Source organism: Cetorhinus maximus, unplaced genomic scaffold (assembly GCF_964194155.1).
Source record: "Cetorhinus maximus unplaced genomic scaffold, sCetMax3.hap1.1 HAP1_SCAFFOLD_543, whole genome shotgun sequence".
In the NCBI taxonomy this organism is placed as follows: domain Eukaryota; kingdom Metazoa; phylum Chordata; class Chondrichthyes; order Lamniformes; family Cetorhinidae; genus Cetorhinus; species Cetorhinus maximus.
The window spans coordinates 188,628-259,500 of record NW_027596485.1 but is presented as its reverse complement, the minus strand read 5'-3'; the positions used below and the strand labels follow the sequence as shown (position 1 = coordinate 259,500).

Sequence of the window (70,873 nt, the reverse complement as noted above, 5' to 3'; positions counted from 1 at the left end):
GTGGGGTGGAGGTGGGGTGAGGGCGTGGGCGTGAAGGGGTGGTGGTGGGGGTCTGGGTGGGGGTGGAGTTGGGGTGAGGGGGTGGGGGTGGGCTGAAGGGGTGGGGGTAGGGTGAGGGGGTGGGTGAGGGTGGGGGTGGGGTGAGGGGGTGGGGTGAGGGGTGGGTGTGAGGGGATTGGGGTGGGGTGAGGGGGTGGGGGTGGGGGTGGGGGTGGATGTGGGGGTGAGGTATGGGTGTGTGGGGGTGGTGGTGGGGGCTGAGTGGGGATGGTGGTGGGGTGAGGATGAGGGGGTGGGGGTGGGGCGAGGGGTGTGGGTGGGATGGGAGTGAGGGGGTGGGGACGGGGATAAGGGAGTGGGGGTGGGGTGAAGGGGTGGGGGTGGGGTGGGGTTGAGGGGGTTGGGATGGGTGTCAGGGTGTGGGTGGGGGTCAGGTTGGGGGTTGTGGTGGGGGTCGGGTAGGGGGTTTGGGTGGGTGTCGGGTTTGGGGTGGGGGTGGGGGTGGATGTCGGTGTGGGGGTGAGGGTGGGGGTGGGTGTCGGTTTGGGGTGGGGGTGGGAGTGGATGTCGGAGTGGGGGTGAGGTTGGGGGTGGGTGTCGGGTTGGGGGTGGGGGTGGGGTGGGTGTCGGTTTGGGGTGGGGGTGGGAATGGATGTCGGAGTGGGGGTGAGGGTGGGGGTGGGTGTCGGTTTGGGGTGGGGGTGGGAGTGGATGTCGGAGTGGGGGTGAGGGTGGGGGTGGGTGTCGGGTTGGGGGTGGGGGTGGGGGTGGGGTGAAGGGGTGGGGGTAGGGTGAGGGGGTGGGTGAGGGTGGCGGTGGGGTGAGGGGGTGGGGTGAGGGGTGGGTGTCGGTTTGGGGTGGGGGTGGGAATGGATGTCGGAGTGGGGGTGAGGGTGGGGGTGGGTGTCGGTTTGGGGTGGGGGTGGGAGTGGATGTCGGAGTGGGGGTGAGGGTGGGGGTGGGTGTCGGGTTGGGGGTGGGGGTGGGGGTGGGGTGAAGGGGTGGGGGTAGGGTGAGGGGGTGGGTGAGGGTGGCGGTGGGGTGAGGGGGTGGGGTGAGGGGTGGGTGTGAGGGGATTGGGGTGGGGTGAGGGGGTGGGGGTGGGGGTGGATGTGGGGGTGGGGTGAGGGGATGGGTGTGTGGGGGTGGTGGTGGGCGCTGAGTGGGGATGGGGGTGGGGTGAGGATGAGGGGGTGGGGTGGGGCAAGGGGGTGTGGGTGGGATGGGAGTGAGGGGGTGGGGACGGGGATAAGGGAGTGGGGGTGAGGTGAAGGGATGGGGGTGGGGTGGGGTTGAGGGGATGGGGATGGGGTTGGGATGGGTGTCAGGGTGTGGGGTGGGGGTCAGGTTGGGGGTTGTGGTGGGGGTCGGGTAGGGGGTTTGGGTGGGTGTCGGGTTTGGGGTGGGGGCGGGGGTGGATGTCGGAGTGGGGATGAGGGTGGGGGTGGGTGTCGGTTTGGGGTGGGGGTGGGAGTGGATGTCGGAGGGGGGTGAGGTTGGGGGTGGGTGTCGGGTTGGGGGGTGGGGGTGGGGGTGGGTGTCGGTTTGGGGTGGGGGTGGGAGTGGATGTCGGAGGTGGGGTGAGGTTGGGGGTGGGTGTCGGGTTGGGGGTGGGGGTGGGGGTGGGTGTCGGTTTGGGGTGGGGGTGGGAATGGATGTCGGAGTGGGGGTGAGGGTGGGGGTGGGTGTCGGTTTGGGGTGGGGGTGGGAGTGGATGTCGGAGTGGGGGTGAGGGTGGGGGTGGGTGTCGGGTTGGGGGTGGGGGTGGGGGTGGGGTGAAGGGGTGGGAGTGGGGGTCAGGGTGGGGGTGGGTGTTGGGTTGGGGTGGGGGTGGATGTGGGGGTGGGGGTGTGGGTGGGGGTGGGGGTGGGGGTTGGGTTGGGTTGGGGTGGGGTGGGTGTGGGGGTGGGGGTGTGGGTGGGGGTGCTTGTGGGGGTGGGTGTCGGGTTGGGGGTGGATGTGGGGATGGGGGGGGTGGGGAGGGGGTGGGGGAAAGGGGTGGTTGTGGGGGTGGGGGAGGGGGTCGGTTGGGGGTGGATGTCGGGTTGGGAGTAGGGTCGGGGTCGGGTTGGGGGTGGGGGTGGGGGGGTTGGGGTGGGGTGGGGGTTGGGTTGGGGTGGGTGTGGGGGTGGGGGTGGGGGTGGGGGTGGGGGTGTGTGTCGGGTTGGGTGTCGGGTTGGGGTGGGGGTGGGGCTGGGGGTGGGGATGGGTTGGGGGTAGGGTTGGGGTCGGGTTGGGGGTGGGGGTGGGGGTGGGGATGGGTGTGGGGGTGGGGGTTGGGTCGGGTTGGGCGTGGGGGTGGGGGTGGGGGTTGGGTCGGGTTGGGAGTGGGGGTGGGGGTGGGGTTGGGGGAGGGGTGGGGGTTGGGTTGGGGTGGGGGTGGGTGTGGGGGTGGGGGTGGGGGTGGAGGTTGGTTTGGGGTGGGGGTGGGTGTGGGGGTGGGGTGTGGGTGGGGGTGGGGGTGGGGGTGTGTGTCGGGTTGGGGGTAGGGTTGGGGTCGGGTTGGGGGTGGGTGTGGGGGTGGGGTTGGGGCTGGGGCTGGGCTGGGGCTGGGGCTGGGGTTGGCATTGGGGTTGGGGCTGGGGCTGGGGCTGGGGCTAGGGGTTGGGGCTGGGGAAGGGGTTGGGGTTGGGGCTGGGGCTGGGGCGGGGGGGCTGGGGCTGGGGCTGGGGTTGGGGCTGGGGTTGGGGCTGGGGCTGGGGCTGGGGTTGGGGTTGGGGCTGGGGTTTGGTCTGGGGTTGGGGTTGGGGCTGGGGCTGGGGCTGGGGTTGGGTCTGGGGCTGGGGCTGGGGCTGGGGCTGGGGTTGGAGTTGGGGCTGGGTTTGGGGCTGGGGCTGGGGCTGGGGTTGGGTCTGGAGCTGGGGCTGGGGCTGGGGCTGGGGTTGGGGTTGGGGTTGGGGTTGGGGCTGGGGCTGGGGCTGGGGTTGGGGTTGGGGTTGGTGCTGGGGTTGGGGCTGGGGCTGGGGCTGGGGCTGGGGTTGGGTCTGGTGCTGGGGTTGGGGTTGGGGCTGGGGTTGGGGCTGGGGCTGGGGCTGGGGCTGGGGTTGGGGTTGGGGCTGGGGTTGGGGCTGGGGCTGGGGTTGGGGTTGGGGCTGGGGTTGGGTCTGGGGTTGGGACTGGGGTTGGGGTTGGGGGCTGGGGTTGGGGCTGGGGCTGGGGTTGGGGTTGGGGCTGGGGTTGGGGCTGGGTTGGGACTGGGGCTGGGGTTGGGGTTGGGGTTGGGGCTGGGGCTGGGGCTGGGGCTGGGGCTGGGGCTGGGGCTGGGGCTGCGGTTGGGGCTGGGGTTGGGGTTGGGGCTGGGGCTGGGGCTGGGGTTGGGGTTGGGGCTGGGGCTGGGGTTGGGGTTGGGGCTGGGGCTGGGGCTGGGGCTGGGGCCTGGGGTTGTGGCTGGGGCTGGGGTTGGGGCTGGGGGGCTCGGGCTGGGGTTGGGGCTGGGGCTGGGGCTGGGGTTGGGGCTGGGGGTTGGGGCTGGGGGGTTGGGGCTGGGGTTGGGGCTGGGGCTGGGGCTGGGGCTGAGGCTGGGGGGTTGGGGCTGGGGCTGGGGCTCGGGCTGGGGCTGGGGTTTGGTGCTGGGGCTCGGGCTCGGGCTGGGGCTGGGGGGTTGGGCCTGGGGCTGGGGTTGGGCTGGGGCTGGGGTTGGGGCTGGGCTGTGGTTGGGGCTGGGGCTGGGTTGGGGCTGGGGCTGGGGTTGGGGCTGGGGTTGGGGTTGGGGCTGGGGTTGGGGCTGGGGTTGGGGCTGGGGCTGGGGCTGGGGTTGGGGTTGGGGCTGGGGTTGGGGCTGGGGCTGGGGCTGGGGTTGGGGTTGGGGCTGGGGTTGGGGCTGGGGGCTGGGGCTGGGGTTGGGGTTGGGGCTGGGGTTGGTCTGGGGTTGGGACTGGGGTTGGGGTTGGGGCTGGGGCTGGGGTTGGGGCTGGGGCTGGGGCTGGGGTTGGGGCTGGGGCTGGGGTTGGGGCTGAGGCTGGGGGTTGGGGCTGGGGCTGGGGCTCGGGCTGGTGCTGGGGGTTTGGTGCTGGGGCTCGGGCTCGGGCTGGGGCTGGGGGGTTGGGCCTGGGCTGGGGTTGGGGCTGGGGCTGGGGGGTTGGGGCTGGGGTTGGGGTTGGGGTTGGGGCTGGGGGGTTGGGGCTGTGGTTGGGGCTGAGGCTGGGGGGTTGGGGCTGGGGTTGGGGTTGGGGTTGGGCTGGGGGGTTGGGGCTGGGGGTTGGGGCTGGGGGGTTGGGGCTGGGGTTGGGCTGGGGCTGGGGTTGGGGCTGGGGGGCTGGGTTGGGGCTGAGGCTGTGGTTGGGGCTGAGGCTGGGGGGTTGGGGCTGGGGTTGGGGTGGGGTTGGGGCTGGGGGGTTGCCTGGGGCTGTGGTTGGGGCTGAGGCTGGGGGGTTGGGGCTGGGGTTGGGGTTGGGGTTGGGGCTGGGGGGTTGGGGCTGGGGGGTTGGGGCTGGGGGGTTGGGGCTGGGGTTGGGGCTGGGGGGCTGGGGTTGGGGTTGGGGGTTTGGGGTTGGGGTTGGGGCTGGGGTTGGGGTTGGGGTTGGGGGGTTGGGGGTTGGGGCTGGGGTTGGGGTTGGGGGGTTGGGGCTGGGGTTGGGGCTGGGGCTGGGGTTGGGGTTGGGGGGTTGGGGCTGGGGGGTTGGGGCTGGGGGGTTGGGGGTTTGGGGGTTGGGGCTGGGGGTTTGGGGCTGGGGGGTTGGGGCTGGGGTTGGGGTTGGGGGGTTGGGGTTGGGGGTGGGGCTGGGGCTGGGGTTGGGGTTGGGGGGTTGGGGTTGGGGCTGAGGCTGGGGGGTTGGGGCTGGGGTTGGGGTTGGGTCTGGGGTTGGGGTTGGGGGGTTGGGGTTGGGGGTTGGGGTTGGGGCTGGGGTTGGGGTTGGGGGGTTGGGGTTGGGGCTGGGGGTTTGGGGCTGGGGCTGGGGTTGGGGTTGGGGGGTTGGGGCTGGGGGGTTGGGGTTGGGGCTGGGGTTTGGGGCTGGGGCTGGGGTTGGGGCTGGGGGGTTGGGGCTGAGGCTGGGGGGTTGGGGTTGGGGCTGGGGGTTTGGGGCTGGGGCTGGGGTTGGGGTTGGGGGTTGTGGGGGTTGGGGTTGGGGTGGGGTGGGGTTGGGGGGTTGGGGTTGGGGCTGGGGGGTTGGGGTTGGGGCTGGGGGTTTGGGGCTGGGGCTGGGGTTGGGGTTGGGGGGTTGGGGCTGGGGGGTTGGGGTTGGGGCTGGGGGTTTGGGGCTGGGGCTGGGGTTGGGGCTGGGGGGTTGGGGCTGAGGCTGGGGGGTTGGGGTTGGGGCTGGGGGTTTGGGGCTGGGGCTGGGGTTGGGGTTGGGGGGTTGGGGCTGGGGGGTTGGGGCTGGGTTGGGGTTGGGGGGTTGGGGCTGGGGGGTTGGGGCTGGGGCTGGGGTTGGGGTTGGGGGGTTGGGGCTGGGGGGTTGGGGCTGGGGCTGGGGTTGGGGTTGGGGGGTTGGGGCTGGGGGGTTGGGGCTGGGGTTGGGGTTGGGGGGTTGGGGCTGGGGGGTTGGGGCTGGGGTTGGGGTTGGGGCTGGGGTTGGGGTTGGGGGGTTGGGGTTGGGGTTGGGGTTGGGGCTGGGGTTGGGGTTGGGGGGTTGGGGTTGGGGCTGGGGGGGTTGGGGTTGGGGGGTTGGGGTTGGGGCTGGGGGGGTGGGGCTGGGGTTGGGGTTGGGGCTGGGGTTGGGGTTGGGGGGTTGGGGTTGGGGTTGGGGGGTTGGGGTTGGGGCTGGGGGGTTGGGGTTGGGGTTGGGGCTGGGGGTTGGGGCTGGGGGGTTGGGGCTGGGGGGTTGGGGCTGGGGGGTTGGGGCTGGGGGGTTGGGCTGGGGTGGGGTTGGGGCTGGGGTTGGGGCTGGGGCTGGGTTGGGCTGGGGTTGGGGCTGGGGCTGGGTTGGGGTTGGGGTGGGGCTGGGGTTGGGGTTGGGGGTTGGGGCTGGGGTTGGGGCTGGGGCTGGGGGGTTGGGGCTGGGGGGTTGGGGCTGGGGCTGGGGTTGGGGTTGGGGTTGGGGCTGGGGCTGGGGTTGGGGCTGGGGCTGGGGCTGGGGGGTTGGGGTTGGGGCTGGGGTTGGGGTTGGGGCTGGGGCTGGGGTTGGGGCTGGGGCTGGGTTGGGGTTGGGGCTGGGGGGTTGGGGTTGGGGTTGGGGCTGGGGGGTTGGGGCTGGGGGGTTGGGGCTGGGGGGTTGGGGCTGGGGGGTTGGGGCTGGGGCTGGGGTTGGGGTTGGGGCTGGGGTTGGGGTTGGGGCTGGGGGGTTGGGGCTGGGGCTGGGGGGTTGGGGGCTGGGGGGTTGGGGCTGGGGGGTTGGGGCTGGGGGGTTGGGGTTGGGGCTGGGGGGTTGGGGCTGGGGGGTTGGGGCTGGGGGGCTGGGGCTGGGGGGTTGGGGCTGGGGGGTTGGGGCTGGGGGGTTGGGGCTGGGGGGTTGGGGCTGGGGTTGGGGTTGGGGCTGGGGCTGGGGTTGGGGCTGGGGCTGGGGTTGGGGTTGGGGCTGGGGCTGGGGCTGGGGGGATGGGGCTGGGGTAACGGGAGGAGAAGCCTCTCCCCTGTCGGCCACGGGCGGGGAGAGGGGGCTGCAGGCGAGCGAGCGACATGTCCCAATGTGCAGCACCCCCTCCCCCAACACCCCCCCCCACCCCCCCCCCCCCCCACCCCCACCTCGAGGTGGGGAGTCTGGCCAGCGGCAACCTTATGGCAACCGAGGTTCAAACTGCCCGACAGCCCTCTGCATTCAGCCTCTCTCAGCTTTATCTCCCCCTCCCCCTCCCTCCTATCCCCCTCCCCCACACACACACCACCCATCGAGGGAGGTCTAACCCAACCACAACGCCCCCCCCCTACCCCCCCTGAGCTCCTCGATGTCCTTTCCCAGCCCTCCGCCAGCCTCCTCGCGTCAAAGCTGCCGACGTGGTGTTTTTTTCGGGATGGGACCGGGGTGTGGTGTGTGTGTGTGAGTGAGTGAGTGAGTGAGTGAGCGAGTGAGCGAGTGAGTGAGTGAGCGAGCGAGCGACCGGCAGTGGGAGAGGAGGGCAGCACCCGGGCTGCCTGGGTGGAGAATCCGCCCCGACATCGACCCACCCACACCCCCTCTCTCTGAAGATGGCCCGTCTCGCAGCCCCGGCCCCAGCCCCAGCTCCCGGGGACACTCCCTCACCGAGATGGGACATCCACTCGTCCGTCAGATAGAAGACGCTTGCTACACCCGCCCGCCCGCCCGCCCCCGCTGCTCAGCTGTGAGGACTCCCGGTAAAAAACAAAACCCACCCCCCTCCTCATTGTCTCGGTTTTCAGTGGCGATGAATCTATACACCGGGTTATTATTGCTGCTGTGTGACTCAGCAGCTGACGGCTCTGCTCCAGCGAGTGGAAAGATGCGACATCTCTTGCAGTGGGGGGGAAGGAGGATGAGTCCTGCCTCCTTTTAACGTTCGTTGCTGCTTCCCCCAGGCCCCCCCGGGCTGCACTTGCCGGTTTTTATCCTTTCGTCGACACTGTATGTATTAAGGATCGGGAGCCCGGGGGGTTGCTGAGAGCTGCTGGAATCAGGCCATCAGGACCCGGGCTCTTGACAGTCTCCCCTGTTGTGTAAAATAACCAGTGCGACGGTTTTATTTCATGGATGTGTTTCCAGCTATTGACAGTGAGACAGCTCACAGACACTGTGCTACAAAGGGGACATGACCATGTCCTTCTGCTCCCAATACTGTGTTTATTTTAACTGGGGTTTCAATGTGTATTGCTTATCCACACTCTGGAGTGTTATTCTATTGTGTGTGTGTGTGTGTGTGTGTGTGTGTGTGTGTATATGTAGGGGTCTGTGTGAATGTGTACGTGTAGGGGCCTCTGTGAGTGTGTGTGTACATGTATGTATGTGTGTAGGGGTCTCTGTGTGTGTGTGTGTGTGTGTGTAAGCGTGTAGGTGTGTGTGTGTACGTGTAGGGGTCTGTGTGTGTATGTGTAGGGGTCTGTGTGTGTGTGTATGTGTAGGGGTCTCTGTGTGTGTGTATATATGTAGGGGTCTGTGTGTATGTGTACGTGTAGGGGTCTCTGTGAGTGTGTGTGTGTGTGTGTGTGTACATGTATGTATATGTGTAGGGGTCTCTGTGTGTGTATGTAAGTGTGTAGGTGTGTGTGTGTACGTGTAGGGGTCTGTGTATGTATGTGTACGTGTAGGGGTCTGTGTGTGTGTATGTAGGGATCTGTGTGTGTGTGTACGTGTAGGGGTCTCTGTGTGTGTGTGTATATGTAGGGGTCTGTGTGTATGTGAACGTGTAGGGGTCTCTGTGAGTGTGTGTGTGTGTGTGTGTGTGTACATGTATGTATATGTGTAGGGGTCTCTGTGTGTGTATGTATGCGTGTAGGTGTGTGTGTACGTGTAGGGGTCTGTGTATGTATGTGTACGTGTAGGGGTCTGTGTGTGTGTAGGTAGGGGTCTGTGTGTGTGTGTATGTGTAGGGGTCTCTGTGTGTGTGTGTATATGTAGGGGTCTGTGTGTATGTGTACGTGTAGGGGTCTCTGTGAGTGTGTGTGTGTGTGTACATGCATGTATATGTGTAGGGGTCTGTGTGTGTGTGTGTGTGTGTGTGTAAGCAAGCGTGTAGGTGTGTGTGTGTACGTGTAGGGGTCTGTCTGTGTATGTGTAGGGGTCTGTGTGTGTGTGTATGTGTAGGGGTCTGTGTATATGTGTACGTGTAGGGGTCTCTGTGTGTGTATGTAAGCGTGTAGGTGTGTATCTATGTGTACGTGTAGGTGTGTGTGTATGTGTACATGTAGGGGTCTGTGTGTGTGTATGTGTACGTGTAGGGGTCTGTGTGTGTGTATGTGTACGTGTAGGGGTCTGTGTGTGTGTATGTGTACGTGTAGGGGTCTGTGTGTGTGTATGTGTAGGCGTGTGTGTATGTGTGTGTATACGTGTAGGTGTGTGTGTGTGTATGGGTACGTGTAGGGGTCTGTGTGTGTGTATGTGTAGGTGTGTGTGTATACGTGTAGGTGTGTGTGTAGGGGTCTGTGTGTGTATATGAGTACGTGTAGGGGTCTGTGTGTGTGTATGTGTACGTGTAGGGGTCTATGTGTGTGTATGTGTAGGCGTGTGTGTATGTGTGTGTATACGTGTAGGTGTGTGTGTGTGTGTATGTGTACGTGTAGGGGTCTGTGTGTGTGTATGTGTAGGTGTGTGTGTATGTGTGTGTATACGTGCAGGTGTGTGTGTAGGGGTCTGTGTGTGTGTATGTGTACGTGTAGGGGTGTGTGTGTGTGTGTGTGTGTACACACACACAGACCCCCTACACACATACACACACACACGCCCTACACACACACACACACACAGACTTCTACACACACACACACACACATACACACACCCCTACACGTACACATACACACACACAGACCCCTACACACACACACACACTGTGTGTGTATGTGTACGTGTAGGGGTCTGTGTGTGTATGTGTACGTGTAGGGGTCTGTGTGTGTATGTGTATGTGTAGGGGTGTGTGTGTGTGTAGGGGTCTGTGTGGGTGTGCGTATGTGTACGTGTAGGGGTGTGTGTGTGTGTGTAGGGGTGTTTGTGTGTGTGTGTGTGTAGGGGTGTGTGTGTGTGTGTGTGTGTGTGTAGGGGTCTCTGTGTGTGTGTGTCTGATACTGCTACAGATGTCTGGCTGTAGAACTGAGTTTTTTTCATTCATTCACGGGATGTTGGCTTCGCTGGCCGGGCCTAGCATTTATTGCCCATCCCTAATTGCCCCCTTGAGAAGGTGGTGGTGAGCTGCCTTCTTGAGCCGCTGCAGTCCCATGTGGTGTAGGTACACCCACAGCGCTGTTAGGGAGGGAGTTCCAGGATTTTGACCCAGCGACAGTGACAGTGTGTGGTATACACTGCTGCTACTGTGCGTCGGTGGTGGAGGGAGTGAATGTTTGTGGATGGGGGGGCCGATCAAGCGGGGCTGCTTTGTCCTGGATGGTGTTGAGCTTCTTGAGTGTTGTGGGAGCTGCACTCACCCAGGCAAGTGGGGAGTATCCCATCACACTCCTGATTTGTGCCCTGTAGATGGTGGACAGGCTTTGGAGATTCAAGAGATGAGGATTCCCAGCCTCTGACTGGCTCTTGTAGCCGCAGTATTTATATGGCTGGTACAGTTCAACTTCTGGTCAATGGTAACCCCCCAGGATGTTGATAGTGGGGGATTTGTTAATGTGTTTATGAATGCATGTTTTAGCCATTGAAACTTTCTCTAATACCCCAATAGGCAGAGGGAGCAATGGCTGCATTTGTTAGTTAGGTTTTGTCACTGGAATCTATCAATTAGGTTCGCAGTAAAATTCTCCTGCCCCCACCCCCCCTGTGAATCTCAGCCTCGCCATTCACTCTGTTGAATTACCTAACTCTTTACCTCTTGCTTCAGTTTGTCCACTGTCTCAAGCAACCAGCTCTGCTGCCTCCCCCCACCACAAAACCCTCCCCCGCCCTCCCCAACCCCACCCCTTCCCAGTTCCTCCATGTCCTTTCTACTGACTCCCTCCCATCCTCCCTCATGGACTCTGTCTCCAGCTGCCTCTTGGAACCCAGAACCAAAGCCCCAACTCACGGCCACAGCTCTTGGACATTCCCACATTGTGCTTCGCAGCCGGGGCTCACCTCGGGGCAAAGCAACACAGCACCTGCCCCTACCCTCCGTACCAGGGCCTTTCTGGCTATCGGATTGGATCCCAAATCCCAATAAAACCCGTTGCATTTCCTCTTGGCAAGATCCTTCCTGCATTGCCCACTGGCCCTGAGGCATGACCGAGCTCTCCAGTGGATCTGAGGGCGACAATTTTTTTTAAAAAAAAGACTCCCTGCACGTATTGACCCGATCCACGACCGATCATTGTGTTTCAAGAACCTCTCCTTCGGGAAGGGCTGCCCAGGTCAAAGAATTAGTTGGCGTTGTTGGACGCAGCAGCAAGGCAGAAATTTTCAGTCCAGATCCTGTTAAACTGATGGCTTTTCCAGTATTGGTAACACCTCTGCTCCTTTTTCTCTCTCTCCTGTCCAGTTCACTTGGTGGCGATTGTAACCCTGTCCCGAGGAAAGTGTGGTCTCTCCAAATGTATCACGCGCTACCTTGTGGGAATGGCAGCAGCTGATCGCCTGTTTGTTATCGGTGAACCCACGCTAACCTGGACTGGTAAGACGTATTTCCCAGATTCATTCCTAAGCCTTACTCCCCGTCCGTGGCCTCCTTTACTTTCTGAGCTTTGCGTCGGGCTGTTTAGAGTCTTCTCCCCTGGCACTTAACGTACAAACCTTGGCTACATCATCGATAATTGTATCCGGCTTGGGCCACAGTTGACGTGCTTGGAGCTGATGTTCACCCCGCGTGTCCCCGTTCTTTCTGATTTCCCTGCGCGATACTCTTACCGTCAGGCGTGTTTTAGCGTCCAATAGGGTTTGGAAGGGGGCTCCAGCCTTGCAGCGATGGTGAGAATCGCAAGGGCCTCGAGATGGTGAATGGAAGGAAATCCACTGTATTACTCTTCAGCCAATCCGGCACTTTCACACTGTTATGGTCGCTGTGTGTTGGCTATCAAGTATTACAGTATTACAATTCCTTCTCTGAGGCCAATTATGTCGTAGAGCGCACTCCCTTGACACTGTAGGTCCTCAGGTCCTGCGTCTTTACACCCTGACCCAGACTACATTCAGGGAGGAGCTGTAGAACTTGGCGAATCTCCCGTCCAATCTCACCGTCCAATTGGCTAAAGCTCAGGCCTGCTATTAACCCTGGGGATGAGAGGCCCCTCCCCACCCCCTCCCCCTCTCCCCCCCCACCTTGACAGCGTTGCCCCACGGGGCGGGAGCGGGCATATCCGCTCCGGCGATCGGAACGTCGAGAAGCGATCAGGTGTGAGATCCCGAGAGGGATTGGCCGGGGCGGAGGGGGGGGGAGAGGCTCCTCCTCCACCCCCACTGGCCGCAGAGCCTGGGGCCCCAAGGCTTGGACTTGGCCGCCTGAGCGTCGGATGAGGGGAAATCTCTTCGCTCGGGGAGTTTGGGGTCCTTTGGAGCTCTCTACCCCACGAAGGTGCGGATCCTCGGTCACTAAGCGCATTGGAAGGTGCAGACGCTCAGTCATTGGGCCTACTTAAGACAGGCTTTGGTAGGTTTTATGGGCACTCTACTGGAACCAAAAGACGGAGGGATAGGGCTGAACGTTAGCCACGATCTTGATGAACGGCAGAGCAGGCCCAAGATGGCCGTGTAGCCTACTCTTGCCCCTATTTCTAACCTCACTGTGTTCAACGTGCGGTCGGCGACTCCCCGGCCCCTCGGCGATTGTTTCTTTTCACTCTCTGAAGTTGTATCCAGCAACTGAGCTCCGCGCCCCCACCCTCCCCCACTCCCACCCCAACCCCACCCTCCCCCGCCGACCCCTTCCGCCATTTCCCAACGGCAGGCGCGTGCTGCAGAGCGACCGCCCGGGCCTGGGAGGGGCCTTGATGTCCCGGCAAGAGCAACTGGACGCTCAGAGTTCGGCCCTACGAGTGAAGTCAAGGCGAAGCCATCGACCTCGCTTCGACCCCGTCGCGCGCAGGTTCGGTTATAACCAGCGAGAGCCCAGGCTGGCTGACAGGGATGGGAAGGGTTTGGGGGCTGCCTCAAACGCCGTAGGATAATTCCCCTTGATGCGAGGTCCAAGTGCGTCGCCCAAACGCCAGTTGGCCGCTCGTGCTCCAGTGGCGCAATGACTGTTCCGGTTATGCAGTGGACTCCCTACCCTCTCAGAACCAAGGTGACCAAACTCGGCCCCCCACAGTCCCTCCGGCCGTGGTCTGAGTCCTGACCTTCGAGAGCTGCCGACTGACAGGTTGTGAGTTTCTCGGCGCGCCGCGCCGGACGGGTCTTGAAGCCAGACCCTTCCGGCCTCCAGACTTGCCCCAATGGCCGACTTGATGGCTCAGGGTGACCAGCTCAGGAGTGGCTGGGGGTTTTAGAGGGGGGTGGGGAGGAAGGGTAGTAAGGGACACACCGCCTTGGGAGCGGAGAGGGGGGAGGTGGTTGGGGGCAGGGTGGGGTTGGAGGGTCTTGCCGACAAAGCTGGGCAGACCCCACCAACTCCGGCCTGAAACCACGGCTGACGGAGAAACCTGGGATAATTGAAGCCTTAGGTAGGCCGGACTGGTCAATCCAGGGGGTGGGGAGGAAAGCCAAACTCTGGGGCTATCCTGGAAAATCCAGGATGGTCGGCCGCCCCCTGTTAACACCTCAAAGGGGACTTAGGTCATCTGAAATAGTTAAGCGATGCCACTCGGATGGTCTCGTTGTTCTGGCCAATCCGCTGTCCTCACGCCTGACCCGGGTTTAGCCAACGCGTCTGCTGTGGTTTCTACTTTCATTGTCCTGGTCAATCATGGTTGCGGCACAAGTTTAAATTCTAATAGTCGCATACGAACGTACAAATTGGGAACAGGAGTAGGCCCCTCGGCCCATCGAGCTCTGCACCCCCCTCCAATAAGATCGGGGCCGATCTGAATGTAACCTCTACCCCACATTCCCGCCGACACCCCGATAACCTTTCACCCCCCCCCCTTAATCAAGAATCCATCCACCTCGGCCTTAACACTATTCAAAGACTCTGCCCTCCACCGCCTTTTGAGGGAGAGAGTTCCCAAAGACTCACCACCCCCTGAGAGAGAAAATTTCTTATCATCTCTGTCTTAAGTGAGCGACCCCCTCATTTCTTCAAGAGCGGCTCTGCGGTAATCTGATGCGTAATATACCTTTAAGAGACATGTCGCAATGTAAGATCACATGACCTTGGTACCCAATAGCAGAGTAGTGCAGTCAGTAGTCTTGAGTTAGAGGGTTTTGAGTTGTAAGCGCAGGAGTGTAACTGCTGAGTTCCTGCGGTAAATAAACAGAATGGGTTTCTCTCATGAATGGTCTGTTGACCTGTCTTGTGTACCAACTCGGTCACCCTGGCACAAGTGAGCGCCACAGATCCTTAAGCGCCCCCCAACAAATCAATCCACTGGATCCAATAGGCTCCTCGCTCTAGATTCCCCCCACAAGAGGAAACAGCCTCTCCACATCCACCCTGTCAAGACGAGACCCTCTCAGGATCTTAAAGGTTTCACTTAATTGGCCTCTTGACCCTTCTGAATGCCAGTGGATACCAGCCTAACCCGTCCAGCCTTTCCTCATAAGACAAGCCCGCCCATTCCTGGTACGGGTCTAGTAAACCTCCCCCCGGGAACCGCTTCTGACAGGCTTACCTCTTTTTTTTTGAGATCAGGGCCTGTGCACAGCACAGCCATGTCATCAACCACAGGGCAACCCTGGCAGGGAGAGGGAGCTTGCAGACGGCTCCGTGTGGAGTGTGTTGGCTGTTTAGAACTAAATCGATTTTACTGGGGCCACCATTCCTGTTGTCTGAACCAATGTATGTTACTCGGCAGAGAGAGAAAAACTAACAGGGTCAGAAGCCATTTCGTACCAATCTCGCAGACATTTTGAATGAACTGAAATCTGTTGCTGCATTACTGGAAACCAGCCACGTTAGCTAAGCAGGCAACCTCAGTTGTGAAACAATTGAAGAATGAGCAATTAATCAATAGACGTATTGGTGAGGCTGGCAATATAACCAGTAAGACAAAGTCCACGACGTTTTATGTTTTGTAATGACCCATAATTGACGCTCGATTTTAAACACACCAGTCACTGAGGATTGTAAAACGGTATCTCTCCAGGTGTGCTGAGCCCGAAGCTTTCCCGACCTTGGTGAGTTACCTTGAGGTGGGGTGGGGGGGGGGAGTGCGAATGGGTTCACTACCCAACCTATCTCACCCTTGAGTCGGCCATTGGTCAAGGGCGCCCAGAGGATGCCGACTGGCGTCGGGAGCCGATTAGAAATCGGCACACGGTTGAGCTGACCCGCTTATTGTTTGACGTTCAGGCTAACCCGAGATAAGAAAGCGTGTGAGCCGCGGGGGATTAAAAAAGTGAAGGCTTTCGAGTCGCAAAGTTCTTAACACGTTTTCCACCTTCTGGGTGTGTTGTGAGGCATCTGATTAATTGTTAAAGTTAAGCTTTACTCTTACTGTCCATTACTGTTAATTGAGACTTTGCTTTTTACCGTCCTAACTTGTTACCTTTCTAGCTTTTAATGGTGTCATAGTGTGGCCTTGTCGCCTGTTTGTAACAGAGTTACAGCTTTCTCAGTGGAAACATTAGGTTTCTTTACCACACGGCCAGCCGCGACTACACACATGCTTTCAACTCCATCTCTACCTCCGCACTGACTGTGCACCGCCAGCACATTGGTTTGCACAGATCATGTGATCTTACATCACAGGACTATCCTTAAAGGGACAGACCAACGTCTAACACAACCACAATTACTACATTCCTCCCCCTTCAACTTTGCTGTTCATGTTGCGTTTACAAGCATTTTTATCCCCATGGCGTTATAATATTCACGCGGGTCCATGGGAAATTTACAAGTTCAGTCTTTCGGCTGGTTCATGGGGGAACTTACCGGACTTGCGTTACCCGGTGACCACCTCGGCCCTCTGCGCTGAAAAACCCTTTACGCGGACTGCTTCTCCAACAGCGAACCGTCTCTCCCGGCCGTACAAGTCACGCGCGGCTTTTTGGGGTTCCCTCGACTCTTCTCTGCCTTCCCCCTCCAAATTTGGAACCGTTCGGCTCAGCCTTGCCCTCGTCCGGCAATTCCGCGGGCGGCCGCGCTCGTCCGTGTGGGGGCTCGTCCTGTAGCGGATAGGTAAGCGTGAAAGCCTTGGCCTCCGATGGATCCCTCCCCCACCCCCCCCCCCCAACCCCGTTAACTCCTTCAGGCCTGCTCCAAAGGCTCGAGCTGCCCTCACCGCGCCCAGGGTCGACCAGTCCGCTCTCCCCCATGGATGCAACGGAGCTAGCCGCGTAACACCACTCGGGACTCGCGCCGCGAGATAGGACTAGGGCCCCGGCTCGTCCGGCCTCGGGTCTGCCTGGCGCGCGCTGGCGAGGGAGCTGGAAAATTCAACAGTAAATGGAGGAACCCGGGACGTTGGTCATTCTCTTGTAAAGGGCAGGGCGTCGGCATTTGCCATGTGCATGCCAGGCCTGAGTGCAAAGGTGTCTTCATGAGCTGCCAAAATTAGGGCCCATCGTTGTATTCTCGCCGAGGCTATGGGCGGCTTTGCCTTTTCCTCGCGAAGCAGAGCCAATAGGGGTTTGTGGCCTGATACCGACCACGCGCGCGGGATTGGTCAAATTCTTTCTTACGCCAAAAACGATCGGCAGAGCTTCCTGTTCAACCTGGGAATACCCCTTTTTCAGCTGCGGCCAGCGCCCTGGACAGGTAGCCTATTGGCCGCTCTGTGCCATCGTCGCTTCCATGAGATGGTGCCGCTCCCCACTCGACAGGGAGAGGCATCGCACGTTAGCACCAAGTCCTCTCACCTGGTCATCGTGCACTAACAGATCGGATGAGTGTCAGAGCTTTTTCACTTTCATGAAAGCCTCTTTTTGGGCTTCCCCTCCACCCCCCCAAAGGCCAACGTTGGTTCTCTTTGATTTAGCTGCTTAAATTATTTTTCGGCTAGGTGGGGGGTCGTTTCCCGCTTTGCGGTGGAATCTCGCTCTCTCCCGCCACTTTCGGCTGACTCTTCCTGCCCGGTTTGGAGCACGGCACCATTTTGTGTCCCTTGTGCGTTGCTTGTGAATCTCTTACAGTGCTTTCCATTGCCAGCGCTATTTCTAACGCCTTCTTAAAACCCAGATCCGCTTCAGCCAGCAATCCTCTCCTATCACACCGCACACTAAACAATCTCTGAGCGTGGTCACTCAGAGCCTCGCCGAGCTTGCAATGTTCCACGAGTCGCTTCGGGTTCACCGCATAGCTAGCAACTGTCTCGCCCGGGACTCCATTTCGCAAATTGAGCTGGAACCTCTGCATCGTGACTGAAAATGCCCCTTCGCCAATTCCCTAAAATTATTTGGATCTGGGGTACTGGGTGCCATCAAACTGCGAATCAAACTGTAGGTTTTGCTCCCACAAGCACTGAAGAGAATCGCTCGCCTCTCCTCTTCCCCCGTGATTTTGTTCACTTGACAGAAGAACGGGAGGCGTTCTATATACTGAGACCAAAGGGATCGATTCTACCAAACTGTGTCACTTTGGGTTAGTAGATCTGCTGTTATTTTAAATTAACTTTGAAATGTTAGGGAACTAAGCGTCCAGTGAGAGGGAGGAATGGAAGAAAATCAGTATTAGTAAAAAAAAATGGTGCTAGAGAAATTAATGGGGTTAAAGGCTGAAAAATCCCCAGGGTCCGATAATCTACACCCCAGAGCACTAAAGGAAGTAGCCCTGGAAATATTGGATGCATTGGTGGTCATCTTCCGAGATTCTATAGACTCTGGAGCAGTTCCCACAGATTGGAGGGTGGCAAATGTAACCCCACTATTTAAAAAAGGAGGGAGAGAGAAAAACAGAAATGCATGCCAGTTAGCCAAACATCAGTAGTGGGCAAAATGCTAGAGTCTATTATAAAAGACGTGGTAACAGAACGCTTTGGAAAGCATTAAGGGGATTAGACAAAGTCAACATGGGTTTATGAAAGGGAAATCATGCTTAATTAATCTCCTGGAGTTTTTTGAGGATGTAACTAGTAGAATAGATAAAGGAGAACCAGTGGATGTGGTGTATTTGGATTTCAAGAAGGCTTTTGATAAGGCCCCACATAAGAGGCTAGTGGGCAAAATTAAAGCCAATGGGATTGGGGGTAATATACTGGCATGGATTGGGAATTGGTTAACAGACCAGAAACAGAGAGTGGGAATAAATGGGTCTTTTTCCGGGTGACAGGCGGTGACTAGTGGTGTACCGCAGGGATCAGTGCTTGGGCCCCCAGTTATTCACAATATATATCAATGACGTGGATGAGGGAACCAAAAGCAATATTTCCAAGTTTGCTGATGACACGAAACTGGGCGGGGTTGTGAGTTGTGAGGAGGATGCGAGGAGGCTTCTGGGCGATTTAGACAAGTTGTGTGTGTGGGCAAACACATGGCAGATGCAGTATAACGTGGATAAATGTGAAGTTATATGCCTCAGTGTTAAAAACAGAAAGGCAGAGTATTATTTAAATGGGGATACATTGGGAAATGTGGATGTACAAAGGGATCTGGGTGTCCTTGTGCACCAGTCACTGAGAGTAAACAGGCAGGTGCAGCTAAGCAGTTAGGAAGGCAAATGGTGTGTTGGCCTTCATTGTGAGAGGACTTGAGTACAGGAGCAGGGATGTCTTACTGCAGCTGTACAGGGCCTTGGTGAGACCACACCTGGAGTATTGTGTGCAGTTTTGGCCTCCTTACCTAAGAAAGGATGTACTTGCCATAGAGGGACTGCAGTGAAGGTTCACTAGGCTGATTCCGGGGATAGCAAGACTGTCGTACGAGGAGAGATTGGTTCGACTGGGCCGGTATTCACTAGAGTTTAGAAAAATGAGAGGGGATCTGATTGAAATGTATAAAATCCTAACAGGGCTAGACAGACTGGATGCAGGGAGGATGTTTCCCTTGGTTGGGGGAGTCTAGAACCAGGGGCCACAGTCTCAGGATACGAGGCCAGGCCATTTAGGACTGAGATGAGGAAAGATTTCTTCACTCAGAGGGTGGACAACCTGTGGAATTCTCTACCACAGAAGATTGTGGAGGCCGGGTCACTGAGTATATTCAGGAAAGAAACTGATAAATTTTGGGGTATTAGGGGTACCAAGGGGTATGGAGAGAAAGCGGGAATATGGCGTTGAGATAGAGGGTCAGCCATGATCATATTGAATGGCGGAGCAGACTCAAAGGGCCAAATGGCCTACTCCTGCTCCTAGTTTCTACGTTTCTATGTAACCCACCTCTCTGGGGGCAGTTATTGGCATTGATGGTCAGAGGATTAGGGAGAAGTGGTGACATCGTGGTAAAGCTCTGGGGACCTGGGTTCAAACCCCACCATGGCAGATGGTGAAATTTGAATTCAGTTAAAAAGAACCTGGAATTTCAATGTCCAACGATGACCATGAAACCATTGCCGCTTGTCAGAAAAACTCACCTGGTTTCACTGATGTCCTTTCGGAGATCTGTTGTCCATTACCTGGCCTGGTCTGGGCCTACACGTGACTCCAGACCCACAGCCATGTGGTTGACTCTTAAATGCCCCTCTGAACAAGGGAAATTAGCGGGATGGGCAATAAATGCTGGGCCCAGCCAGCGACGCCCACATCCCATGAATGAATTTTTTTTAAAAATCAGAGAAAATGGGTTAAAGAAGCTGGCTGAAGAAGAAAGAAGCAAGAAGGATCTCTCTCTCTCGCTGGAGGCAAATGTGTTCCAGCAGAGAGGGGCAGCAATGAGAAAGAAGCAGGATGGCCACTCCGGCTACCCTGCAGAGAACCAGGATTCCTCCCTCTGGGACCAGTCAGCAAGTGTCTCCAGCCGACTTCGAAACTGCCAAAGTCAGCTCGACCGAAATCACCCAACTTAACGGTCAGGTAACGTGCCTCCATCTATGCCGCGTGGACAAGCCAAGGACTGTTTTGTATATTCTTTTTAAACTTTTATTTGCATTCTCAGCTGCTCATTTTCTGATGTGTGTGTGTGTGTGCATGTGAGTGTGTGTGTGTATGTGCATCAGTGTGTGTATGTGTGTGTCTGTGTGCGTGTGTGTCTATGTGTGTGTGTGCGTGTATGTGTGTCAGTGTGCATGTGTGTGTCTGTGCAAGTGTGTGTGTGTGTCCATGTGTGTGTGTGCTTGTGTGTGTTTACAAGTGCGTTTATGTGTCTATGTCTTTGTGCGTGTGTGTATCTGTGTGCATGTGTGTTTGCATGTGTGTGTGTGGCAATGTCTTTGTGCCTGTGTGCATGTGTGTATCCGTGTACGTGTGTGCATGTGTGTTTGCGTGTGTGTCTGTGTGTGTGTGTGTATGTGTCTGTGTGTGTGTGTGTATGTGTCTGTGTGTGTGTGTGTGTCTGTGTGTGTGTATGTGTCTGTGTGTGTGTGTGTATGTGTCTGTGTGTGTGTGTGTGTGTGTGTGTCTGTGTGTGTGTGTGTGTGTGTCTGTGTGTGTGTGTCTGTGTGTGTGTGTCTGTGTGTCTGTGTGTGTGTGTGTCTGTGTGTGTGTGTGTGTGTGTGTCTGTGTGTGTGTGTGTGTGTGTCTGTCTGTGTGTGTGTGTGTCTGTGTGTGTGTCTGTGTGTGTGTGTGTGTGTCTGTGTGTGTGTGTGTCTGTGTGTGTGTGTGTGTGTGTGTCTGTGTGTGTGTGTGTGTGTGTGTCTGTCTGTGTGTCTGTGTGTGTCTGTCTGTGTGTCTGTGTGTGTCTTTGTCCTCAGGTTTTAGTAATTAATAAACTTACTCTTCCTTTGACTGAAGAAAGCCTGGTTAAGTTGGCTCCTTATGGAGAGCAGATAGATTTGGATTGGGAAAAGCTATCCATGGGGGGGGAGAGGATTTTAAATAAAACCTTTGTTGGGGGGGCACACTGAGGAGGGGGAGCCAGCTGTGACATCGCTCGCAGCCCCGGAGTCAGGTTGTGTTTTATTCAAGGGCCCACGAAATGGGAGCAAGTAGGAGTCCATTCAGAAACAGTTTCTGTTTCTAGTTTCTGTCTTGGCAACTCTTCCACATCAACTCCAACTCCTGGCACTATCCCCACGTCCCTTAACCCCACATGGGGCTGAAAAATATATCTATTTATGGGGAGGTGGTATTGTCGCTGAGCTGGTCATTCAGAGACCCAGGGTTAATGCTCTGGGGACCCGGGTTCGAATCCCACCTCGGTCCATGGTTTGACTTTCAATTCATTATAAAGCCTGGAATTACAAGTCTAATGAAGACCGTGTTCGATTGTTGTAAAAACCCCATCTGGTTCACTAATGCCCCTTTAGGGAAGGAAATCTGCTGTCCCTTACCCGGTCTGGGCCTACATGTGACTCCAGACCCACAGCAACGTGGTTGACTCTTAAAATGCCCCGTCTGAACAAGGGCAATAAATACTGGCCTAGCCAGTGACGCCCACCATCCCATGAATGAATAAAAAAAACATATGTTAATCTCGGTCTTGCACATTCTCCACGACTGAAGATCCATAGCTGTGCTGGAGAATTTCAACGCTCCACACCTCTCTGAGTGAGGACCCTTCTCCCAACGTCAGGACTAAATGGCTGCACCATTTATGTTACGATGTGATCCGATCTCATTATCTTAAAACAGAGAGTACAGCCACACATTCTACTCATCTAACCCATCTCCATCTCAACGGGAATTACACCCTTCGCCTGTGAGTGGACGCCAGAACATTTAAAAAAAATCCTTTCACCTTCCACCACCTGGAAGTTCCCCTCCGAGCCACTCACCATCCTGACTTGGAAGTATATCGGCCGTTCCTTCACTGTCGCTGGGTCACAATCCTGGAACTCCCTCCCTAACAGCGCTGTGGGTGTACCTACACCACATGGGGACTGCAGCGGTTCAAGAAGGCAGCTCACCCACCACCTTCTCAAGGGGCAATTAGGGATGGGGCAATAAATGCTGGGCCCGGCCAGCGAAACCCACACCTCGTGAATGAATAAAAAAGACATTCTCACCATTCTCTATGCTAATAATTCAGCCCTGGGGCTGCTTTGTCCTGGATGGTGTCGAGCTTCTCGAGTGTTGTGGGAGCTGCACTCATCCAGGCAAGTGGGGAGTATCCCATCACACTCCTGACTTGTGCCTTGTAGATGGTGGACAGGCTTTGGGGAGTCAGGATGTGAGTTACTCGCTGCAGGATTCCCAGCCTCTGACCTGCTCTTGTAGCCACAGTATTTATATGGCTGGTCCAGTTCAGTTTCTGGTCAATGGTAACCCCCCAAGATGTTGATAGTGGGGGATTCAGTGATGGTAATGCTATTGAACATCAAGGGGCAATGGTTGGATTCTCCCTTGTCGGAGATGGTCATTGCCTGGCACTTATGTGGTGTGAATGTTACTTGCCCACTTGTCGGCCCAAAGCCTGGATATTGTCCAGGTCTTGCTGCATTTGGACATGGACTGTCTTCCCTGATGGGGGACAGAATTTAAGTTCAGAAACTTGGTGGATTATAAACAAGGAGAGAGGGTCGTAGGAAATAGAAAGGGCTTTCGTAAAATAATGGGGAGACGGGGAGATGGTGTCATAGCGCCAATGTCGCTGGGCTGGTAACCCAAAGGCCCAGGCCAATACTCTGGGGGCACAGGTTCCAATCCCACCAGGGCGCCTGGGGGAAATTCAGACCTGATCAATAGATCTGGAATTATAAAGCTTAGTCTCAGTCAGGGCGACCAAGACACTATCATCAATTGTCATTAAAAAAAAAAGCCAGTCTGATTCACTGATGTCCTTGACGGGAAGGAAATCTGCCTTCCTTACCCCGTCTGGCCTACACGTGACTCCAGACCCACAGCAGTGGCTGACTCTTCACTGCCCCCCACCCCCCCGCCCGAAATGGCCAAGCAAGGCACCCAGTTCAAGGGCAATTAGGGGGTGGGCGACGAGTGCCGGCCTTGCCAGCGCTACCCCACCTCCCTCAGAGGGCGAGACAAGGTCAAAAGGGCGCGCCAATGCTTATCAAAACCTGGCAATCGGGCTTAGGTTTAATTTATTCTCGTTATTATTAATTCATTACAAGACCAAGGACTTTGAGCGGCTGTTAAGAGGTAAACAAGGCACTTTGCACTGCCAATTTTGTTGTGCGCTGTGCTAAAGGTCTTGAGAAACACTTAATCGTACTAATGCGGCGCCAAGATATACATGATCAAGATATCCAGTTGCCCAGATTGGGTACTCAGGAAATGCATATCCCGGGGTATCAGTTAAGGCGTTGGGCCAAAAATATATTGAGAAAGTGCTTATGAAACGCCCAAGAAGACCCCAGCTATAGACAGTGGGAGGTGGTAGGACCGTGGACATCCAGCGACTTGGGTCATTGAAATACCCTGAGGTGGAACAGAATGTCCCCGTGGGGTAATGGCTGCCCTGGTCAGACCAATTCCTGGTGTGTGCCGCCCAAACTCGTGGATGGGCCTAAGGCTGTTCCCTTCGGCCCCCCCCCCGAAACTCACCCGGGTTACCCTGGGAGGGCGAGGGGTCCGGAACACTTGTGCAGCAGGTGAAGCATGCTGCTTCACGCTGGTGAGCACGCAACACGCGTGGTATCCGCCACCCACAGGAAGCTGCCGCCAAGCCCATAGGGTGTTCTGCCTACCGCACGAATAGGGCAACGGGCGATATGAATTTCAGTGCCGGTGTGAAGCTAAGTGTGTAGGCCGTACGTCCCCGAGACTGGTGGATCCTATCACACCGCATGTCCCAGCCGCTCTTCTCAACGGGCAGGGCACAGACCCTACCCAACCACCCCCCCCCGGCGCCCGCAAAAACTCAAAACGCACAGCGCCCAACATCAGGCGCCATTCCGCGATCGGACAACATTTGCCAAATGATCCCCAGCGTGCTAAAAATCACACTGACAACCAATTTGGGATCGTCAGTCAGGCAGCGCGGTGCATTTGCGAGGTGTACTGGAAGCTACATATATTAATACACGGGGCCCTGTTCTTTTGCAGGCAGAACGAACACTGCGCACGCATCGCGCCTGTGCCAGCCCAACGGGACAAGTGACCAGCCATTCACTGGTCCATTCCTCAGGGTGATGCTGTGACCAATCAGGCTGCCTGGTTTACATTTCGCACGGTCTTTTGCCGTTAACTGTCAGTCACCGTTAACTGGCGCATTCCCCATGGCAACACTTCTACCAATCAGGGTCCACTTGCCGACCAATCTCTTCTCACACGGTAGAAAGTTGCTGCTTCCCCTGTCGTTGGTATTCTTGCCATTGTCCTGATGAGTGCAAGACAAAAAGCTTTGACAGGATGTCTTTTTTCAGCAGTACTCGAGTTCCCCCTGCGCTACTAAAAACGACTACAGTGAAAAAGTTTAAGGGGGGGTGCTGCATCTTTTGCACCTAGGGGATGAGGATACAAGGGCGCAGGAGGCCGACCTCACCTAGACCATAATCACTAAAGCGAAATACTTGCTGGTAACATTAACTCGGTTTCTCACTCGTCACCGTTGCTGCCTGACCTGCCGGGCGCTCCCAGCATTTCCTGCTTTTTTAATTTGAGTTAGACCTGCGCCCAAAGTGCCGCGGGTCAATCCTGGGCACCAGGCCTTGGGATGTGCATTGGAAGGGGCTGGAATGTCAGGACGATATACCTGGTAGCGAAGGGTTACATCAGGAGGGGAGAGATTATGCAAACGAGGGTTGTACGACCTGGAGTTTGGACAATGGAGCGATGGGAGGAGTTGATCAAAGTTTTCCAGATATTATTATGAACCGCTGGATAGATAATGATTAAATAATTTCCCTCGGCTGGAGACTCTCTTGGAGTTGGGGATTGATTGTTCAGGAACGTGTAAAGGAACAACTTCAACACGCGAAAGAGTGACAGGAATTTGAAAGCCTCCCTCCGGGAAAACGGTAATTAATGATGGTTCATTTTAAACCCGCCATTAATCGGCTTTCCGTGTCCATAGTTATTCCGGGACATTGGCCGAGGTTGGGGGGGGTGGGATGATGTGTGGAGTGACCTCAAGGAAGAGACACGAGGGATTAATCAGCCCTCCTCCTTCTCCCCCGCGCTCTATCCCTTTCGGGGACCCACGATTTCGGTCGCAAGGGTAACGACGGAGGGAGTTTATTTTGGCCTCCCGGACCCCGGATTCCTCGCCCAGTGGTGAGAATGCGCAACCTGCTACCGGAGGGAAGAGAGGGCGGGTGGGTTTAAGGGGAGGCGGGATAAGCGTACGGCGGAGAGAGGAACGGAGGGTGCGCTGAGGGCCTGTTTTTAAAATAAATGGGGTGGAAGGGGGGTGGGGTTTGTGTGGACTTGATGGGCCGAATGGCCCACATATGAGTTTTCAAAGCTACAGGAACAAAGGGACCTTGGCGTGTGTGTGTCCATAGATCTCTGAAGGCGGAGGGGGCATGTTAGTGGGGTGGTGAAAAAGGCATATGGGACACTTGCCTTGATCAATCGAGGCATTGATTACAAAAGTAGGGAGGTCATGTTGGAGTTGTATAGACCCTCGGTGAGGCCACAGCTGGAGTACTGTGTGCAGTTCTGGTCGCCACATTATAGGAAGGATGTGATTGCACTGGAGGGGGTGCAGAGGAGATTCACCAGGATGTTGCCCGGGATGAAACATTTCAGTTGTGAAGAGAGGTTGGATAGACTTGGGTTGTTTTCGTTGGAGCAGAGAAGACTGAGGGGCGACCTGATCGAGGTGTACAAGATTATGAGGGGCATGGACAGGGTGGATAGGGAGCAGCTGTTCCCCTTTAGTTGAAGGGTCAGTCACGAGGGGGCATAAGCTCAAGGTGAGGGGCAGGAGGTTTAGGGGGGGATGTTAGGAAAAACTTTTTTACCCAGAGGGTGGTGAGGGTCTGGAATGCGCTGCCTGGGAGGGTGGTGGAGGTGGGTTAGCCTCACATCCTTTAATAAAGGTACCTGGATGAGCACTTGGCACGTCATCACGTTCAAGGCGATGGGGCCGAGTGCCGGTCAATGGGATGAGGGAGGTAGGTCAGGTGTTTCTCACGTGTCGGGGCAGACTCGATGGGCCGAAGGGCCTCTTCTGCGCCATGTGGTTCTGTGAACTCTCTTCCCTCGTTAATCCACAACTTGCTGATCTGTTGGCAGGACAGCGCAGTGAAGACATAGCAAAGGCAAACACGCTGGGGGCATTTAGGAAAGTCCGACTGGTAAAAATATACGATATCATTCAGCGCGGTGTCGTGAGAAGCCGTGTGAAAGGTTGGTCTACCGAAGCGCCTTGTCCATGGACTTGCAAAGCAGAGCGCGGATTCTGAGAGCGATTTGTCACCGGGCAGCTAGGCAAACCCTCAGCACGGTCGCTCTCGAACCTTCTCCCTTTAACTATTTGTTCTCCCTTACCCCAGACATCTCTCCCACTCTGTCTGCCGCTCCCACCTCCCCCCTGCCCTATACACCCCTCTCTTGGCCTCTCCGCCGGTTTGGCTGTAATGCATAAATAGAGGTGGTGGAGCTGAGGACACAGCTAAAACTATCACAAAGATCACGGACGCTCGGAGGTACCATGTCAAGCAGCTGGAGTATTTGTTATGTTGACAGTTTCCACAGCCTGTTCAGCGTCCAAGTGAATTCATGGCTTAGCCAAGAAAGGACTGTTGTCATGACAACCTCATGGAGCAGCATGCAATTCATAAAGGCCCATTCCATCCTGAACTCTCAGAGGGTCAGCACTGAGGGAGCGCCGCACTGTCGGAGGGTCAGTACTGAGGGAGTGCCGCACTGTCGGAGGGTCAGTACTGAGGGAGTGCAGCACTGTCGGAGGGTCAGTGCTGAGGGAGCGCCGCACTGTCGGAGGGTCAGTACTGAGGGAGTGCAGCACTGTCGGAGGGTCAGTACTGAGGGAGTGCAGCACTGTCGGAGGGTCAGTGCTGAGGGAGTGCCGCACTGTCGGAGGGTCAGTACTGAGGGAGTGCCGCACTGTCAGGGGGACAGTACTGAGGGAATGCCGCACTGTCGGAGGGTCAGTACTGAGGGAGTGCCGCACTGTCAGGGGGACAGTACTGAGGGAGTGCTGCACTGTCAGAGGGTCAGTACTGAGGGAGTGCTGCACTGTCAGAATGTCAGTACTGAGGTAGCGCTGCACTGTTGGAGGGTCAATACTGAGGGAGTGCTGCACTGTCGGAGGGTCAGTACTGAGGGAGTGCCGCACTGTCGGAGGGTCAGTACTGAGGGAGTGCTGCACTGTCGGAGGGTCAGTACTGAGGGAGCGCCGCACTGTCGGAGGGTCAGTACTGAGGGAGCGCGGCGCTGTCGGAGGGTCAGTACTGAGGGAGTGCGGCGCTGTCGGAGGGTCAGTACTGAGGGAGCGCCGCACTGTCGGAGGGTCAGTACTGAGGGAGCGCCGCACTGTGGTAGGGTCAGTACTGAGGGAGAGCCGCACTGTCAGAGGGTCAGTACTGAGGGAGTGCCGCACTGTCGGAGGGTCAGTACTGAGGGAGTGCCGCACTGTCGGAGGGTCAGTACTGAGGGAGTGCCGCACTGTCGGGGGGTCAGTTCTGAGGGAGTGCAGCACTGTCGGAGGGTCAGTACTGAGGGAGTGCTGCACTGTCGGAGGGTCAGTACTGAGGGAGAGCCGCACTGTCGTAGGGTCAGTACTGAGGGAGAGCCGCACTGTCGGTGGGTCAGTACTGAGGGAGTGCAGCACTGTCGGAGGGTCAGTGCTGAGGGAGTCCCGCACTGTCGGAGGGTCAGTACTGAGGGAGTGCCGCACTGTCGGAGGGTCAGTACTGAGGGAGTGCAGCACTGTCGGAGGGTCAGTACTGAGGGAGTGCTGCACTGTCGGAGGGTCAGTACTGAGGGAGTGCTGCACTGTCGGAGGGTCAGTACTGAGGGAGTGCCGCACTATCGGGGGGTCAGTTCTGAGGGAGTGCAGCACTGTCGGAGGGTCAGTACTGAGGGAGTGCCGCACTGTCGGAGGGTCAGTACTGAGGGAGCGCCGCACTGTGGTAGGGTCAGTACTGAGGGAGAGCCGCACTGTCAGAGGGTCAGTACTGAGGGAGTGCCGCACTGTCGGAGGGTCAGTACTGAGGGAGTGCCGCACTGTCGGAGGGTCAGTACTGAGGGAGTGCCGCACTGTCGGGGGGTCAGTTCTGAGGGAGTGCAGCACTGTCGGAGGGTCAGTACTGAGGGAGTGCTGCACTGTCGGAGGGTCAGTACTGAGGGAGAGCCGCACTGTCGGGGGGTCAGTACTGAGGGAGTGCCGCACTGTCGGAGGGTCAGTACTGAGGGAGTGCTGCACTGTCGGAGGGTCAGTACTGAGGGAGTGCTGCACTGTCGGAGGGTCAGTACTGAGGGAGAGCCGCACTGTCGGTGGGTCAGTGCTGAGGGAGTGCCGCACTGTCGGAGGGTCAGTTCTGAGGGAGTGCTGCACTGTCGGAGGGTCAGCACGGAGGGAGTGCCGCACTGTCGGAGGGTCAGTACTGAGGGAGCACCGCACTGTCGGAGTGTCAGTACTGAGGGAGTGCTGCACTGTCGGAGGGTCAGTACTGAGGGAGCACCGCACTGTCGGAGTGTCAGTACTGAGGGTGTGCTGCACTGTCGGGGGGTCAGTACTGAGGGAATGCTGCACTGTAGGAGGGTCAGTACAGAGGGAGTGCTGCACTGTTGGAGGGTCAGTACTGAGGGAGTGCTGCACTGTTGAGGGTCAGTACTGAGGGAGTGCTGCACTGTAGGAGGGTCAGTAGAGAGGGAGTGCTGCACTGTCGGAGGGTCAGTACTGAGGGAGTGCTGCACTGTCGGAGGGTCAGTACTGAGGGAGTGTCGCACTGTCGGAGGGTCAGTACTGAGGGAGTGCCGCACTGTCGGAGTGTCAGTACTGAGGGAGTGCTGCACTGTCGGAGGGTCAGTACTGAGGGAATGTTGCACTATCGGAGGGACAGTACTGAGGGAGCGCTGCACAGTCGGAGGCTCAGCCCTGAGCACTTACTGACATTCCCACGATATTATCGGAAGTCGGGTAGGGAATGTAGCTCCGGCCTCCCTCTGTCTTGCTCGACCGCAGTGACCAATGCAGATGTCCCGGGGCCATGATGGCCTTGTTCCCTGTGGTGTTTGGTGGCCCCGGTCGACAGCTGTTTCCTGTCACACAGGCCACATGCAAATCGTCCTCTCTCATCATCCATGTGTATCGGGAAGTGGCCGGAATGTCGGGACACGCTTTGTAAACGGGGATTTCTTTCTTTCAGACTCACAGACGGGAATTTCTTCGGACGGTGAAGGGGGTTTTCCAACAGCCGGGACAAATGTTACCACTGACCGAGAGGGTGAAACGGTACTTGACCTTTGCCACCGGGCTGTTCGAATGTATCGGCTTTGCGGGCGCCATCTTTGGCTGGGCCTCGCTGGTCTTCGTGCTCAAGAAGGAGGGGTACTTCTCCGACCTCTGCCTCCCACTGCACAACGCCAGCGAGTCCGGAGAGAGGAACGGCACCCGTAAGTGTACAGGGGAGAGAAGAAACGAGGGGGAGGGAGAGGAATAGCACGCGTGTCTGGGGAGAGAGAGAGAGAGAGGGTGTGCGAAAGAGAAAGAGGGAGAGAGGGAGAGAGAGAGAGAGAGAGAGAGGGAGTGCGAAAGAGAAAGAGGGAGAGAGGGAGAGAGAGAGAGAGAGAGGGAGTGCGAAAGAGAAAGAGGGAGAGAGGGAGAGAGAGAGAGAGAGGGAGTGCGAAAGAGAAAGAGGGAGAGAGAGAGAGAGAGAGAGAGAGAGAGAGGAATAATACCTGTTTCTGGGGGAGAAAGGGAGTGTGAAACAAAAAGACGGAGAAATGCAGAGAGAGAGAGGGAGAGAGAGAGAGAAATAACACAGGGGTCGGGGGGAGAGAGGGAGTGTGAAAGAGAACGAGAGAGAGAGAGAGGAATAATACCTGTTTCTAGGGGAGAAAGGGAGTGTGAAACAAAAAGACGGAGAAATGGAGAGACAGAGGGGGAGAGAGAGAGAGAGAGAAATAACACAGGGGTCGGGGGGAGAGAGGGAGTGCGAAAGAGAACGAGAGAGAGAGAAAGGAATAACACCTGTTTCTGGGGGAGAAAGGGAGTGTGAAACAAAAAGACGGAGAAATGGAGAGAGAGAGGGGGAGAGAGAGAGAAATAACACATGGGTCTGGGGGAGAGAGGGAGTGTGAAAGAGAACGAGAGAGAGAGAGAGGAATAATACCTGTTTCTGGGGGAGAAAGGGAGTGTGAAACAAAAAGACGGAGAAATGCAGAGAGAGAGGGGGAGAGAGAGAGAGAGAAATAACACAGGGGTCGGGGGGAGAGAGGGAGTGCGAAAGAGAACGAGAGAGAGAGAGAAAGGAATAACACCTGTTTCTGGGGGAGAAAGGGAGTGTGAAACAAAAAGATGGAGAGATGGAGAGAGAGGGGGAGAGAGAGAGAGAGAGAAATAACACAGGGTCGGGGGGAGAGAGGGAGTGTGAAAGAGAAAGAGAGAGATATGGAGAGAGAGAAGGAGAGAGAGAGAGAGAGAGATTAACACACGTGTCTAGGATGGGAGGGAGTGTGAAAGAGAAAGAGAGAGAGGGAGGGAGGAAGAGAGAAGGGGAGAGAGAAGGGGAGGGAAGAGAGAGAGAGGGAGAAAGATAGAGACGAATAATACCTATTTCTGGGGGAGAAAGGGAGTGTGAAAAAGAAAGACGGAGAGATGGAGAGAGAGAAGGAGAGAGAGAGACATAGGAATAACACGTGTCTGGGGAGAGAGGGAATGTGAAGGAGAAAGAGAGAGGGGGAGAGAGAGAAGGAGCGTGAGAGAGCGAGAAAGAGGGATAGCACACGTGTTGGGGTGGGAGGGAGTGTGAAAGAGAGAGAGAGAGAGGGAGGGAGAGAGAAGGGGAGAGATATAGGAGAATAACACGTGGGGGAGAGAGGGAGAGTGAAATAGAGAGGGAGAGAGAGATAGGGAGGAAAAGAGAGGTAGAGAGAGAAGGTGAGAGAGGAATGGCACAGGGGAGGGATGAAGAGAGAGGGGAGGGAGAGACAGAGACAGAAAGACACAAATATAAGGTCTTGTCGAGAGATGCAGAGAGAGAGAGAGAGAGATAGAGAGGGGGAGCGGAGTAGCAGGGAAAGGGAGAATGAAGGGAAAAGGGACATTGTTGGGGCGAGCGGGGAGGTTGTGAGAGGGGCAGAAGGGGAGGGGAGGAGAAGAGGGGAGGTGCAGAGGGGCGAGAGGTGGGTTTGGGGAGGGGAGGAGAAGAGGGGAGGTGTAGAGGGGTGAGAGGGGCAGGGGAGGGGAGGAGAAGAGGGGAGGTGTAGAGGGGTGAGAGGCGGGTTTGGGGGAGGGGAGGAGAAGAGGGGAGGTGTAGAGGGGTGAGAGGCGGGTTTGGGGGAGGGGAGGAGAAGAGGGGAGGTGTAGAGGGGTGAGAGGCGGGTTTGGGGGAGGGGAGGAGAAGAGGGGAGGTGTAGAGGGGTGAGAGGCGGGTTTGGGGGAGGGGAGGAGAAGAGGGGAGGTGTAGAGGGGTGAGAGGCGGGTTTAGGGAGGGGAGGAGAAGAGGGGAGGTGTAGAGGGGTGAGAGGCGGGTTTGGGGAGGGGAGGAGAAGAGGGGAGGTGTAGAGGGGTGAGAGGCGGGTTGGGGGAGGGGAGGAGAAGAGGGGAGGTGTAGAGGGGTGAGAGGGGCAGGGGAGGGGAGGAGAAGAGGGGAGGTGCAGAGGGGCGAGAGGCGGGTTTGGGGAGGGGAGGAGAAGAGGGGAGGTGTAGAGGGGTGAGAGGGGCAGGGGAGGGGAGGAGAAGAGGGGAGGTGTAGAGGGGTGAGAGGCGGGTTCGGGGGAGGGGAGGAGAAGAGGGGAGGTGTAGAGGGGTGAGAGGCGGGTTTGGGGGAGGGGAGGAGAAGAGGGGAGGTGTAGAGGGGTGAGAGGCGGGTTTGGGGAGGGGAGGAGAAGAGGGGAGGTGTAGAGGGGTGAGAGGCGGGTTTGGGGAGGGGAGGAGAAGAGGGGAGGTGTAGAGGGGTGAGAGGCGGGTTGGGGGAGGGGAGGAGAAGAGGGGAGGTGTAGAGGGGTGAGAGGCGGGTTTGGGGGGAGGTGGCGGGGAGAGAGTGGCCTCCGGGAGAGAGGGGAGGAGGAGGAGGGTGGGAGGCCGGAGAGACCGGAAGACAGAGAGAGACGGAGCGATAGAGGAAGGTTAAAACAGAGAGAGAGAGAGAGAGAGAGAGAGAGACGGTGAGAGAGAAGGGAAATAAAGACATGCGTTTATCTTGCTCCATTCGCGCGAGAGAGAGAGGGAGAGAGAGAGAGAGAGAGGGAGAGAGAGAGAGGGCCCGACAGCCAACGGAGCTCGTTTTGAGGCGTTGCAATCAGAACCGCCGATTTGTGCACAGCAAGATCCAACGACCGTTCACGGGATCAATACTGAATCATCGTCGCAGCGAAGGATTGGCTTTCTGTTCCACCCATCGTTCCCCGCAAAACCAACTCACCCCAGCCACCCACCCCCACCCCACACACAAACCCATCCCCCTCCACCCCTTTGGAAAGCCATGACCGACCCGGCCTCCCCTCCCCCACCCCTACGCTCGTTCCCGGACACGAACCACCCGGCGGCGGGAATGTTTTCCCCTCCCGAACTCCTCCGCTCGGACTCCTCGTCCTATTGAGCCCCTCTGTCCAGTCTCCGTTCCCCAAGCGGATCAGGACCAGGCCCATCCAGTGTCTGGGTAACCCTACGTCCCTCATCCCAGGAGTGATTCTCCTTTTCCCTTACCCTCCACACCCATCCCAAAATGTGGGGGTGCCTGGGGCCGGAGGCAGTGCTGTGGTTGAGGCCCAGACAGCGCTTTGTACCATGTCCGCCTTGTGTCAGCTGTGGCTCAGTTCATAGCGCCCTCGCCTTTGAATCAGAAGGTTGTGGGTTCATGTCCCACTCCCGGAAAACCAAGAACTGTGAATGTACTCGAAAGAGTTACATGCGATCTGCTGATAACTCGAAAGAGTTACCCTGCCGATCTCTGGTCCTCTATGAAAGCTGTGGCGCTGGAAGATTTATTAGCCACTCTCCCAGCCTGTCCGGACACTTTCAAAATGACGGTGGTCTTACTTTATCCCATCGGGACTGAGTGGTAAATACTGACCAGGGCCCCCAGCTGTGGCTCGGAGTTTATTCCAGATAGTGGTCAAGGGCACTTTGACGTTCGAGTGAAGAGGCAAATGGGCCACCAGCTTAATGTGTCCTTCAAAAGGCAGCACCTCAGCCAGTGCAGCACTGCCCCAGCACTGGGCATCCAATGAGGGAGCGTTTTCTCAGTACTGACCCTCCGACAGTGCGGCACTCCCTCAGTGCTGACCCTCTGACTGTGCAACAATCCCTCAAAACTGACCCTCTAACTGTGCAGCATTCCCTCAGTACTGACCCTCTGACAGTGCAGCATTCCCTCAGTACTGACCCTCTGACAGTGTGGCGCTCCCTCAGTACTGACATTCCAACAGTGCAACGCTCCATCAGCACTCAACCTCCGACAGTGCAATGCTCCCTCAGTACTGACCCTCTGACACTGTGGCACTCCCTCAGTACTGACCCTCTGTCAGTGCAGTACTCCCTCAGTACTGACCCTCCAACAGTGCGGTACTCCCTCAGTACTGACCCTCCAATAGTGCGGCAGTCCCCCAGTATTGACCATCCGACAGTGCAGCACTCCCTCAGTACAGTCTCTCCAACAGTGCAGCACTCCCTCAGTACTGACCCTCCGACAGTGCGGCACTCCCTCAGTACTGTCCCTCCAACAGTGCAGCACTCCCTCAGTACTGACCCTCCGACAGTGCGGCACTCCCTCAGTACTGTCCCTCCAACAGTGCAGCACTCCCTCAGTAATGACCCGCCAACAGTGCAGCACTCCCTCAGTACTGACCATCCGACAGTGCAGCACTCCCTCAGTACTGACCCTCTGACAGTGCAGCATTCTCTCAGTACTTACCCTCCAACAGTGTGGCGCTCCCTCAGTATTGACCATCCGACAGTGCAGCACTCCCTCAGTACTGACCCTCCAACAGTGCAGCGCTCCCTCAGTACTGACCCTCCAACAGTGCAGCACTCCCTCAGTACTGACCCTCCGACAGTGCAGCACTCACTCAGTACTGACCCTCTGACAGTGCGGCACTCCCTCAGTACTGACCCTCCGACAGTGCTGCGCTCCCTCAGTACTGACCCTCTGACAGTGCGGCACTCCCTCAGTACTGACCCTCCGACAGTGCAGCACTCCCTCAGTACTGACCCTCCGACAGTGCAGCACTCCCTCAGTACTGACCTTCTGACAGTTCAGCAATCCCTCAGTACTGACCCTCCAATGGTACGGCAATCCCTCAGTACTGAACCTCTGACTGTGCAGCAGCCCCTCAGAACTGACCCTCCGACAGTGCAGCACTCCCTCAGTGCTGACCCTCCAACACTGCAGCACTCCCTCAGTCCTAACCCTCTGACAGTGCGGCACTCCCTCAGTACTGACCCTCCGACAGTGCGGCGCTCCCTCAGTACTGACCCACCGACAGTGCGGCTGTCCCTCAGTACTGACCCTCTGACAGTGCAGCACTCCCTCAGTACTGACCTTCCGACAGGGCGGCTGTCCCTCAGTACTGACCCTCTGACAGTGCAGCACTCCCTCAGTACTGACCCTCCCACAGTGCGACACTCCCTCAGTACTGACCCTCCGACAGTGCAGTGCTCCCTCATTAGTGACCCTCCGACAGTGCGGCACTCCCTCAGTACTGACCCTCTGACAGTGCAGCACTCCCTCAGTACTGACCCTCCGACAGTGCAGCACTCCCTCAGTACTGTCCCTCCGACAGTGCAGCACTCCCTCAGTACTGAGCCTCCGACAGTGCGACTCTCCCTCAGTACTGACCCTCTGACAGTGCAGCACTCCCTCAGTACTGACCCTCCGACAGTGCAGCACTCCCTCAGTACTGACCCTCCCACAGTGCAGCACTCCCTCAGTACTGACCCTCCGACAGTGCAGCACTCCCTCAGTACTGACCCTCCGACAGTGCAGCACTCCCTCAGTACTGACCCTCCGACAGTGCAGCACTCCCTCAGTACTGACCCTCCGACAGTGCAGCACTCCCTCAGAACTGACCCTCCGACAGTGCGACTCTCCCTCAGTACTGACCCTCTGACAGTGCAGCTCTCCCTCAGTACTGACCCTCCGACAGTGCGGCGCTCCCTCAGTACTGACCCTCTGACAGTGCAGCACTCCCTCAGTACTGACCCTCCGACAGTGCGACTCTCCCTCAGTACTCACCCTCTGACAGTGCAGCACTCCCTCAGTACTGACCCTCTGACAGTGTAGCACTCCCTCAGTACTGACACTCCGACAGTGCGGTGCTCCCTCAGTACTGACCCTCTGACAGTGCAGCACTCCCTCAGTACTGACCCTCTGACATTGCAGCACGCCCTCAGTACTGACCCTCCGACAGTGCAGCACTCCCTCAGTACTGACCCTCCGACAGTGCAGCACTCCCTCAGTACTGTCCCTCCGACAGTCTGACTCTCCCTCAGTACTGACCCTCCGACAGTGCAGCACTCCCTCAGTACTGACCCTCCGACAGTGCGACACTCCCTCAGTACTGACCCACCGACAGTGCAGCACTCCCTCAGTACTGACCCTCCGACAGTGCAGCACTCCCTCAGTACTGACCCTCCGACAGTGCAGCACTCCCTCAGTACTGTCCCTCCGACAGTGCAGCACTCCCTCAGTACTGTCCCTCCGACAGTGCAGCACTCCCTCAGTACTGACCCTCCGACAGTGCAGCACTCCCTCAGAACTGACCCTCCGACAGTGCGACTCTCCCTCAGTACTGACCCTCTGACAGTGCAGCTCTCCCTCAGTACTGACCCTCCGACAGTGCGGCTGTCCCTCAGTACTCACCCTCTGACAGTGCAGCACTGCCTCAGAACTGACCCTCTGACAGTGCAGCACTCCCTCAGTACTGACCCTCCGACAGTGCGGCACTCCCTCAGTACTGACCCTCCGACAGTGCGGCACTCCCTTAGTACTGACCCTCCGACAGTGCAGCACTCCCTCAGTACTGTCCCTCCGACAGTGCAGCACTCCCTCAGTACTGACCCTCCGACAGTGCAGCACTCCCTCAGTACTGTCCCTCCGACAGTGCGGCACTCCCTCAGTACTGACCCTCCGACAGTGCAGCACTCCCTCAGTACTGTCCCTCTGACAGTGCGGCACTCCCTCAGTACTGACCCTCCGACAGTGCAGCACTCCCTCAGTACTGACCCTCCGACAGTGCAGCACTCCCTCAGTACTGACCCTCTGACAGTGCTGCACTCCCTCAGTACTGACCCTCCGACAGTGCAGCACTCCCTCAGTACTGTCCCTCCGACAGTGCGGCACTCCCTCAGTACTGACCCTCCGACAGTGCGGCACTCCCTCAGTACTGACCCTCCGACAGTGCAGCACTACCTCAGTACTGACCCTCCGACAGTGCGGCACTCCCTCAGTACTGACCCTCCGACAGTGCGGCACTCCCTCAGTACTGACCCTCCGACAGTGCGGCGCTCCGTCAGTACTGACCCTCCGACAGTGCAGCGCTCCCTAAGCTCGGCAGCTGAGGCCGATAGCCGCGCCTTCACGGGGTCTGCCAGCTCGCCGGGGGATCGGGAATTCGGCGCGTTCGCGGCCGTCAGGCTGCGGCCGGGATTTTCGGGACGCCCCCCCCACCACCCCCAGCCAGAAGTCCATCGGCTTGCGGCGGGACCGGGAGAGGGAAACCCCGCCGCCCGGAAAGGGGCCGTGCCTCTCGCTCCCGCAGGCACTCGGAAGGATTGTCTCCCGCTCCTCCCTCCCCCGAGGCGAGGTGCGACATTGCAGCTATTCAACCTCGTCGCCATCGCTAATAAACTTGCTGGAACGGACAGGATTCCTGTCCGAGACAGTCATCGTTATTTACAGAGCTCCTGGTGATAGCAAACTGCTTGTACAAAGACCAAGAGTGGAAAGATTATCCCCCCCTAAGATACCCGCGCTTAGGGCTGATTCGTCGCAGAGTCACATGACCAGCGGAACAGGATGAAAGGATTTACTTACACTCCGATAAACTCTCTCTCTCTCTCTCTTTCTGTTTTTCAGTGGACTGTCATCTTCAGGATGAGCGCTTTACCCTCATCTTCACGTTGGCCTCCTTCATGGACAGCTTCACCACCCTCCCCAGCGGCTTTGTCTTCGATTATTTTGGGACCATGGCGGCCCAATTCGTGGCCATGTGAGTCTCGCGGGTTGGCGTTCGCCGGCGTGTTGCTCGGGGGTGGGGTGGGGGCGGGGGTTGGGAGAGGCGGCGAGGCTGAAAGAGGGGAGGGTGAGAGGTGGGGGAGGTCCACAGGGCAAGGCCGGGGGATGCAGGGTTAGGCGAGGGGGGCAGCAGGAGTGGGGAAGGGGTTGGGAGACGGAGCAGCAGGACCAGCCGGGTAGGAAGGGGTGCAGAGAGGGGTGGCGGAGTGACTGGAGGAGGGGGGATGGGAGGCGGAGTGACTGGAGGAGGGGGGATGGGAGGTGGAGTGACAGGAGGAGGGGGGATGGGAGGCGGAGTGACAGGAGGAGGAGGGGAATTGGAGGCGGAGTGACAGGAGGAGGGAGGATGGGAGGCGGAGTGACAGGAGGAGGGGGGATGGGAGGCGGAGTGACAGGAGGAGGGGGGATGGGAGGTGGAGTGACAGGAGGAGGGGGGATGGGAGGCGGAGTGACAGGAGGAGGGGGGATGGGAGGTGGAGTGACAAGAGATGGGGGGATGGGAGGTGGAGTGACAGGAGGAGGGGGGATGGGAGGCGGAGTGACAGGAGGAGGGGGGATGGGAGGCCGAGGGAGAGGAGGAGGGGGGATGGGAGGCGGAGTGACAGGAGGAGGGGGGATGCGAGGCCGAGGGAGAGGAGGAGGGGGGATGGGAGGCGGAGTGACAGGAGGAGGGGGATGGGAGGGGGAGTGACAGGAGGAGGGGGATGGTAGGTGGAGTGACAGGAGGAGGGGGGATGGGAGGCGGAGTGACAGGAGGAGGGGAGATGGGAGGGGGAGTGACAGGAGGAGGGGGGATGGGGGGCGGAGTGACAGGAGGAGGGGGATGGGATGTGGAGTGACAGGAGGAGGGGGGATGGTAGGCGGAGTGACAGGAGGAATGGGGATGGTAGGCGGAGTGACAGGAGGAGGGGGGATGGGATGTGGAGTGACAGGAGGAGGGGGGGTGGTAGGCGGAGTGACAGGAGGAGGGGGGATGGGATGTGGAGTGACAGGAGGAGGGGGGATGGTAGGCGGAGTGACAGGAGGAGTGGGGATAGTAGGCGGAGTGACAGGAGGAGGGGGGATGGGATGTGGAGTGACAGGAGGAGGGGAGATGGTAGGCGGAGTGACAGGAGGAGTGGGGATGGTAGGCGGAGTGACAGGAGGAGGGGGGGTGGTAGGCGGAGTGACAGGAGGAGGGGGGATGGGAGGCGGAGTGGCTGGAGGAGTGGGGATGGTAGGCGGAGTGACTGGAGGAGGGGGGGTGGTAGGCGGAGTGACAGGAGGAGGGGGGATGGGAGGCGGAGTGGCTGGAGGAGTGGGGATGGGAGGGTGTGAGTCAGTGGAGGAGGGGGATGGGAGGTGGAGTGACAGGAGGAGAGGGAATGGGAGGCGGAGTGACAGGAGGATGGGGGATGGGTGGAGGAGTGACAGGAGGAGGGGGGATAGGAGGCGGAGTGACAGGAGGAGGGGGGATGGGAGGTGGAGTGACAGGAGGAGGGGGGATGGGAGGCGGAGTGACAGGAGATCGGGGGGTGGGAGGCGGAGTGACAGGAGGATGGCGAATGGGAGGTGGAGTGACAGGAGGAGGGAGGATGGGAGAGGGAGTGACAGGAGGAGGGAGGATGGGAGGTGGAGTGACAGGAGGAGGGGGGATGGGAGCTGGAGTGACAGGTGGAGGGGGGATGGGAGGGGGAGTGACAGGAGGAGGGGGGGAAAAGAGGTGGAGTGACAGGAGGAGGGGGGATGGTAGGCGGAGTGACTCTATGAGGGAGGATTGGAGGGTGTGAGTCAGTGGAGAATGAGCGATGAATAATGCACCATAAATATACCCCACATTCCCCTGTCCGCCCCTGGGTCTGAGTGGGTAAGTTTGGTGTCTCTGCCTCTACCCGGTCATTACCCTCATTCTCAGGCGGATGTGTTGACCGGTGTGGATGTGAGGGGGCAGTGGTCTGAAGATAGACAGGAACAGCAACAAGATAAATCACCCCTCCGTCCGCAATGACTTCCGGGTGGGGACAGGTAGACATCAGGAACAGCCATGGACAGACCTCCCGAGTAGAGGGCCCTCGTGTGTCTTTACCCTTTCCGCCTGGCACAGTCAAACATCTCTTGCCCACTCTCTGGTCAGGTTGGATCTACCTCCTTGAACTGTTAGATGCGCCGGTACAGCCACATTAAGGGGGCGGGATGCTTTGTCCCAGGTGTGGTTGAGGGGTCTTGTTGGAGATGGGCGATCGTGTGCTGGGAATGTCCGTTTCCACTGCTTAACCTCAAGCCTGGATGTTGGCCAAATCTTGTTTACAGGCACAGAGAGCTTAAGCATCTGAGGAATTGTAAATAATGCTGTACATTATGCAATCAGCTGGGAACATCCACAGCTCTCTGGCCTTGTTATTAAAGCAGCTGAAGACAGTGGGTCCCCAAGGTTATTGCCCTAAGGAGCCCCGGTATTGATAACCTCAGACTGTTCTCGTTGCCTCCAACAACGACAGATATCTTCGTATCGGCCGTTCCTTCACTGTCGCTGGGTCAAAATCCTAACAGCGCTGTGGGTGTACCTACACCACATGGGACTTCACTTGGGCGCTGAACACTTCAGTGTCTGAGGGGTCGCGAGTGGCGCTGATCACTGTGCAATGATGCTTCGAACGTCATGATGGGAGGGATTGCGATTTGAGGCGATTCGATCTGATGACTGAATTCAGCCTACCGGGTGGTGTGGTTTGTTAAGAGGGGACTGACCCTTTTATCATTCATTCACGGGATGTGGGCTTCGCTGGCTGGCCCAGAATTTATTGCCCCATCCCTAATTGCCCCCTTGAGAAGGTGGTGGGGGGTGAGCTGCCTTCTTGAGCCCCCTGCAGTCCCATGTGGTGTAGGTACACCCACAGCGCTGTTAGGGAGGGAGTTCCAGGATTTTGACCCAGTGACAGTGAAGGAACGGCCGATATATTCCCAAGTCGGGATGGTGGGTGGCTCGGAGGGGAACTTCCAGGTGGTGGGTGTTCCCCATGTGTCTGCTGCCCTTGTCCTTCTAGATGGTGGTGGTCGTGTGTTTGGAAGGTGCTGTCGAAGGAGCCTTGGCGAGTTTGTGCAGTGCATCTTGTAGATGGTACACACACTGCTGCTACTGTGCGTCGGTGGTGGAGGGAGTGAATGTTTGTGGATGGGGCTCCAATCAAGCGGGGTTGCTTTGTCCTGGATGGTGTCGAGCTTCTTGAGTGTTGTGGGAGCTGCACTCATCCAGGCAAGTGGGGAGTATTCATCACAATCCTGACTTGTGCCTTGTAGATGGTGGACAGGCTTTGGAGAGTCTGGAGATGAGATACTCACTGCAGGATTTCCAGCCTCTGACCTGCTCTTGTAGCCACAGTATTCATATGGCTGGTCCGGTTCAGTTTCTGGTCAATGGTAACCACCCCACCCCCAGAATTTTAAGGGTGGGGGATTCGGGAATGGGAATGCAGTGGAGCATCAGGGGATTACGGCTAAATTTTCTCTTGTTGGAGATGGGCGATCGTGTGCTGGGAATGTTTGTTGCCACTTATTAACCCAAGCCTGGATGTTGGCCAAATTTTGTTTACAGGCACAGAGAGCTTAAGCATCTGAGGAATTGTAAATAATGCTGTACATTATGCAATCATCTGGGAACATCCACAGCTCTCTGGCCTTATAATAAAGCAGCTGAAGACAGTGGGTCCTAGGTTATTGCCCTAAGGAGCCCCGGTATTGATGACCTCAGGCTGTTCTCGTTACCTCCAACAACGACAGATATCTTCATGTCGGCCGTTCCTTCACTGTCGCTGGGTCAAAATCCTGGAGCTCCCTCCCTAACAGCGCTGTGGGTGTACCTACACCACATGGGGACTGCAGCGGCTCAAGAAGGCAGCTCACCCACCACCTTCTCGAGGGGGCAATTAGTGACGGGCAATAAATGCGGGGCCTGGCCCGCGAAGCCCACAATCCTTGAAGAAACGAAAAATAAAACTATCCTCTCGTCTTTGAACTTCAGCTCCTCTGTCCACGTTTAGACCAAGGTTGTAGATAGACCTGGAAACACGTGTGCAAATGGACTTTCAAGAGGCTCTTGGTGACGTATAGAATCATGGATCTATTCAGGAAATAGAAGCACATGGTATGAAAGGTGCTGTGGTAACGTGGTATGGAGCTGGATGAGGCATCGGGTGTAGAGCATCACGTTGAACAGATGCTTTCTCTGACTGGCACGAAGAATGTAATGGGTTCCCCAGGACGTTGGCTATTAAGGCCATCGCATTCCTCATTATACATAATTGTTGGGACTTGAGTCTCCCCCTCTTGGTGTGCCATGCCCTAAGAGGGCGTTACCAAAAACGCAAACGTATGGATTAGGAGCAGGAGTAAGGCCACTCGGCCCCTCGAGCCTGCTCCACCTTTCAATACAACCATGGCTGATCTAACCATGGGGCCCCCATGTTCATCTTGCCCTGGAGGCATGGGTCACCTTCGTTGGTGGTTCATACACCCAGCTTGCCAGGCCTTTTTAGAAAGATGGTCCTTTGCGCCTGCCTCGAACTCCTTTGCCATCGGCGTGCCCCATCAGCATCAGACTTTCCAAATCGCAATCCCTTTACTGTGTGCCGAGGTGTTCTCTCCCCGATCTTGGCCTGCAGCGCGCTTTGGACCTCAGGTTTTACCAGGACCCCAATCAGCAATGGTTTCATGGTCATCATCAGGCTTTTAATTTGAGGTTTTTATTGGATTTAAGTTCCCCCATTGACCGTGGTGGGATTCGAATGTGGGTCTGTAGAACATTACCCTGCTGTCTCTCGATTACTGGTCCAGCAACAATACCGCTCTTCCACCAGCTCCCTTCAAGGTCAGCGATAAGAATGGCGTCGTCCGCGTATCTTATATTATTAAAGTTGTGAACCTCCAACTAATAATCCAGGGAGGTCTTCAATCTCACTAAGAATGTCTTCACCGTACAAATTGGATAAACCTGGGGAGGAAACACACTCGTGTCTGACCCCTCTTTTAATCTTCACCAAATCACTCCGGTCCTTATCCGCCTTTACAGCTACAGTTTGTTTCCAATAAAGATTTCTTATCACTCTAAGGTCTTTGACATCATCGAGGCCAAGAGGCTCTGACATGCTCATCAGCTCTTTGTGATTCACCTTATCAAATGCCTCACAATAATCCATCAAATACGCGATTGCATCTCTTTTAATCATCTCTCTGGCTCTTTCGGATAGCACACCTACCATAAAGATAACATTCCCCGTTCCTTTATCTTCTAACACAACGGACTTGAGTACGGGGACAAAGATTTCAAAGTTTGGGAATGATCGAAGAACTCTGCAATATGTCAGGCAATGACCATCTTCAACAAGAGAGAATCTAACCATCGCCCCTTGATGTTCAATGACATTACCATCACTGAATCCCCCCTCTATCAACATCCTGGGGGTTACCATTGACCAGAAACTGAACTGGACCATCCATATAAATACTGTGGCTACAAGAGCAGGTCAGAGGCTGGGAATCCTGCAGTGAGTAACTCACCTCCTGACTCCCCAAAGCCTGTCCACCATCTACAAGGCACAAGTCAGGAGTGTGATGGAATACTCCCCACTTGCCTGGATGAGTGCAGCTCCCACAACACTCAAGAAGCTCGACACCGTCCAGGACAAAGCAGCCCCGCTTGATCGGCACCCCATCCACAAACATTCACTCCCTCCACCACCGACGCACAGTAGCAGCAGTGTGTGTACCATCTACAAGATGCACTGCAGCAACTCACCGAGGCTCCTTCGACAGCACCTTCCAAACCCACGACCACTACCATCTAGAAGGACAAGGGCAGCAGACACATGGGGAACACCCACCACCTGGAAGTTCCCCTCCGAGTCACTCACCATCCTGACTTGGGAATATATCGGCCGTTCCTTCACTGTCGCTGGGTCAAAATCCTGGAGCTCCCTCCCTAACAGCGCTGTGGGTGTACCTACACCACACGGGGACTGCAGCGGCTCAAGAAGGCAGCTCACCCACCACCTTCTCAAGGGGGCAATTAGAGATGGGGCAATAAATGCTGGGCCCGGCCAGCGAAGCCCACATCCTGTGAATGAATAGAAAATAATAATATATCTCGGGACATCGAATGCACAAAGCGCTGGTTCAGCCTCAGCTGGGCTGTTGTGGACCTGCCCTCAGAACGCTCGGTGCTGACACTTGACACAAGGTGGAGATACTCCTGGGATAATGTAGAGAGGGCCCCGCACTGTACCTGACGCTCGAGTTCCCTAACCGAGGGGCTCCGGATGCCTTCAGCAGGTGCCAAGCGGGGGCAGACGGTCAAGGGCGATGCCGAGGGAGTTCCGGAACTTTCAGAGCAAAGCCCACTTGCTGTCGGGGAACATTGCCTCCCCGGCAAAGCCTCAGGGTCGTAGGGCGGAGTTCTCCAGCCCCACTGGCGGGGAGGGAAGGGGGGGAGGGGGGTGGGGCGGGTTATTTATGTGTTTTAACCCATCACCTGCTCAGCGACCCACGCGCTGGTGGAAACGCCTATCCCCCTCCTTGCGCTGTGGAAGTCACTCCCCGTGTCGAAGGCCTCGATTCTCCCTCACCTCCACTCGCCCACGATCCAGGGAAGGAGTTTCCCGACAATCTCCGGCCTATTCGCACGAACCGAAATCCCACATCCCCCGGCGTAATTCCGGTAAAACCCTCCTCTCCCGCCCTCTCCGAGATGTCGACGTCCTTTTTTAATGCAGAATCACGGAATCACACGGTGCAGGAGAGGCCCTTCGGCCCATCGAGTCTGCACCGACACCTGACCTACCTCCCTAATCCCATTGACCAGCACTTGGCCCCATAGCCTTGAATGTTATGAGGTGCCAAGTGCTCATCCAGGTACTTTTTAAAGGATGTGAGGCTAACCCGCCTCCACCCCACCCTCCCAGGCAGCGCATTCCAGACCCTCACCAACCTCTGGGTAAAAAAGTTTTTCCACACATCCCCCCCCTAAACCTCCTGCCCCTCACCTTGAACTTATGTCCCCCCTCGTGACTGACCTGTCAACTAAGGGGAACAGCTGCTCCCTATCCACCCTGTCCATGCCCCTCATAATCTTGTACACCTCGATCAGGTCAACCCCTCAGTCTTCTCTGCTCCAACGAAAACAACCCAAGTCTATCCAACCCTCTCTTCATAACTTAAATGTTTTGTCCCAGGCAACATCCTGGTGAATCTCCTCTGCACCCCCTCCAGTACAATCACATCCTTCCTATAATGTGGCGACCAGAACTGCACACAGTACTCCAGCTGTGGCCTCACCGAGGTTCTACACAACTCCAACATGACCTCCCTACTTTTGTAATCTACGCCTCGATTGATAAAGGCAAGTGTCCCATATGCCTTTTTCACCACCCCACCAACATGCCCCCTCCGCCTTCAGAGATCTGAGGGCTCAGCGGGTGGCCGGGTAAAGGGTTAATCAATAACCTCTTTGCTCAGGTCAAGTGTGCTTTACCCTTAAATCTGAAATTTTAACACATCCAAAAAAAACCCGCACTTTTTTTGAACCCCCGCATCGGCCTTTAGCGCAGGAGGTCTGTGACTCGTGCTGACACGACCCTCCCTGACCACCCCCCGACCTTTAGCGCAGGAAGTTTAGTTGTTGGTCTTATCTGTTTACCTTGCGCTCCCTCTCCCACCAGCAGAATCGCAGATAGCGCCGGGGGTGGGGGACTTACCCCAGGTACCCTGCATCTATTGTCCAGCGGTACATCTTACCTCCCTAAGCCATTTTATGTACTTTGGACTATAGCTAGCCTAGACTTTGGCCATCGTAATGTAAGTAGGTCTGGGCTTATACGCGGTATCTGAAAACTGAGACTGCCTGAAAACCAAAACACGGTTGGTGCCAAGGGTTCCTAATAAAGGACACGTGGCCTGTACTCGATGCCTCTGTTTATCAAACTATTTCTATGGCTGCCAGAATAAAAAAAAACCTAGTAAAAACTGGGAAATAAGAGTACTGGTCCGAACTGGTCTTGTATATCTTAAAATGGAACACCAGTAAAAACTGGGAAATAAGAGTACTGGTCCGAACTGGTCTTGTATATCTTAAAATGGAACACCAGTAAAAACTGGGAAATAAGATTACTGGCCCCAACTGGTCTTGTATACCTTAAAATGGAATACCAGTAAAAACTGGGAAATAGGAATACTGGTCCGAACTGGTTGTGTATCCCTAAGTTTGTCAAAGGCACTGGATAAGGCTGTGGAGGCCAGGTCATTGAGTGTATTCAAGACCGAGATAGATAGGTTCTTGATTGGTGAGGGGATCAAAGGTTACGGGGAGAAGGCGGGAGAGTGGGGGTTGAGAAACTTATCAGCCATGATTGAATGGCGGAGCAGACTCGATGGGCCGAATGGCCTATTTTTCTGCTCCTATGTCTTATGGTCTTATAACTGGGAGCTTGGGATGGAGGATTGAAGGGCAGGAGAATACCGGGAACAAGCGAGGTCAGGTTCGAAGTGAATTATCCCGATTTTTCTTTTAAATCTCCACAGATCCATGTATACCGCTGCAACACTGATCATCGCCTTCTCTACCGCCGGTGAGTACAGCTCCCTCCGCGATGTCCCCTGTAGTGACGGGGAGGGGCAGTGGGAAGATCTTGTGGTCCCGGAGATATGGCGCATTCCCTCACGGAGAGGAGCTGAGAAAACAGTAAAAACTGGGAAATAAGATTACTGGTCCGAACTGGTCCTGTACACCTTAAAATGGGACATCAGTAAAAACTGGGAAATGAGAGTTCTGGTCTGAAAGAGGGTATGTTGCGAGGTTCCCAAGGGAGGCTATTCAAACCACTGTTTTTCTTGGTATATATGAGTGAATTGGTCTTGGGTATAGGGGCCGAATTCCAAAATTCCCACATGAAGAAGCAACTTTGAGGCAGTTCAGACTAACACCCAGAAAATATGAGGAAAGGGTTGGACAGACTGGGCTTGTTTCCACTGGAGTTTAGAAGAGTGAGGGGTGATTTGATCGAAGTTATACAAGATCCTGAATGTACTTGACAAGGTGGACGTGGAAAGGATGTTTCCTCTGGTGGGTGAGTCCAGGACTAGGAGGGGGAGGGCCACTGTTTTAAAATGAGGGGTCGCCCTTTTAGGACAGAGATGAGGAGAATTTTATTCTCCCCGAGGGTTGTGCGACTTTGGAACTCTCTGCCTCAGGAGGTGGTGGGTCACTGAATATTTTTAAGGCGGAGAGAGATGGATTCTTGTTAGGCGAGGGGATCGAAGGTTATCGGGGGAGGAGAGCGGGGGGAGATGGGAATGTAGAAATCGAAACACTAGAAAATCAGTCATGATCTTATAGAATGGCGGAGTGGGCTCGAGCGGGGCTCAATGCCCTACTCCTGCTCCTCTTGCGTGCGCTGGTCACTTGGGAAGCCTTGCACATTATGGGGACAGTGACAGGCTTGAAGAGGACACAGGGAAGCCAGTGGAATGGGCAGACACACAAAGGTGGACAACCAGTGAAGTGATATGTGTTGGCAGGAAGAAACAGAGGAACGCAATGCGAATTGAGGGACACAATTCTAATGGGGGGGGGGTGGTGCAGGAGCAGAGATACCTGGGGGTATATGCGTGCCCATGGGTGAAGGGTACTTGTAGGTGAGACTGGAACCAGCGGACACAGTTTAGAAAGAAGGGGGTCTCCCATTTAAGGCGGAGATTTAGGAGAAGTTTTATTATTTTGCCTCTCTCTCTCTCTCTCTCTCTCTCTCGGATGGTGGTTAGTCTGTGGAATTCATTTTCGAGAGGACTAGAATATAAAAGCAGGGATGTGCTGCTGAGGCTTTATAAGGCTCTGGTCAGACCACGTTTAGAATATGGTGAGCAATTTTGGGGGCCCCGTATCTCAGGAAGGATGTGCTGGCCCTGGAGAGGGTCCAGAGGAGGTTCACGAAAACGATCCCAGGAATGAAAGGCTTAACATACGAAGAACGTTTGAGGACTCTGGGTCTATACTCGATGGAGTTTAGAAGGATGAGGGAGGATCGGATTGAAACTTACAGAATACTGAAAGGCCTGGATAGAGTAGGACATGGGGAAGATGTTTCCATTAGTAGGAGAGACTAGGACCCGAGGGGCACAGCCTCAGAGTAAAGGGAAGACCTTTTAGAACAGAGATGAGGAGAAACTTCTTTAGCCAGAGTGTGGGTGAATCTATGGAATTCATTGTCACAGAAGGCTGTGGAGGCCAGGTCATTGAGTGTATTTAAGACCGAGATAGATAGGTTCTTGATTGGTAAGGGGATCAAAGGTTACGGGGAGAAGGCGGGAGAATGGGGGTTGAGAAACTTATCAGCCATGATTGAATGGCGGAGCAGACTCGATGGGTCGAATGGCCTAATTTCTGCTCCTATGCCTTTGGTCTTAAGGACTTATTCACTGCCTCGGACAGCCACAGGGGGCAGCTCATCGAATGCGTTTAGGACTGAGCTGCACAGGGGCTTGAGGGGCAAAAGAGAGTCGGGTGTTACGGGAGTGGCGTGGTGGGGGAGGGGGGTTGGTGGGGTGGGTCAGAGGGCAGTTGGGGCAGGCAGGAACATGGAGATGAAGCCCCATTCAGATTCAGGGGCAGGATTTTACACTCCCCCTGTCCGCGGGTTTGGGTTTGGGAAGTGGTGGGGTTGGTGGGGGGGGGTGTGGGGTGGTGATGAGCAGTGCCGCGGTTGGGGTGGTGGGGAAAGGGGAGGAGAGAGGGAAATGTAATTGAAGACACATTCAGATCAGCCATGACCTTAGCAGAGCAGGCCCGAGGGGGATCTGCATCCCAAATTTGTATGTTCGAATGTGAGGTAGCAAGACAGATTGGGACCACAGTTACAAAAAAATAGGCCGAATGGGATGGTGGGGGTTTGACGATAGAATAACACAGGCAGATTGTCTTTTAATTGTGAGTCAAGACTCGATATGTGGATGTTGCAAGAGATTTGGTCTCTCTCCTGCAAGTGGTATATAAAGCCCCCGTCAATCGATTCCAGGCATGAGTAACAGAAAGCTGAGAGGAGATTGAACAGGGGCATACACAATCTTTTACTTATTCATTCATGGGATGCGCGCGTCAATAATTATCCTTCAACTGAATGTCTTGCTCAACCATTTTTGGGATTATGTTACGGGACTAATAATCCAGTGTACAGTAGTGTAGGGATTATGTTACTGGGCTAATAATCCAGGGTACAGTAGTGTAGGGGTTATGTTACTGGACTAATAATCCAGGGTACAGTAGTGTAGGGGTTATGTTACTGGACTAATAATCCAGGTTACAGTAGTGTAGGGGTTACATTACTGGACTAATAATCCAGGGTACAGTAGTGTAGGGGTTATGTTACTGGACTAATAATCCAGGGTACAGTAGTGTAGGGATTATGTTACTGGGCTAACAATCCAGGGTACAGTAGTGTAGGGGTTATGTTACTGGACTAATAATCCAGGGTACAGTAGTGTAGGGGTTATGTTACTGGACTAATAATCCAGGGTACAGTAGTGTAGGGGTTATGTTACTGGACTAATAATCCAGGGTACAGTAGTGTAGGGGTTATGTTACTGGACTAATAATACAGGGTACAGTAGTGTAGGGGTTATGTTACTGGACTAATAATCCAGGGTACAGTAGTGTAGGGATTATGTTACTGGACTAATAATCCAGGGTACTGTAGTGTAGGGGTTATGTTACTGGACTAATAATACAGGGTACAGTAGTGTAGGGATTATGTTACTGGAGTAATAATCCAGGGTACAGTAGTGTAAGGGTTATATTACTGGACTAATATCCCAGGGTACAGTAGTGTAGGGGTTATGTTACTGGACTAATAATACAGGGTACAGTAGTGTAGGGGTTATGTTACTGGGCTAATAATCCAGGGTACAGTAGTGTAGGGATTATGTTACTGGACTAATAATCCAGGGTACAGTAGTATAGGGGTTATGTTTCTGGACTAATAATCCAGGGTACAGTAGTGTAGGGGTTATGTTACTGGACTAATAATCCAGGGTACAGTAGTGTAGGGGTTATGTTACTGGACTAATAATACAGGGTACAGTAGTGTAGGGATTATGTTTCTGGATTAATAATCCAGGGAACAGTAGTTTAGGGGTTATGTTACTGGACTAATAATCCAGGGTACAGTAGTGTAAGGGTTATGTTACTGGACTAATAATCCAGGGTACAGTGGTGTAGGGGTTATATTACTGGACTAATAATCCAGGGTACAGTAGTGTAGGGGTTATGTTACTGGGCTAATAATCCAGGGTACAGTAGTGTAGGGGTCATGTTACTGGAGTAATAATCCAGGGTACAGTAGTGTAGGGGTTATGTTACAGGACTAATAATCCAGGGTACAGTAGTGTAGGAGTCATGTTACTGGAGTAATAATCCAGGGTACAGTAGTGTAGGTGTTATGTTACTGGACTAATAATCCAGGGTACAGTAGTGTAGGGGTTATGTTACTGGACTAATAATCCAGGGTACAGTAGTGTAGGTGTTATGTTACTGGACTAATAATCCAGGGTACAGTAGTGTAGGCGTCATGTTACTGGAGTAATAATCAAGGGTACAGTAGTGTAGGGGTTATATTACTCGACTAATAATCCAGGGTACAGTAGTGTAGGGGTTATGTTACTGGACTAATAATCCAGGGTACAGTAGTGTAGGGATTATGTTACTGGACTAATAATACAGGGTACAGTAGTGTAGGAGTTTTGTTACTGGACTAATAATCCAGTGTACAGTAGTGTAGGGGTTATGTTACTGGACTAATAATACAGGGTACAATAGTGTAGGGGTTATGTTACTGGACTAATAATCCAGGGTACAGTAGTGTAGGGGTTATGTTACTGGACTAATAATACAGGGTACAGTAGTGTAGGGGTTATGTTACTGGACTAATAATCCAGGGTACAGTAGTGTAGGGATTATGTTACTGGACTAATAATCCAGGGTACAGTAGTGTAGGGGTTACGTTACTGGACTAATAATCCAGGGTACAGTAGTGTAGGGGTTACGTTACTGGACTAATAATCCAGGGTACAGTAGTGTAGGGGTTATGTTACTGGACTAATAATCCAGGTTACAGTAGTGTAGGAGTTATGTTACTGGACTAATAATCCAGGGTACAGTAGTGTAGGAGTTATGTTACTGGACTAATAATCCAGGGTACAGTAGTGTAGGGGTTACGTTACTGGACTAATAATCCAGGGTACAGGAGTGTAGGGGTTATGTTACTGGACTAATAATCCAGGTTACAGTAGTGTAGGGTTATGTTACTGGACTAATAATACAGGGTACAGTAGTGTAGGGGTTACATTACTGGACTAATAACCCAGGGTACAGTAGTGTAGGGGTTATGTTACTAGACTAATAATCCACGGTACAGTAGTGCAGGGGTTATGTTACTGGGCTAATAATCCAGGGTACAGTAGTGTAGGGTTATGTTACTGAACTAATAATCCAGGGTACAATAGCGTAGAGGTTATGTTTTTGGACTAATTATCCAGGTTACAGTAGTTTAGGTTATGTTACTGAACTAATAATTCAGGGTATAATCGTGTCGGGATTATATTACTGGACTAATAATTTAGGGTACAGTAGTGTAGGGATTATGTTACTGGAGTAATAATCCAGGGTACAGTAGTGTAGTGGTTATGTTACTGGACTAATAATCCAGGGTACAGTAGTGTAGGGGTTATGTTACTGGGCTAATAATCCAGGGTACAGTAGTGTAGGGATTATGTTACTGACTAATAATCCAGTTTACAGTAGTGTAGAGGTTATGTTACTGGAGTAATAATCCAGGGTACAGTAGTGTAGGGGTTATGTTACTGGAGTAATAATCCAGGGTACAGTAGTGTCGGGATTATGTTACTGGACTGATTACCCACTGTGCGGTCGTGTCGGGGTTATATTGCTGAATGTACTCTGTGAGCTCTGCGCTGTCGGAGTGTCAGCCCTGAGCATGTGCTGCACTGTAATATGGTTAGCTCTGAGTTGGATTTGCACCCTCAGACATACCTTTCTCCGCATGCGGCTGTATAAAGGCAACTCCTCTGTCAAATCAGCTGCACTTCCCGGGGTCAATACTTCAAGAGGAGGCAGGGAAGGTTCTCCAGCAAGTCCTGAAGTCCATGACTTAACCAACCGCGAGCACTGTGCTGCCTGGGTCTGGGAGATATCGCCTCGGGAATGCGCAGGGTCTGCCTCATTTCCAGTGTAAGCAACCTGACGATAATTCAAACCAAGCCCTTGCCCTTGTTCTGATGGGGACATTTGCGATCTGAGGTTCTGAAAGATATTGTGAAGTGTTAGTGTTGCTGTTTCTGTCTCTTACACTCACTCTCTTCCCCCTTTCCAGCTAGTGCAGTCCTGCTGTTCCCTGCAGCCTCCTTGCTTGCTGTGGGAGGAGGCACCTTCTACATCTCCAACATGCAGGTAATGTCAGATCATGCAGGACAGAGCAGGAATTGGACTGAGGGCACACTGCACTGTTTACATAGCAGTACTGCTGGAGTGCCGCACTGCCAGAGAGTCAGTGCTGAGGGAGTGCTGCACTGTCGGAGGGTCAGTACTGAGGGAGTGCTGCACTGTCGTAGGGTCAGTACTGAGGGAGTGCTGCACTGTCTGAGGGTCAGTACTGAGGGAGTGCTGCACTGTCTGAGGGTCAGTGCTGAGGGAGTGCCGCACTGTCGGAGGGTCAGTGCTGAGGGAGCGCTGCACTGTCGGAGGGTCAGTACTGAGGGAGTGCTGCACTGTCTGAGGGTCAGTGCTGAGGGAGTGCTGCACTACCAGAGAGTCAGTGCTGAGGGAGCGCTGCACTGCCAGAGAGTCAGTACTGAGGGAGTGCTGCACTGCCAGAGGGTCAGTGCTGAGGGAGCGCTGCACTGTCAGAAAGTCAGTACTGAGGGAGCGCCGCACTGTCGGAGGTTCAGTACTGAGGGAGTGCTGCACTGTCAGAGAGTCAGTACTGAGGGAGCGCTGCACTGTCAGAAAATCAGTACTGAGGGAGTGCTGCACTGTCGGAGGGTCAGTACTGAGGGAGTGCTGCACTGTCGGAGGGTCAGTACTGAGGGAGTGCTGCACTGTCGGAGGGTCAGTACTGAGGGAGCGCCGCACTGTCGGACGGTCAGTACTGAGGGAGTGCCGCACTGTCGGAGAGTCAGTACTGAGGGAGTGCTGCACTGTCGGAGGGTCAGTACTGAGGGAGTGCTGCACTGTCGGAGGGTCAGTACTGAGGGAGTGCCGCACTGTCGGAGGGTCAGTACTGAGGGAGTGCTGCATGTCGGAGGGTCAGTACTGAGGGAGTGCCGCACTGTCGGAGGGTCAGTACTGAGGGAGTGCTGCATGTCGGAGGGTCAGTACTGAGGGAGTGCCGCACTGTCGGAGGGTCAGTACTGAGGGAGTGCCGCACTGTCGGAGGGTCAGTACTGACGGAGTGCTGCATGTCGGAGGGTCAGTACTGAGGGAGCGCTGCATGTCGGAGGGTCAGTACTGAGGGAGTGCCGCACTGTCAGAGGGTCAGTACTGAGGGAGCGCCGCACTGTCGGTGGGTCAGTACTGAGGGAGTGCTGCACTGTCGGTGGGTCAGTACTGAGGGAGTGCTGCACTGTCAGAGGGTATATGTCGGTGCATACATTCAGTAACTGCTCCCACAGCTGGTGAATGACACTGTTTACTCAGACCCTTTTCTCTTTCTGATATTATTCCATGATGTGACTATATTCTGCGTGACAGACATGTTGTTTAGCACTGGTGTTTGATCTTGCTGGGGAATGATCGTACACAGGGAAATTCAAAGTCGCATCAAACAATTACAAATGTTATGACCGTGCAGCTGACCTGTGCTAGGCAGACCATTTATGATTTACGAGTGGGAACAGTTTCTCCCTACCTACTCTGTCCAGAACCCCCTCATCATTTTGCAAACTTCTATCAAGTCTCCTCTCAGCCTTCTCCTCTCCAAGGAAAAGAGTCCCAACCTCTCCAATCTACCCTCATCGCTGAAGCGCCTCATCCCTGGAACCATTCTGGTAAACCTCTTCTGCACTCTCTCCAATGCGTTCACACCCTTCCTATAGTGTGGCGCCCAGAACTGTGCACAGTACTCCAGCTGAGGGTCTAACCAGCACTTGCGACTCCCTCAACGAACTCCAACAAATTGGTTGAGCGCGATTTCCCTTTCACAAAACCATGTTGACTCTGCCTGATTGCCTGGAATTTATCTAAGCGCCCTGCTATAACATTTTTAATAATAGATCCTAACATTTTTCCCTATGACAGATGTTAGATTAACTGGCTTGTAGCTTCCTGCTTTCTGTCTCCCTCTCCTTTTCGAACAACAATAAATAACATTTGTTATTTTCCAATTTGATGGGACCTTCCCCAAATCTAGTGAATTTTGGAAAATAATTAAAACCAGCGCATCGACTATCTCACTAGCCACTTCTTTTAAGACCCTAGGAAGGAGTTCATGAGCACCCAGGGACTTGTCAGCCCGCAGTCCCAGCAATTTGCTCAGTACCACTTTCCTGGTGATTTTCCTGAGTTCCTCCCTCCCTTCCAATTGCTGATTTCCACCTATATACTCGTATCTTCTATAATGAAGACCGACGTCAAGCTCGTCTGTCCTGTGCCATCCTTACACATCCACTGTGGCTCGTCTGCGACTGCCCTGTGACCTCTGTCATCCAACTGTGCCTCGCTCTTTCTGCTGCCCTCCACACAGAGACAGAATCACAGAATCACACGGTGCAGAAGAGGCCCTTCGGCCCATCGAGTCTGCACCGACACGTGAGAAACACCTGACCTACCTCCCTAACCCCGTTGACCAGCACTTGGCCCCATAGCCTTGAATGTGGTGAGGTGCCAAGTGCTCATCCAGGTACTTTTGAAAGGATGTGAGGCTAACCCGCCTCCACCTACCCTCCCAGGCAGCGCATTCCAGACCCTCACCACCCTCTGGGTAAAAAAGCTTCTCCTCACATCCCCCCCTAAACCTCCTGCCCCTCACCTTGAACTTATGCCCCCTCGTGACTGACCCTTCAACTAAAGGGGAACAGCTGCACCCTATCCACCCTGTCCATGGCCCCTCATCATCTCATACAGCTCGATCAGGTCGCCCCTCAGTCTTCTCTGCTCCAACGAAAACAACCCGTGTCTACCCAACCTCTCTTCGTAACTTAAACGTTTCATCCCAGGCAACATCCTGGTGAATCTCCTCTGCACCCCCTCCAGTGCAATCACATCCTTCCTATAATGTGGCGACCAGAGCTGCACACAGCACTCCAGCTGTGCTGATTCGCAGATCTGCCCAAATGGCCGGAGTGCTGACGTTGTCCTTACTGAATTTCAAGGGCGATTTCCTTTGTCTTACGGCCTGCCTATGGAATTTTTTGCGTACGTCTAGACACCCCTCTGTTCCCTTCCGCTGATCTTTATTTATAGCCCAGGTTTCTGAGACGTACGGGTCAGTGGGTACAGAGACTCTTCTTGTTACGATCCTGGGATTTCTTGGGCGTGATATGACTCGAACTCAACAGAGAGCGAGATTGGAGGCTGTACCCTCCCTGTTCCGCGTAGTCCCCCCCTGTTGTCGGAGTTGTGTGGTAAGGCAGCAAGTCCTCCCGCGCCCTCACAGGGCTCCACTGACTGTATGTGTTGTGCCTGATTTCCCTCCAGGTTGGAAACTTGTTCGGGAGCAGACGGTCAACAGTGATCACATTGTACAATGGAGCATTCGCTTCCTCGTCATGTGCGTTTCTGCTGGTCAAGGTGAGAGGTGCAGACGGTAAATTACCTGTCAGGAAAAAAAAAGGGATGGAGGGCTGAATGTGCAAAAGATATCTTTATCTTATTACAGCGGTTCTGAGTGGCTGAGAGAAACCCAGATGGTGAAAGGTCAACTTTCGTGCGAGTGACCCCCCCATCAGAGGGAAGCCTTCGCCCCCTCTCTCTCTGACGGGGAGAGGAGGGAATTAGGAAAGAGGGAAGTGGCGGGTGTGGAGAGAGTGTGGGTGTGGGGAGAGAGAGAGGGGGCAGGTTGAATGAGAGGGTGAGAGGGATCCTGAGGGAGAGAGAGAGATGGGAGGGCGCAACGTGAGAGACAGGGGCAGGGTGGGAGGAGATGCAGGGGAGAGATGGGGAGCGAGAGGGTGGGGACCGAGGTGTTGCAGGGTGTGAGAGATGGGGGGAGAGAGATGGATGAGAGGGAGAGAGCGATGGAGGTGGGAGAAAGATGGAGAGAGTCACATGGAGGGGTTGGAGAGATGGAGCGGTGGGGGGGGGAAGTGATGGAGGGGAGGAGAAAGATGGAGAGGGTGACATGGAGGGGTTGGAGAGATGGAGCGGTGGGAGGGGGAGTGATGGAGGAGGGAGAAAGATGGAGAAGGTGACATGGAGAGGTTGGAGAGATGGAGAGAGGGGAGGAGTGATGGAGGGGAGGAGAGATGCAGAGAGACGATGGCGACCGATAAGAGGAGAGGGGTGAGAGATGGAGGGAGGGAGAGTTGGGGAGAAAGATGGACGGGGGTGAGAGATGGAGGGAGGAGAGGCAGTGGGGAGAGGTGGAGGATGAGAGCGAGAGAGTGAGGCGCGGTGGTTCATGGTGGGGCACAGGGTAAAATACTATAAAAGAGGAGGGCTGATAGGGAGGAGGGAGAGAGAGAGAGATAGAGAGAGAGGGAATAGTGGCTGTGGAGTCAGGTGACAGCTGCTTCTAATGGCCATCTCTTGTTTTATTCCGTTCCCCTTGCTATCCCCTTCCCCCCCTATAGGTTTTGTACGAGGCTGGTTTCTCAGTGAAGTCAATCTTCCTGTTCATCAGCTCACTGAGCATTATCCACGTCCTCCGCACCTTCTTCCTGCTCCCACAGAGACACATCCCCTACCCTCTACCGAAGGATTACACCTACGGGTAAGGTGGACACAGCCTGGGATGAAACCCAGGGGTTGGGTGTCAGGTAGAGCCGGGTGACTATATGTACATGTAGAACAATGGATATCGGTGGTTTGTTCAAGGCTGGAACCTACTGGAGGGATGATTCAGGCGATGTTTCTCCAGAATGATCGATACCCGGGAGTGAGTTAGAGTCTGGAATAAATCGAGGAGTTGGGAGGCTTATCTGTAGAATAACAGGTGCCTAGAAATGAGTTACAGGGTGATATCCGTGAGGATGACTACATCAGGCTATTCCTTGACTAGTCTGTGAGACAGCCCTCCCAATTCTGGCACTGGCCCCCCCCAGATGTTAGTAAGGAGGACTCTGCAGGGTCGACAGGGCTGAGTTTGCCGTTGTCGTTCCCGGTGCCTAGGTCGATGCCGGGTGGTCCGTCCGGTTCCATCCCTTTGAGACGTTTTGGCTGTTTGGTACAATGGAGTGTCTTGCTGGGCCACTTCAGAGGGCCTTTAAGAGTCAACCGCATTGCCGTAGGTCTGGAGTCACGTGTAGGCCCAGAGCAGGTAAGGACGGCAGATTTCCCTCCCTAAAGGGCATTCGTGAATCAGATGGGGTTTTACAACAATCGACAACGGTTTCACCGTCACCGTTAGACTTTGACTGAATTCAAATTTCTCCACCTGATACACCCTGATACCAAACCAAAGGAGTTGGCGGCGGTTTATATATAGTAGAACAAGACAGGATGGAATCCAATGGTTGGGGGTCTGTGGGATTATAATGATAGAATAACAGATACCAGGGTGCGTGATAGGGGCTGGAATCGAACCGCGTGGTTTACCTGATTTGCAAAAAGAATATCAGACGCTCAGAAGCGATTTAAGGCCATTGAAGAGAGAGATGAGGAGGAATTTCTTCTCTCAGAGGGTAGTGAATGTGTGGTATTCTTTACCGCGGAGGGCTGTAGAGGCTGGGTCATTGAGTATATTCAAGGCTGAGATAGACAGGTTTTTACTCAGTCCAGGGAATCGAGGGTTATGGGGAAAAGGCAGGAAAGTGGAGTTGAGGATTATCAGGTCAGCCATAATCTCAATGAATGGAGGAGAGGACCCGATGGGATGAATGGCCTACTTCTGCTCCTACGTCTTATTGGCTAAAGGTCTAAAGGGCGTGTTACTGACCCAGAATCTCCCAAATGGTTTGGGGCTTGTTACATGGACAGTCATAGGGCAGCTAGCTCTGATTCATAGGATGGAACCTAATCCTGGGCTCATTGGTGTTTATAGTGAGGGTAACAGCTGCCAAGTTTGAGTGGAATCTAATCGAGGAGTTTTGTACACAGATTAACAGATGAATTACGGTTTAAAATTTAACACCCCGAGGGGATGAGGAGAGGATATTTCCTCTTGTGGGAGAATCTAGAACGAGGGGGTCACGGTTTAAAAATAAGGGGGTCGCCCATTCAAGACAGAGATGAGGAAAATTCTTTTCTCTCAGGGGGTGGCCAGTCTTTGGAAATCTCTCCCTCAAAAGGCGGTGGAAGCAGAGTCTTTGAATATTTTTAAGGCAGAGCTGGGTAGATTCTCGATAAGCAAGGGGGGGGTGAAAGGTTATCGGGGGTAGGCGGGAATGTGGGGCGGAGTTTACACTCAGGTCAACCGTGACCTTATTGAATGGGGGAGCAAGCTCGAAGGGCCGAGTGGCCTTACTCTTGCCCCTAATTGGTCCATTTGTATGTGTGTTTCGCATGTGAATCCAGTGAAGGGATGGATCTGGGATATATGTGGGATAACATACCCAGGAGAGGGTTACACATGGGAAACTGCCAAGGGCTTTGGAGGTGCCGGAATGGAGGGTGTGGTTATATGTAGAAAAACAGCGACTCAGAAGTGAATTGCATGGTTAAAATCTAATCGCAGAGTTTGGGTGTATAGAACGACAGAGATATGGGAATGAGGGACTTACCGGAATCTGATCCAGTTTTTTGGGTGGTTTATACATTGCTTGTCAGGCACTCAAAGGTTAATTGTAGGGTGAAATCTAAACAGCAGAGAGTGAGTTCCAGGCTAGAATCTAGTTGAATAGTTGGGTGCCTGTCATTGGAGTTATAGGTATCTGGCAGTGAGGAACAGCCAGGTGATCGGCTGGTTTACATATATGGCATGGCAGACGCCCAAGTGTTAATTCCAGGCTGGAATTAAATCAACAGGAATCCACCCGGTAATGAGTTACAGTTATCTAATTGAGGGTTAGGGGTGGCTAGGTATCGTGTAATAGGTACCCAGGACTGAATTATAGGATACAGTCTAACGCCGGCCAGTGAGATATTATAAAGAATAAAGAACAAAAGATATCTAAAGTGAATCACAGGCTGAAATTTGAGGGGTTTTTAAAAATGGAAAACAGGTATCCAGTGATTTATAGGCTGGTGTTGTGTGTGTGTATGTGTGTGTGTGTGTGGAGATAGGGATGGTGGTTATGTATGTAGAATAATAGATACCCAGGAGTGAGTTACAGGTTGCAATACCCATCGAGGATTTGAAGTTATTTATACATTTGGATATGCAGGAATTATCCATTATCTAAATATCTACAGGCTGTTATCTAACCGAGGGTTTTGTGTGGTTTATATATCGGTATTCCAGAGACCCAGGGTCAATGCTCTGAGGACCTGGGTTGGAATCCCATCACGGGTAGATGGTGAAATTTGAATTCAATAAAGATCAGGAATTAAAAGTCTGATGGTGACCGTGAAACCGTTGTCGATTGTTGTAAAAACCCATCCGGTTCACTAGTGTCCCCTTTAGGGAAAGAAATCTACTGTCCCTTACCTGGTCTGGGCCTACACGTGACTCCAGACCCACAGCAACGTGGTTGACTCTTAAATGCCCCCTCTGAACAAGGGCAATTAGGGACGGGCAATAAATGCTGGGCCCAGCCAGCGAGGCCCACATCCCAAAAAAAGAATTTTAAAATAAGATATAAACCGGACATAAATTAAAGGCTGGGGTCTAATCGAGGGGTTTGGGTGATTTACAGGTAGAAAGACCCAGGGGTTAGTGACGGCCTGGGATTAATCAAGGGACTGGGGTGTTTACGTACCAGGTTACAGTTAGCAAGGAGTCACATTCCAGGCTGGAACCTAATCGAAGGTTAATTTTTACACAAGAGTTAATTTTTAGAATGGAATCTAATCAGCAGATTCACCGGAAATGAAGTACAGGCAGGAATCTGATGGACCTGCTTAGACATTATGTAACAGATAGGAATTAATGGGCGTCTGTTATCTGATCAATGGTTTTGTGCGGTTTACGAATAGAATAATAGATAACCGGGCTGGAATCTAATCGAGGGCTTCAGCTGGTGTTTATACAGAATTAAAGATACTCTGGAATATTTTGGGTTCTAATCCTATCAGAGGTTGGGGTGGGTATTTCTATAGTATAAATTGGGTGGTTTATACCGTGCATGGCAGGATGTCCAGGAATTAATTGATGGCTGTTAACTAGGCAAAGGTTTTATCAGGTTTTGCACGCAGGATGATAGATCCCCGAGAGCGAGTCACGTCTGCGTTTACATAGAGAGTGACAGAGACCGGGAGATATTTTATAGGCTGGAATATATAACTGAGTGTTGCTTTCTCTCCTCCTGTTTGAAATGGAAGACATCTGGCAGGCTGAAATCTAATTGAAGGAATGGGGGTGGGGTGATCGGCGAGGCTTACCAGTGTGTAAAATGGGATAGGGAGAGGCGATACAGATTATCAGTGTGTAAGAAGGGATAGGGAGAGGCGATACAGATTATCAGTGTGTAAGAAGGGATAGGGACAGGCGATACAGATTATCAGTGTGTAAGAAGGGATAGGGAGAGGCGATACAGATTATCAGTGTGTAAGAAGGGATAGGGAGAGGCGATACAGATTATCAGTGTGTAAGAAGGGATAGGGAGAGGCGATACAGATTATCAGTGTGTAAGAAGGGATAGGGAGAGGCGATACAGAATATCAGTGTGTCAGAAGGGATAGGGAGAGGCGATACAGATTTTCAGAGTGTAAGAAGGGACAGGGAGAGGCGATACAGATTATCAATGTGTCAGAAGGGATAGGGAGAGGCGATACAGATTATCAGTGTGTAAGAAGGGATAGGGAGAGGCGATACAGATTATCAGTGTGTCAGAAGGGATAGGGAGAGGCGATACAGATTATCAGTGTGTAAGAAGGGATAGGGAGAGGCGATACAGATTATCAGTGTGTAAGAAGGGATAGGGAGAGGCGATACAGATTATCAGTGTTTAAGAAGGGATAGGGAGAGCCGATACAGTTTATCAGTGTGTAAGAAGGGATAGGGAGAGGCGATACAGATTATCTGTGTGTAAAAAGGGATAGGGAGAGGCGATACAGATTATGAGTGTGTAAGAAGGGATAGGGAGAGGCGATACAGTTTATCAGTGTGTCAGAAGGGAGAGGGAGAGGCGACACAGATTACCAGTGTTTCAGAAGGGATAGGGAGATGCGATAGAGATTATCAGTGTGTAAGAAGTGATAGGGAGAGGCGATAAAGATTATCAGTGTGTAAGAAGGGATAGGGTGATGCGATACAGATTATGAGTGTGTAAGAAGGGATAGGGAGAGGCGATACAGATTACCAGTGTGTCAGAAGGGATAGGGAGATGCGATAGAGATTATCAGTGTGTAAGAAGGGATAGGGAGAGGCGATACAGATTATCAGTGTGTAAAAAGGGATAGGGAGAGGCGATACAGATTATCAGTGTGTAAGAAGGGATAGGGAGAGTCGATACAGATTATCAGTGTGTAAGAAGGGAAAGGGAGAGGCGATACAGATTATCTGTGTGTAAGAAGGGATAGGGAGAGGCGTTACAGATTATCAGTGTTTAAGAAGGGATACGGAGAGGCGATACAGATTATCAGTGTTCATGAAGGTATAGGGAGAGGCGATACAGATTATCAGTGTGTAAGAAGGGATAGGGAGATTCGATACAGATTATCAGTGTGTAAGAAGGGATAGGGAGAGGCGATACAGATTATCAATGTGAAAGAAGGGATAGGGAGCGGCGATACAGATTATCAGTGTGTAAGAAGGGTTAGGGAGAGGCGATACAGATTATCAGTGTGTAAGAAGGGATAGGGAGAGGCGATACAGGTTATCAGTGTGTAAGAAGGGATAGGGAGGGGCGTTACAGATTATCAGTGTGTAAGAAGGGATAGGGAGAGGAGATACAGATTATCAGTGTGTAAGAAGGGATAGGGAGAGGCGATACAGATTATCAGTGTGTAAGAAGGGATAAGGAGAGGCGATACAGATTATCAGTGTGTAAGAAGGGATAGGGAGAGGCGATACAGATTACGAGTGTTTCAGAAGGGATAGGGAGATGCGATAGAGATTATCAGTGTGTAAGAAGGGATAGGGAGAGGCGATACAGATTATCAGTGTGTAAGAAGGGATAGGGTGAGGCGATACAGATTATGAGTGTGTAAGAAGGGATAGGGAGAGGCGACACAGATTACCAGTGTGTCAGAAGGGATAGGGAGAGGCGATACAGATTATCAGTGTGTAAGAAGGGATAGGGAGATGCGATAGAGATTATCAGTGTGTAAGAAGGGATAGGGAGAGGCGATACAGATTATCAGTGTGTAAGAAGGCATAGGGAGAGGCGATACAGATTATCAGTGTGTAAGAAGGGATAAGGAGAGGCGATACAGATTATCAGTGTGTAAGAAGGGAAAGGGAGAGGCGATACAGATTATCAGTGTGTAAGAAGGGATTGGGAGAGGCGATACAGATTCTCAGTGTGTAAGAAGGGATAGGGAGAGGCGATACCGATTATCAGTGAGTAAAGGAGGGATAGGGAGAGGCGATACAGATTATCAGATGTAAGAAGGGATTGGGAGAGGCGATACAGATTATCAGTGTGTAAGAAGGGATAGGGAGACCCGATACAGATTATCAGTGTGTAAGAAGGGATAGGGAGAGGCGATACAGATTATCAGTGTGTAAGAAGGGATAGGGAGAGGCGATACAGATTATCAGTGTGTAAGAAGGGATAGGGAGACCCGATACAGATTATCAGTGTGTAAGAAGGGATAGGGAGAGGCGATACAGATTATCAGTGTGTAAGGAGGGATAGGGAGAGGCGATACAGATTATCAGTGTGTAAGAAGGGATAGGGAGAGGCGATACAGATTATCAGTGTGTAAGAAGGGACAGGGAGAGGCGATACAGATTATCAGTGTTTAAGAAGGGATAGGGAGAGCCGATACTGATTATCAGTGTGTAAGAAGGGATAGGGAGAGGCGATACAGATTATCAGTGTTTAAGAAGGGATAGGAAGAGTCGACACAGATTATCAGTTTGTAAGAAGCGATAGGGATAGCCGATACAGATTATCAGTGTGTAAGAAAGGATAGGGAGAGGCGATACAGATTATCAGTTTGTAAGAAGGGATAGGGAGAGGCGATACAGATTATCAGTGTGTAAGAAGGGATAGGGAGAGGCGATACAGATTATCAGTTTGTAAGAAGGTATAGGGAGAGGCGATACAGATTATCGGTGTGTACGAAGGGATAGGGTGAGGCGATACAGATTATGAGTGTGTAAGAAGGGATAGGGAGAGGCGATACAAATTACCAGTGTGTCAGAAGGGATAGGGAGATGCGATAGAGATTATCAGTGTGTAAGAAGGGATTGGGAGAGGCGATACAGATTATCAGTGTGTAAGAAGGGATAGGGAGAGGCGATACAGATTATCAGTGTGTAAGAAGGGATAGGGAGAGTCGATACAGATTATCAGTGTGTAAGAAGGGATAGAGAGAGGCGATACAGATTATCAGTGTTTAAGAAGGGATAGGGAGAGGCGATACTGATTATCAGTCTGTTAGAAGGGATAGGGAGAGGCGATACAGATTATCAGTGTGTAAGAAGGGATAGGGAGATACGATACAGATTATCAGTGTGTAAGAAGGGAAAGGGAGAGGCGATACAGATTATCAGTGTGTAAGAAGGGATACGGAGAGGCGATACAGATTATCTGTGTGTAAGAAGGGATAGGGAGAGGCAATACAGATTATCAGTGTGTAAGAAGGGATAGGGAGAGGCGATACAGATTATCAGTGTGTAAGAAGGGATAGGGAGATTCGATACAGATTATCAGTGTGTAAGAAGGGATAGGGAGAGGCGATACAGATTATCAGTGTGTAAGAAGGGATAGGGAGAGGCGATACAGATTATCAGTGTGTAAGAAGGGATAGGGAGAGGCGATACAGATTATCAGTGTGTAAGAAGGGATAGGGAGAGGCGATACAGATTATCAGTGTGTAAGAAGGGATAGGGAGAGGCGATACAGATTATCAGTGTTTAAGAAGGAATAGGGAGAGCCGATACAGATTATATGAGTGTACGAAGGGATAGGGAGAGGCGATACAGATTATCAGTGTGTAAGAAGGGGTAGGGTGAGGCGATACAGATTATGAGTGTGTAAGAAGGTATAGGGAGAGGCGATACAGATTTCCAGTGTGTCAGAAGGGATAGGGAGAGGCGATACAGTTTATCAGTGTGTAAGAAGGGATAGGGAGAGGCGATACCGATTATCAGTGTGCAAGAAGGGATAGGGAGAGTCGATACAGATTAGCAGTTTGTAAGAAGGGATAGGGAGAGACGATACTGATTATCAGTGTGTAAGAAGGGATAGGGAGAGGCGATACAGATTATAAGTGTGTAAGAAGGGATAGAGAGAGGCGATACAGATTATCAGTGTGTAAGAAGCGATAGGGAGAGGCGATACTGATTATCAGTGTGTATGAAGGGATAGGGAGAGGCGATACAGATTATAGTTGTGTAAGAAGGGATAGAGAGAGGCAATACAGATTATCAGTGTGAAAGAAGGGATAGGGAGAGGCGATACAGATTATCAGTGTGTAAGAAGGGATAGGGAGAGGCGATACAGATTATCTATGTGTAAGAAGGGATAGGGAGATACGATACAGATTATCATTCTGTAAGAAGGGATAGAGAGAGGCGATACAGATTATCAGTGTGTAAGAAGGGAAACGGAGAGGCGATACAGATTATCTGTGTGTAAGAAGGGATAGGGAGAGGCGATACAGATTATCATTGTGTAAGAAGGGAAAGGGAGAGGCGATACAGATTATCAGTGTTTAAGAAGTGATAGGGAGAGGCGATAAAGATTATCCATGTTTATGATGGGATAGGGAGAGGCGATACAGATTATCAGTTTGTAAGAAGGGATAGGGAGAGGCGATACAGATTATCAGTGTGTAAGAAGGGATAGGGAGAGGCGATACAGATTATCAGTGTGTAAGAAGGGATAGGGTGATTCGATACAGATTATCAAAGTGTAAGAAGGGATAGGGAGAGGCGATACAGATTATCAGTGTGTAAGAAGGGATAGGGAGAGGCGATACAGATTATCAGTGTGTAAGAAGGTATAGGCAGATTCGATACAGATTATCAGTGTGTAAAAAGGGATAGGGAGAGGCGATACAGATAATCAATGTGTAAAATGGTATTGGGAGAGGCGAGACAGATTATCAGTGTGTAAGAAGGGACAGGGAGAGGCGATACAGATTATCAGTGTGTAAGAATGGATAGGGAGAGGCGATACAGATTATCAGTGTGTAAGAAGGGATAGGGAGAGGCGATACAGATTATCAGTGTGTAAGAAGGGATAGGGAGAGGCGATACAGATTATCAGTGTGTAAGAAGGGATAGGGAGAGGCGATACAGATTATCAGTGTGTAAGAAGGGATAGGGAGAGGCGATACAGATTATCAGTGTTTAAGAAGGGATATGGAGAGGCGATACAGATTATCAGTGTGTAAGAAGGGATAGGGAGAGGCGATACAGATTATCAGTGTGTAAGAAGGGATGGGGAGAGGCGATACAGATTATCAGTGTGTAAGAAGGGATAGGGAGAGGCGATACAGATTATCAGTGTTTAAGAAGGAATAGGGAGAGCCGATACAGATTATATGAGTGTACGAAGGGATAGGGAGAGGCGATACAGATTATCAGTGTCTAAGAAGGAATAGGAAGAGTCGATTCAGATTATCAGTGTGTAAGACGCGATAGGGATAGCCGATACAGATTATCAGTGTGTAAGAAGGGATAGGGAGAGGCGATACAGATTATCAGTGTTTAAGAAGGGATAGGGAGAGGCGATACAGATTATCAGTGTGTAAGAAGGGATAGGGAGAGGCGATACAGATTACCAGTGTGTCAGAAGGGATAGGGAGATGCGATAGAGATTATCAGTGTGTAAGAAGGGATAGGGAGAGGCGATACAGATTATCAGTGTGTAAGAAGGGATAGGGAGAGGCGATACAGATTATCAGTGTGTAAGAAGGGATAGGGAGAGGCGATACAGATTATCAGTGTGTTAGAAGGTATAGGGAGAGGCGATACAGATTATCGGTGTGTAAGAAGGGGTAGGGTGAGGCGATACAGATTATGAGTGTGTAAGAAGGTATAGGGAGAGGCGATACAGATTTCCAGTGTGTCAGAAGGGATAGGGAGATGCGATAGAGATTATCAGTGTGTAAGAAGGGATAGGGAGAGGCGATACAGTTTATTAGTGAGTAAGAAGGGATAGGGAGAGGCGATACCGATTATCAGTGTGCAAGAAGGGATAGGGAGAGTCGATACAGATTAGCAGTTTGTAAGAAGGGATAGGGAGAGACGATACTGATTATCAGTGTGTAAGAAGGGATAGGGAGAGGCGATACAGATTATAAGTGTGAAAGAAGGGATAGAGAGAGGCGATACAGATTATCAGTGTGTAAGAAGCGATAGGGAGAGGCGATACTGATTATCAGTGTGTATGAAGGGATAGGGAGAGGCGATACAGATTATAGTTGTGTAAGAAGGGATAGAGAGAGGCAATACAGTTTATCAGTGTGAAAGAAGGGATAGGGAGAGGCGATACAGATTATCAGTGTGTAAGATGGGATAGGGAGAGGCGATACAGATTATCTATGTGTAAGAAGGGATAGGGAGATACGATACAGATTATCATTCTGTAAGAAGGGATAGAGAGAGGCGATACAGATTATCAGTGTGTAAGAAGGGAAACGGAGAGGCGATACAGATTATCTGTGTGTAAGAAGGGATAGGGAGAGGCGATACAGATTATCATTGTGTAAGAAGGGATAGGGAGAGGCGATACAGATTATCAGTGTTTAAGAAGTGATAGGGAGAGGCGATAAAGATTATCCATGTTTATGATGGGATAGGGAGAGGCGATACAGATTATCAGTTTGTAAGAAGGGATAGGGAGAGGCGATACAGATTATCAGTGTGTAAGAAGGGATAGGGAGAGGCGATACAGATTATCAGTGTGTAAGAAGGGATACGGAGAGGCGATACAGATTATCTGTGTGTAAGAAGGGATAGGGAGAGGCGATACAGATTATCAGTGTGTAAGAAGGGATAGGGAGAGGCGATACAGATTATGAGTGTGTAAGAAGGGAAAGGGAGAGGCGATACAGATTATCAATGTTTATGAAGGGATAGGGAGAGCCGATAAAGATTATCAGTGTGTAAGAAGGGATAGGGAGATTCGATACAGATTATCAAAGTGTAAGAAGGGATAGGGAGAGGCGATACAGATTATCAGTGTGTAAGAAGGGATAGGGAGAGGCGATACAGATTATCAGTGTGTAAGAAGGGATAGGCAGATTCGATACAGATTATCAGTGTGTAAAAAGGGATAGGGAGAGGCGATACAGATTATCAATGTGTAAAATGGTATTGGGAGAGGCGAGACAGATTATCAGTGTGTAAGAAGGGACAGGGAGAGGCGATACAGATTATCAGTGTGTAAGAATGGATAGGGAGAGGCGATACAGATTATCACTGTTTAAGAAGGGATTGGGAGAGGCGATACAGATTATCAGTGTTCATGAAGGGATAGGGAGAGGCGATACAGATTATCAGTGTGTAAGAAGGGATAGGGGGAGGCGATACAGATTATCAGTGTGTAAGAAGAGATAGGGAGAGGCGATACAGATTATCAATGTGTAAGAAGGGATAGGGAGAGGCGATACAGATTATCAGTGTTTAAGAAGGGATAGGGAGAGGTGAAACAGATTATCAGTGTGTCAGAAGGGATAGGGAGATTCGATACAGATTATCAGTGTCTAAGAAGGGATAGGGAGAGGCGATACAGATTATCAGTGTGTAAGAAGGGATAGGGAGAGGCGATACAGATTATCAGTCTGTAATAAGGGACAGGGAGAGGCGATACAGATTATCTGTGTGCAAGAAGGGATGGGGAGAGGCGATACAGATTATCAGTGTTTAAGAAGGGATAGGGAGAGTCGATACAGATTATCAGTGCATAAGAAGGGATAGGGAGAGGCGATACAGATTATGAGTGTGTAAGAAGGGATAGGGAGAGGCGATACAGATTATCAGTGTGTAAGAAGGGACAGGGAGAGGCGATACCGATTATCAGTGTGTAAGAAGGGATAGGGAGAGGCGATACAGATTATCAGTGTTTATGAAGGGATAGGGAGAGGCGATACAGATTATCAGTGTGTAAGAAGGGATAGGGAGAGGCGATACAGATTATCAGTGTTTATGAAGGGATAGGGAGAGGCGATACAGATTATCAGTGTGTAAGAAGGAATAGGGAGAGGCGATGCAGATTATCAGTGTGTAAGAATGGATAGGGAGAGGCGATACAGATTATCAGTGTGTAAGAATGGATAGGGAGAGGCGATACAGATTATCAGTGTGTAAGAAGGGATAGGGAGATTCGATACAGATTATCAGTGTGTAAGAATGGATTGGGAGAGGCGATACAGATTATCAGTGTGTAAGAAGGGATAGGGAGAGGCGATACAGATTATCAGTGTGTAAGAAGGGATAGGGAGAGCCGATACTGATTATCAGTGTGTAAAATGGGATAGGGAGAGGCGATACAGATTATCAGTGTTTAAGAAGGGATAGGAATAGTCGATACAGATTATCAATTTGAAAGAAGCGATAGGGATAGCCGATACAGATTATCAGTGTGTAAGAAGGGATAGGGAGAGGCGATACAGATTATCAGTTTGTAAGAAGGGATAGGGAGAGGCGATACAGATTATCAGTGTGTAAGAAGGGATAGGGAGAGGCGATAGAGATTATCAGTGTGTAAGAAGGGATAGGGAGAGGCGATACAGATTATCAGTTTGTAAGAAGGTATAGGGAGAGGCGATTCAGATTATCGGTGTGTAAGAAGGGATAGGGTGAGGCGAAACAGATTATGAGTGTGTAAGAAGGGATAGGGAGAGGCGATACAGATTACCAGTGTGTCAGAAGGGATAGGGAGATGCGATAGAGATTATCAGTGTGTAAGAAGGGATTGGGAGATGCGATACAGATTATCAGTGTGTAAGAAGGGATAGGGAGAGGCGATACAGATTATCAGTGTGTAAGAAGGGATAGGGAGAGTCGATACAGATTATCAGTGTGTAAGAAGGGATAGGGAGAGGCGATACTGATTATCAGTCTGTTAGAAGGGATAGGGAGAGGCGATACAGATTATCAGTGTGTAAGAAGGGATAGGGAGATACGATACAGATTATCAGTGTGTAAGAAGGGAAAGGGAGAGGCGATACAGATTATCAGCGTTTAAAAGGTATAGGGAGAGGTGATACAGATTATCAGTGTTTATGAAGGGATAGGGAGAGGCGATACAGATTATCAGTGTGTAAGAAGGGATAGGGAGAGGCGATACAGATTATCAGTGTGTATGGAGGGATAGGGAGAGGCGATACAGATTATCAGTGTGTAAGAAGGGATAGGGTGAGGCGAAACAGTTTATCAGTGTTTATGAAGCGATAGGGAGAGGCGATACAGATTATCAGTCTGTAAGAAGGGATAGGGTGAGGCGACACAGTTTTTCAGTGTGTAAGAAGCGATAGGGAGAGGCGATACAGATTATCAGTGTGTAAGTAGGGATAGGGAGAGGCGATACAGATTATCAGTGTGTAACAAGGGATAGGGAGAAGCGATGCAGATTATCAGTGTGTCAGAATGGATTGGGAGAGGCGATACAGATTATCAGTGTGTAAGAAGGGATAGGGAGAGGCGATACAGATTATCATTGTGTAAGAAGGGATAGGGAGTGGCGATAGAGATTATCATTGTGTAAGAAGGGACAGGGAGAGGCGATAGAGATTATCAGTGTGTAAAAAGGGATAGGGAGAGGCGATACAGATTATCATTGTGTAAGAAGGGATAGGGAGAGGCGAAACAGATTATCAGTGTGTAAGAAGGGATAGGGAGTGGGGAAACAGATTATGAGTGTGTAAGATGGGATAAGGAGAGGCGATAGAGATTATCAGTGTGTAAAATGTGATAGGGAAAGGCGATACAGATTATCAGTGTGTAAGAATGGATTGGGAGAGGCGAAAAAGATTATCAGTGTGTAAGAATGGATTGGGAGAGGCGTTACAGATTATCAGTGTGTAATTTGGGATAGGGAGAGGCGATACAGATTATCAGTGTGTAAGAAGGGATAGGGAGTGGCGATACCGATTATCAGTGTGTAAGAAAGGATAGGGAGAGGCGATACAGATTATCAGCGTTTAAGAATGGATAGGGAGAGGCGATACAGATTATCAGTGTTTATGAAGGGATAGGGAGAGGCGATACAGATTATCAGTGTGTAAGAAGGGATAGGGAGAGGCGATACAGATTATCAGTGTGTAAGAAGGGATAGGGAGAGGCGATACTGATTATCAGTGTGGAAGAAGGGATTGGGAGATTCGATACAGATTTTCAGTGTGTAAGAAGGGATAGGGAGAGGCGATACAGATTACCAGTGTGTAAGAAGGGATAGGGAGAGGCGATACAGATTATCAGTGTGTTAGAAGGGATAGGGAGAGGCGATACAGATTATCAGTGTGTAAGAAGTGATAGGGAGAGGCGATACTGATTATCAGTGTGAAAGAAGGGATTGGGAGATTCGATACAGATTATCAGTGTGTAAGAAGGGATAGGGAAAGGCGATACAGATTATCAGTGTGTAAGAAGGGATAGGGAGAGGCGATACAGATTATCAGTGTGTACGAAGGGATAGGGAGAGGCGATACAGATTATCAGTGTTTAAGAAGGGATATGGAGAGCCGATACAGATTATCAGTGTGTAAGAAGGGATAGGGAGAGGCGATACAGATTATCAGTGTTTAAGAAGGGATAGGGAGAGCCGATACTGATTATCAGTGTGTAAGAAGGGATAGGGAGAGGCGATACAGATTATCAGTGTTTAAGAAGGGATAGGAAGAGTCGATACAGATTATCAGTTTGTAAGAAGCGATAGGGATAGCCGATACAGATTATCAGTGTGTACGAAGGGATAGGGAGAGGCGATACAGATTATCAGTTTGTAAGAAGGGATAGGGAGAGGCGATACAGATTATCAGTGTGTAAGAAGGGATAGGGAGAGGCGATACAGATGAACAGTGTGTAAGAAGGGATAGGGATAGGTGATACAGATTGTCATTGTGTCAGTAGGGATAGGGAGAGGCGATATAGATTATCAGTGTGTAAGAAGGGATAGGGAGAGGCGATACAGATTATCAGTGTGTAAGAAGGGATAGGGAGAGGCGATACAGATTATCAGTGTCTAAGAAGGGATAGGGAGAGGTGAAACAGATTATCAGTGTGTCAGAAGTGATAGGGAGATTCGATACAGATTATCAGTGCATAAGAAGGGATAGGGAGAGGCGATACAGATTATGAGTGTGTAAGAAGGGATAGGGAGAGGCGATACATATTATCAGTGTGTAAGAAGGGACAGGGAGAGGCGATACCGATTATCAGTGTGTAAGAAGGGATAGGGAGAGGCGATACAGATTATCAGTGTTTATGAAGGGATAGGGAGAGCCGATACAGATTATCAGTGTGTAAGAAGGGATAGGGAGAGGCGATACAGATTATCAGTGTTTATGAAGGGATAGGGAGAGGCGATACAGATTATCAGTGTGTAAGAAGGAATAGGGAGAGGCGATGCAGATTATCAGTGTGTAAGAATGGATAGGGAGAGGCGATACAGATTA

The 70,873-nt window shown here is 53.3% G+C and overlaps 1 protein-coding gene across 1 annotated transcript; it reads left to right on the top strand.

Moving 5' to 3' along the window:
* Positions 1-11,004: 11,004 nt before the first annotated feature.
* LOC144674050 (equilibrative nucleobase transporter 1-like) lies at positions 11,005-55,808 on the top strand (the record flags this gene model as incomplete). Its single annotated transcript, XM_078535589.1, has 7 exons — positions 11,005-11,136; positions 28,819-29,065; positions 36,691-36,823; positions 45,397-45,443; positions 51,255-51,331; positions 54,575-54,667; positions 55,669-55,808. Coding segments are annotated over exons 2-7 (680 nt in total), but the record flags the coding sequence as incomplete, so codon positions are not given.
* Between the last annotated feature and the right edge of the window lie 15,065 nt (positions 55,809-70,873).